This window comes from Mytilus californianus, unplaced genomic scaffold, assembly GCF_021869535.1.
Source record: "Mytilus californianus isolate M0D057914Y unplaced genomic scaffold, xbMytCali1.0.p SCAF_5, whole genome shotgun sequence".
Taxonomy (NCBI): Eukaryota; Metazoa; Mollusca; class Bivalvia; order Mytilida; family Mytilidae; genus Mytilus; species Mytilus californianus.
Genome location: NW_026262701.1, coordinates 3,151,670 through 3,223,758, shown reverse-complemented (window position 1 = coordinate 3,223,758; position 72,089 = coordinate 3,151,670). Strand labels below are relative to the sequence as shown.

Below are 72,089 nucleotides of genomic sequence, written 5' to 3'. Positions count from 1 at the left end.
AATAATAGAGGTACACAGAGAGGTAGATATAATAATAATTATAGAGGTAATGGAAGGGGCCGTAATAATTATAGAGGAGGTAACAGAGGACAGTCAGGAACAGATAACAAATTTCAGAATCAAAATCAGAATTTAAACTTCGGCTAGTCTCTGTCGCAGGGCAGACTAGAGACTTAGAAAGTAAGTATTGCCCTATTTTTAAATCAGACTTAAGTAAGACTAAATCTTTGTTGGATAGAATGGTAGGTATTGAGAATCATTCAATTATACAGGTTTATTCGATGAAATGTAAAGCTTTGATAGATAGTGGTTCGATGATTTCAACAGTTTCTGATCATGTTTTGAAGTTGATGAAACCTGTCCCCGTAGTTAAAGATTTGGATGAATTTGAGTTATCAGTCAGTGTTGCTGGTGGTTCGAAACTGCCGTATATTGGTTATGTTGAGGTCGAGGTCCAGATACCTTTTCTTCAAGGCGAGTCTTTCTATGTTCCTATGTTGGTTGTACCTAGGTCTGATTATACAGATAAAGTACCGGTTATAGTTGGTACAAACATTTTACGGTTAGGTATGGAGTTAGTACACTGTCTTGATGATGATAGAATCATGTGCAAAACAGTGTAGCCGAGACCATTGATTGGCGCGCTAAAATATCCCATTGACTGGGTCAGATTAGGTGAACGTTCGTCTGTAACGCCCACAACTCACGACGTATTTATTATAGACATTTAAACTGTGGGGTCACCAAAGGGTTTCAACGCCTAAATAAAATAATTCGAAAAACTAATCAGGAATAACCTTTGTGTTTTGATTTATATTGAATACTTAAACGTTCTTTACTTGTGTTTTTGTTATGTTTTGATAATGAATTTTTATGATATCGGACGTTCTTACAAAAAGGATTTAACTGGCTTTAAAAGTTACAATGGATGTGTTGATTATTATCTTTTTTTCGGACGTCAAAGCGATTTAATAATTGCGGTTGTCCAATTATGTCATCTTTTAACTTTTATCTGGTCAAAATTTTATTATAGAACGAATGCATGATCAACTTTAAAAAGTGTGCAAACACAAAACATATAGACAAAATATACTTCTTTCCTGTCTTTTTCGTACTTGCAAGTTATTAGACAGTAAAAAGGCTATTTGGATCAAGCCTTGTGAAATTTGCATTTACGTTTTTGAATAGGTACACTGAAATGCAGTCAAGTTTAGCGATTGATAATTCATTGATAACATTCTGGCGTATCACAAACAAACAACTTGTAACGTCTCATTTCATTGGCCGAAAGATTTAAATACAACAACAATTGTAGTGTGCACGTGAATTGACACAGGTGACCGACAATGGAATGTACTACGTTACTACGAACGTAAAAAACAATGATTTTTGGTCGAAATAATTAAATAAGTATTTTGTGAATTTCAAATAGTGGGGTCGAAATATTATACTAATAATTTGTGTTAAGTAATATTCTTTATGCATGCAGCACTTGTACCGCACTATGAAAAATATAAGGATAAAATAAAATACATGTGCCGCTTTTATACGGATGAATGTATGAACCACTTTAATTTCTTTCATATTGACGCTAGGTTATTATCCTGACAATGTCGTAGTTACTTATAATAAGGATCTCATAATACTGATCCATTTCAAATTTATGATGGGTTGCACATTCCTCTTTTATTGTTTTCATTCTATAAAACGAAAATAAAGTAGCTAAGCGTTTGGTCATTCAGAAATGACGTGTCATAAACGAGCAAATTGTCCCCGAAAGATCGTATCATGTGTGCACGTGAATATAGATGTACTATGCAATGTACTATCATGGTCACCACGAAATTCAAATGAATTCAGTGAAGGCATGTTGGTGTAAAAAGGTTTGAAATGTTTCATCGGCGAAGATTTTATTTTTGCATGTGTGGAACTAAAAAATAAATAAATACTTGTGAGAAATGTCGTAGTTTATAAGGAACTATATAAATGTACTGTTTTCGATTTTAATTGGTTGAAAATTTATCCTTTAATTTCATACCGTAAGAATAGAGCTTTGCATAACATTGTTTAACTATCCGCCAAAGTAACGTGTGGCATGCGTGCGTATTAAAATGAAATACATGTATGATAAGCTTATAAACGAAATATTAAGAAATTAAGGATGACTACCGTAAAAGTATGTACAAAAATGGAGTCACCTTTTATCAATACATTAAGTGAATAACCACACTGTTTAAAACTGATTGTTTTCTATGCAACTATTTAAATATTTACAATATATAATTTTCAACCGAGGATAGCAAAACAGTTAATTATAAATTAAGAAAGTATATCGCTGGAGTTTATAAAGTACATTTCCTTCCACTGTGCCATGGTTTGCCATCTCCATTTTTTCTCTAAACAAAGCATGGCTGGTTACATGTTCTGAATTTACTTAGAATTTCGGGATTTTTTTTTCAAAATCAAGTAAACTAAATCAGAAAAAAAATAACACTATCCTAAAACTTATGAAAGAATATGAATAATGAACATGACAGTTTATAACACCGAAACCCATTTACTATAAATATCGAGCAATATCTTTAGTATATAAGTTGGTTATTTTTGTAGTTAAGTACGGTTTCATTTCAAGTACAACTTTAATTCATCAAGTCCATTGAATAAAAGATAAGACAGGGTGAGCAACTAGACAAAAAAAAGGCAGGACGACGATTTATGTAAAAAAAATCAGGATAAACTAATAAATATAGTCAGGACCTAACAGACTGAAAAATAGAAAGACAGGACAGAGATAACAACTAAAAAAAATGCCGGACAAAATGTTTCATCCAAGTCCCCCACCCCAAATCAAAATAAAATGGTAGCTCCCTTAATCCAGAACCAATTGAGAGGAGACAGTTGAATTAAATATTTCGACGTGACTGTAATTTAGATTAAAGTTTAAAATTTTACATGCACATGTATAAAAGCTAGAATTGCCATGGGATAATCAAGAACACAGTCATGTACGTGAATATGACGATGGAAGTTTTTAACGACCTTGACCGGCTACGTGAATACTGATCAGTCCATTCAGCTTTATAGTACGCGTGTTCTATTTTCGCAGGTGTGAGGTCGAAGGTTTGAATTGACCAATGAAAACGATCGTTCCTTAACGAGTTAATCTAATAAAGTTTGTTTGACTGATTATGTTGCACGACCTTTCGCTAAGCTTGGCCGCAGTTCAGTATAAAATGTATAGTTTGATGATCTGCTAACTACTATAATTGTGAAAAACCCTTGGCAACAGAAACATATTCAGCTTTTTTTTTAATCGACCCAATTAACATAGTAATGGACGACTTCGTACATTTTATGATCGCAAATAAAATATGTATATAATATACTGTGCACTTTAGTTCGTATATATACTGAGACCCTTTGGCAACCCCCCAGTTTAAATGTTTATAATAAATACGTCGATAGTTGTGGGCGTTACAGACGAATAATCACCTAATCTGACCCAGTCAATGGGATATTTCAGCGCGCCAATCAATGGTGTCGGCTACACTGTTTTGCACATGATTCTATTTCGATACCAAAACAGTGGGATGTTGCCTTTTCGTCTATACAGGATAACAGTTCAGGAGTGGTGCGTTCTTCCAATAAACGCCCGTTTAAACTGTTTCCTTCATCAGTAATGACCATATCTGGAATAGTGAAGCTAAAAAGTGACGCAAATACTGAGACTTTAGTAACCGAGAACCGCTCTTTTTTGAGTGAGTTGTCAGATCAGGTGGTTGTCTGTCCCAGAGTAGTATCAGTCAAAGGTAGCGGTAAACAGAGGGTACCTGTTAGGATTTGTAATATAACAGCAAAGCCTGTTGTTATCAAACCTAAAACAGTCCTTTGTGAGTTAAGTGGAGTTACTGTTGTACGTGATGGTTTTGATGAACATACATTGTCAGATAGTGAGACAATTAATGGAGGTAAGGAGAGTCTTGAAGAACTTGGTATTAATGTCAGAGAGGACTTGCCTGACAGTACAAAAGTATAATTAAAAGGTTTGTTAACTAAGTGGAAGTCGATCTTTTCTACAGGACCAACGGATCTAGGGTTCACTACATTAGTGAAACATGAGATTAAATTAACAGACAACATTCCTTTTAAGGAACCATATCGACGCATACCTACGTCATTGTACGAAGAGGTCCGTGAACATTTGAAGGAAATGTTGGAAGCAGGGGCCATAAGATAATCTTCTAGTCCCTACTCTTCCAAAGTTGTACTTGTGAGGAAACCAGATGGAAGTCTTCGATTCTGTCTTGATTTAAGGAAATTGAACAAGAAGACTATTCGTGATGCCCAAAGTCTTCCACGCATAGATGAGACACTAGATTGTCTGACCGGAAGTAAGTATTTTAGTAAAATTGACCTTAGGTCGGCCTATTGGCAGTGTAACCTTAAAGAGTCTGATCGTTATAAGACTGCATTTAGTCTCGGTCCTCTAGGTTTTTATGAGTGTAACAGGCTAGCTTTTGGGTTAACCAATGCTTGTGCGACATTTCAGCGTCTCGTGGAGAGATGCATGGGTGAGTTACACCTGAGAGAATGCCTAATATATCTGGATGATATAGTGATTTTTTCTAAGACAGCTGAAGAGCATATGAAAAGACTAGAGTCTGTATTCAGTAGATTAAAGAAGCATGGCCTAAGACTAAAAGGAAGTAAGTGCGAGTTCTTTAGGAGAGAAATTAAATACCTGGGATTTATTGTCTCTGAAGAGGGAATTAAAACAGACCAAGAAAAGGTAAAAGCGGTACGAAACTGGCCAGAAATAAAGAATGTCAGAGGTCTCAGACGATTTTTAGGATTCACATCCTATTACAGGAAGTTCGTACGAGATTATGCTAAAATAGTAAGACCACTTAATGATCTTCTGGTAGGACACCAAACAAACAAGAAACAGAAATATAAGAAGAAGAATAAACCCAAGCCAACGAAGTGGAAATGGGGCGATGAACAGCAAGCTGCCAGAGAAAAGCTGATAGAGGTATTGACTAGTCCACCTATTCTGGCTTTTGCCGATTATAGTCTACCATTCATTTTGAATATAGACGATAGTGGTGATGGATTAGGCGCCATACTCTATCAACGCCAGAATGGTATCGAAAGGGTAATAGCATATGCTAGTAGAGCGCTACGTGCTGCGGAGAAGTTGTATCCGGCCCATAAACGAGAGTTTCTCACTTTGAAATGGGCGGTTACTGATAAATTTCGAGACTATCTTTATGGAAATAAGTTTGAAGTCCGCACGGATAATAATCCTCCATTTACTTATGTCTTGGGTAAAGCAAAATTAGACGCATCATCACAGAGATGGATAGCAGAGTTAGCAGATTATGATTTTAGTTTGGTATATAGGAGTGGTAAGTCGAACGTTGACGCCCACAGTTTGTCAAGGATTGATTATGACCATCAGGAATTATTTAGCGATGCTGTTAAAACTATATGCGAGGCTATTTTAGTTTCGTCCAGCTGTCCACCCGCTGAGAGCATTTGTATGTCTCAAACTCTAGAAGGTATAGTCGATAAGGATGACCCCGAGCTAGATACCTTTTCAGACATTTCTTGCATTGTAGAGCAGAAGAAAGACGAAGATATAGCGAGGGCACTTGAATTAAAAAGAACAGGACATAAACCTACGAAGAGAGAAATTGGTAAGCAACCTTTAGGTACACGTAAGTTACTTTACGACTGGGATAAATTAGTAATTAAGAAAGAAGTCCTCTATAGGGTAAGTAAAATTAACAATGAGACTATATATCAGCTTATTTTACCAGCTGCTTACAGGGATATTGCTTTGAGAGGTTAACATGACGATGCTGGTCACCAAGGCAGAGATCGTACTCTATATCTTGTCAATTCCAGATTTTATTGGCCTGGAATAAATAAGGACGTAGAAGGTAAGGTGGCGACTTGTCCCAACTGCATACTAAGGAAAACTAAGAGTAGTAGATTTGCTGAACTAGTAAGTATAGAGACAAGTCAACCATTGGAGATAATTTGTATAGATTTTCTCTGTTTAGAACAATCAAAGGGAGGTTATGAAAATATACTCGTGATAACTGATCATTTTACAAGGTATGCCCAGGCAATTCCTACACGGAATCAGACAGCCCAGACTACGGCTAGATGCCTTTGGGAGTTCTTCATTCAACATTATTCCTTTCCCGCACGTATACATAGCGACCAAGGCAGAAACTTTGAGTCTAGAGTCATTAGTGAGCTATGTAAAATTGCCGGTATAAAGAAATCAAGGACAACCCCAGCTCACCCAAGTGGAAACGGTCAGTGCGAAAGGTTTAACTCCACACTTTTAAGCATGCTTGGAACCTTGAACGACGAACAAAAGTCAGATTGGAAGAGTTACGTCCCACCTTTAGTACATGCCTATAATGCTACAAAGCACGAGAGTACGGGATACAGCCCTCATTTTTTAATGTTTGGGTGGCATCCTCGTCTCCCGATCGACGCTTTCCTAGGCGTTGATAGAGACGTATCTCAAGGTAAGAGTCATGAATCGTATGCTAGTCAGTTAGAAAAGAGATTTCAGTATGCTTACAAGACAGCGGCAAAAGTTGCAGAGAAAGCTAGCAGGAGACATAAAACCAGGTATGATTTAAAGGTGAGAAATTCAGTTTTGAAGAAGGGAGATAGAGTTCTTCTCAAGAACATACATATAAAAGGTAGACAAAAGCTAGCAAACCGTTGGAATAGAGAGCCTTTCATTGTAGTATCTCAACCTGATACAAATATCCCCGTTTATGTGATAAAACCTGAGTATGGAAAAAGTAAGTCGAAGACTAAGACAGTGCATAGGAATCTACTGTTACCCATTTATTCTTTGCCAACCGAAGAGTTGGTATATCATAGTAAGAAAGAAAGAAATAGTATGGCACAAGTGAATCCAATAGAGTCGACGATGAGTCACAGATTGTAGAATCTGTAAAAGATACGGAATGTACAGGAAGTATTCATGAGTATTCAGATGAGCCCGATTCTGATTATGCTTCATTGCCTTTTGTACAACCGGGTCAGTACAAGGCCATACCAAGTAGTTCTCTAAATCCCTCGGCTGAAGAGTTTAGTCCATTGAGTCCAATAGCTTCGGGATCCCAATGGAATCAAACTCATGACTCAGATATTCAAAATTTGAGTAATGGAACAGGTAATGCAAGTTCTACATATGGAACACATACGGGTCTCTCGAGTCGACATATTGATGAGACACTTAATACTAGTAGTAGATTAACGCATGAGCAATCCTCATTAATTACTCCGAATTCAGATATTTCCAACGAGGTAAGTAGCGTTCTAGAAAGTACACATGTACCTGTGGAACAGTTCAATGAACCGGTTTTACGTCGCACATCTAGACAGTCTAGGAAGCCAGATCGCTATGGTGATTATTTGTATTTTTAGGGAAATTCAAAGTACTTATTTTTGTTTATTTTTGTTTTTACATTTCCTTGTATATTGCTGTTTTCTTTGAAATTTTTTGCTCGATAATCTTGGTTTGCACAGAGAGGCGGTGGCCATCTGAGCATATTGAGAGGTCGATCGGAAAGTTTGATATTTTAACAGTGTTAGTACATAGTATTGTTTTACATTCCAGGTATGTATAGTAGTTCTTATATTTTTGCGTCAAGTCGTGGTAGTAGCATGAGTCAGGTAGATTGTAAGCAGGTTAACATTATTCCTGGTGGTACTTATGATAGGTTGTGTAGTCTGGCTGAAAAGCGACTTCATAATATCGTTCATCCTAAGATAGTATATTTTGTTGCCGGGATTCCAGATATATGTTCTTTGGTGCGTATCAAGAACGAAAAATATGAAGAATCATATCTTTATTTAGAGAATGATCATGTTGCACTTATACAAGAAGCTATGTCAGATGTTGAGAAACGTATGAAAAATATAGGATGTAAAGTTGTTTTCGCAACTATAACAACAATGAGTTTCCAGAAATGGAACACTAACAGGAAATTCATTGGTAAAACTGTCCGCCTGAAATATGAGTCTGATTACGAGAGAATGCAGGAACAATTAAATATAATTTACACTCAGTGAATACATATATTGTACAGAAGAACTTAGAAAATGGTGTTGTAACCCCTTTCTTACACGCTTTTGTTCATAAGAGGTGTAAAAGTAAAATTCGTTATATTTATTCAATGTTAGTTGATGGAGTACATCCTACTCAGGCATTGAGTGCCTCATGGGCACGTCATATGGAAGTTGTCACAGTGAACCGGACATACACCAAATTATCGTGATGGCTAATATCAGACAGTGACTTTGATTCCACGTTTATTAACTGCAAATATTGCTTTAGCATTTAAGCATCCACACAGAAAGGCAGTTATTCAGTTAATGAAATACTAAATATCTATATATATAAGGCGTACATTTATTTTCCCGCGTGCGTGCAACTATATTTTATTCTATTTAAATCGTTCAGGTGTGTAGTGACGTGTATATGAAATTGTGCAGTGACGTGTATTAGAAATGTCGTCAGTCTCAGTCAAACGTCATAATGAGTATGATGAAACAGAAAATGGAATGAATGAAATAAATGAACTGATGAATGACAAATCAACATTTAATTATACACATAAATACGACGGCGGTGACACATATATAAAAATTCTTACCTTTTATGTATTTGTTTGTGCAAAATATTTCCAATTAATCCCTACAGTAATAATAAATCAAGTAACAATTCCATCCGAGGCGGGAACTTGTCGACTGCTTTTTTTAAAACGTTTATCTGATTTCTTTTTAGGAGATTATAAAATAATTTTTGCACCAAACTCGGTAAAATTTGACAGACCCGAATTTCCGGATCCTTTGTTTTATATTATCCGGAAATTTAGACCCGTCAAATTTTACCGAGTTTGGTTCAAAAATATATGTTATACTCCCAAAATGAAGCATCTTTAGGATAAATCAGCTAAACGTTTTTATAAAGCTGTAAATTCCTTCTCAAAGTCCAACTGAAAATATGAGTTCGGCGTTATGACGTCGATGTAAGGCGTCAAAGAAAAAAATATAATAGCCTTTCAAGATGTCGTAATTATTTGGACTATCAAATTCCATGAAAATCATGGCCATGAATGACGCATTTTTATTGAGGACCGAAGACAATCACTGACATTGTTTCCGAGTTAGAACAGTCGACATGCTGCATGATAAAACTATTTCATCAATGATTGAAACATTTTTTTCGACCAACTGCATGACCAGATACCAAGATTTATGAACAAACAAATGACAAACTCTAGCCCTAGTCATAATTTAAAGTGAAATGCAAATGTTGATTATTACAAAATATACCCTAAACTATTTTCATGATAAACAAATGGTCCTTTCTGCATTCACTGAAATTATTTTTCCATTCAAGCACATTTCATTTTGAACTGGAAATCTAAAATATGAATATGTTTCCATAAAAAGTATGAACATGTTATAAGATATTTATTCAATAATTATTGGCACCCAAAAACTGGTTAAAAGAAGAATGTTATAACTTTAAGCAGAAAGGGAAGTTATATAGGCCCTGATTTACAATGCATTGTGGGAAACACTTGCTAACTACCCAAACTTAATCATATGATTAAAAATTAATACAGTGATTAGTAAATACAATGATTAAAATAAGTTGAACAACGCAATTTAATCATTGTATTTACTAATCATGCGATTAACTTTAAACGACTCGTTAAAATTAATCATATGGTTAGTTTAATCACAAGTTGAACAACAGACCCCTGATTGCATGACATACAACAGATTATACTTGTTTAGAAAATTCATCAAATGAGTTTTTACGTGTCACTCTAGGATTTTATGTGATGACATTTTTAAAACTTTGCACTGATATTATCAAGACCTGTTGCTTTTGACTCATCAAGTGTGATTAACTGATGGAGTACAAATTCATTGGTTATTTGTGGTATGGTAAAAAAAGACATTTTCTGGTATACGACATGACATATAATTATCAAAAAAAAGTAGTTGACTGCATGTATATCTTAAAATGTGAATACAACATATTACAATAACTTATAATCTTTTTAATTTACATGTACAATAATAATTGAAATTTGCTAAATATTTTACGAGCTATCTTCTTTGACATTGACATCTTCATATGCTATTTTCTGCTATTTGATGTATTACAATTGATTTCACGTGGAATGATACTTCTTTCATCTCAGTTGATATTTTCTGCCGAAGTTTTGGTGTTTAAATGATTACTTTCAGATTCAAAATGTGATTACCATTTTTTTTTATATCGAAAATTTATAAAAAATGAAAGCAAGTTACTATCCAATTTTTAGCAAGAAGCGCTTGCGCGTTATGCTAAATGTGAGTGTCACTTGCTTTCATTTCATATAAGCTCGTATTATAAGTAAAATATGTTAAATATATCCATGAGCTCAGGTTTTGGTGATAGTTTGTTATGCTATGTTTTTAAATATTTTCACTATTGGCTTAAAATGTTAACGTTTTTCGTAGCTGTCGTGTAACTTTTGATTTTTTCGTTAACGTATTTTCTCTATCAGGACTCAAAACGATGATTTTTTGTTCCTGTGTTCCTTCATGATTCTAAGTGATGATGTATTTTTGTCAATTTTGTATTCCCCGAGGATTATGCATGATGATTTTCTTCGTTCATACCTTCACTTTTCTCATAAAGATGTATTTCCTTTTCGAAAAGCACTTAACCCAAAGTCTTAGGTATAAGTGACATGAAAGACAATGAAAGATTATAAAATTCAAAATAAATAAACATAGTACCAGTAAGTTCAATACAGCTCTGATGTCTGACAGCCTTTTTAGAACTTGCTTTGGTTGTGGGATGTCAGAGTGCAGCCCATATAGAAAACATGGAAATTTGCCAACCCAGACTTGGGGCGCTAAATTTCTTCTCAAAATCGTATTAGATCAGTTTTTAAGAAGGTTTTTTCTCAATCTATAACATGAACCTTGTGCTTACGTAATACCACCTGTAGCAATGCATGTATGTTGTACACATTATGTTATGGTTGACCTATATTTGATCTAATTATTGGACTTGGAAAAAATGATAACATTGAAATCTGAACCGTGTTATTATGCACTTTTCCCTTTTATGATACAAGTTGGCAAAGATATATATCACATGCATTGGAAGAGGAGTGAAAATGACATTGAAACAGACTGAGGAAAACAGTGATTAAAAGCATCAAATTGAAAGAGATAGAAAAAACATTTTGTAATTCTTTCATGCTGTTCATTCTTGAGAATTTTTTTTTATTGTACTTGCAATGGAAGTTATTGCAGTAGAAAAAAGAAAGAAAATTAAACATTTGAGATCCTCATCTTATTTTATTCAGTACGAAAAAAATCAATTTCGATGAGCAGACCATGTATTTAAATTGTCAACAAATATAGTCACCATACTACAATTGTCAGGAATAATGTAAAATTGAGAATGGAAATGGGGAATGTGTCAAAGAGACAACAACCCGAACATAGAGCAGACAACAGCCGAAGGCCACCAATGGGTCTTCAATGCAGCGAGAAACTCCCGCACCCGGAGGCGTCCTTCAGCTGGCCCCTAAACAAATATGTATACTAGTTCAGTGATAATGGACGTCATACTAAACTCCAAATTATACACAAGAAACTAAAATTAAAAAAGATACAAGACTAACAAAGGCCAGAGGCTCCTGACTTGGGACAGGCGCAAAAATGCGGCGGGGTTAAACATGTTTTTTTGAAATCTCAACCCTCCCCCTATACCTCTAGCCAATGTAGAAAAAACAAACGTACAACAGTAAGAATTCACTATGGTGACGTGTTACAATATGTGTTTTTTAGTACTAGTATTGAAATATTTTCAAAAAGTAACTCAAATTCATGTAACTTGTAATGTGAAGTATAATTGATTAAGTCATTTTTCATGAAAGGAGAAGGTATGACAAGGTCTTTTTTGTGGCATTTATGTTCAAAAATCGAAAAGGTTCATAGACGTACCAAATAACATCCTTCAGACATTCATCAGTCTGTTGGACATCAGTATTTAGATTTTTGTCGAGCCTGCGACTTTTGTCGCAAAAGCGAGACATAGCGATCCTACATTCCGTCGTCGGTGTCGTCGTCGACGGCGTCGTCGACGGCGTCCACAAATATTCACTCTGTGGTTAAAGTTTTTCAAATTCTAATAACTTTCTTAAACTATCCTGGATTTCTACCAAACTTAGACAGACGCTTGTTAATGGTCATAAGATAGTAACCAGAAGTAAATTTTGTAAAAAAAAAATCCTGTTTTCTGTATTTTACTTATAAATGGACTTAGTTTTTCTGCCAGTTAACATTACATTCACTTTGTGGTTAAAGTTTTAAAAATTTTAATTACTTTCTTAAACTATACTGGATTTGCACCAAACTTGGACAGAAGCTTGTTTATGATCAAAAGCTAGTATGTAGAAGGAAATATTGTAAAAACTTATTTCCTGTTTTTCCGTATATTACTTATAAATGGACTTAGTTTTTCTTCCAGTTAACATTGCATACAGTCTGCATTTAAAATTTTATTAGATTCATAAACCATCCCGGATTTTTGCCAAACTTGGACAGAAGCATTTTACAATCAAAAGATAGTTTCTAGAGGAAAATTTTTAATAATTTTTTTCCCATATTGTTGAGCCTGCGATTTTGCGACCGACTTTTGTCGCAAAATCGAGACATAGCGATCCTACATTCCGTCGTCGTTTTAATTAAGGGTTAATCATCAAACAATGTAAAAATTATTTTCTTAATCATTTGTTCATTCAATAAATATATATTTCAACTCTTTTTTATAAATCTATAGATTTTATTGCATACTTTATTCATTTTTTACAAGCATAAATTTTTTCATACATTTCAAACGTTTTATTTCATAAACTGTAAATCTATTATGTGCATTCCCTATCACACTGAAAACATAGACAACAGCAAAAGTAGGCGAGACACTGGGTTCCGCGGAACCCTTACGAATTTTTATACTGTTTTACCATCTGTATGTCCGTCTGTAATATGCAAATTCATTACAATTTTCTGAGGAACTACAAATGAAGAGTTTCCTGAAACTTAGTCTTCAGGTGAACATGCTATACTGAGTAATGCAGTTTAAAATTCACCCACCTTTAAGTTCATTTTAATAGGATACTTATACATTCTAACAAAATTGCATGTATGTTTTAGTTAAATATGCTCTGCAGTTAAGGTAAATAGAAAAGATTGCAGATATAAAGAAGATTTCTTCACATCTAATTAACTTTCAATGCAGATACTATTCACTATACACAAATGAATATTATGAACAGATAACTCAAGTTTGAGTTATCTGAAATAACAAAGATTTGATATAGTGTATTACTTCATGACATAAATAAATCCCTATGTACACAAAAATGACAAAACAAAGCAAAGGAAATGGTTGTTATTGCTGCTCTTAGTAATAAACACAAAACCACAGTGAGGCATTTAACACAGAGAAAAAGCTCACACCAGGATCACTTCAAGTTCTAGACTCTAAGCAAAGGTTTGAGAGGAATTTGTTGCTAAATATCAACAACGCTATAGCTGTGCATTGAAAACTGGTACAAAATATCAAACTTGTTTTGCAGGAGATGGGAATTGAGTATTGTATTGCATATGAACTGACAGACATGTATACAGAACAGAACCACTTCTGGGTTTCATATTGACGAATTTCTGATTTTTGTATAACTGCATATGCTGTTATATTCAGTTTTGGTTAAGATAAAGTGTTGCTGCATGAATAAGGGTATTTTTGGGGAATAATATTGATTCACTCATAAGGTCTTTGCATCATAAGTAATCACATTTATTCTGAAACCAGTTTTTGTCATGATACTTGTTATGCTCTTCTTGTATGATTTATGATGACTTGATACTAAACCCCTAACGGTAGGGATTGTGGTTGATTTTCACATGATGAAGAAATAACTTTCAATCAGTTTAATTGCAGTCTGGAGCTTGCATGTCAGTAACTGCTTGTAACCCTCTGTTAATATTTGTTTATCATTGTCATTTTGCTTAGTTTTCTTCTGTTAGCTATTATAACATCTGACTCTTACTTTTAAACTGAGTTTTACTATGCAATTTGCTGTGTGTTTGTTTATTCACCATTGGCTAGAGAAAAAGGGGAAGGGTTCAGATCTCACAAAACATGCTTAACTCTGCAGCATTTTGCACCTGTCCTAAGTCATGAACCTCTAGTCTTTGCAAGTCTTGGGGTTTTTTTTTTTTTAACATTTTGGTTTATTTGTATGTTTTGGGGTTTAGTTTGACGTCCTTTTCGCTGAATTAGTATACATTTTTGTTTAGGGGCCGGACGAAGCCCGCCTCTGAGTGTAGGATTTTATCAGTGCGTTAACCCCTCGGTTGCATTGGGCTATTTTTATTTATCTTTGATCAGGTTGTTGTCTCTTTGGCACATTCCCCGTTTCCATTTTCTATTCTATTATCCATCCTAGACAAACCTAATTCAGACAATTATTAAAAAAGATTGACATTGGTCGTAACTTAGTCTCGCTGGAACTATAATGCGATGTGTAATTTTAAAAATCCTACAGATGCTATTTTATTTTGCAACATCAAGCAGTATTTACTCAAATTCTTTAAACCACACTCAATTTATAAACATGGGTATATAACAGGCATGGGGTAATGCAAATTTGTAATTGTAATGCATGGTAATGCATTGAATTTTTCCAAGTAATTGCATGTAATGTGTAATGCAGCAATTTTTGCATTACATGTAATTGTAATTTAATGCATTACTTTAGCAAAAAGTTGTGTAATTTCATGCATTACATTGCATTACATGGCATTACTTTTTTCACATACTATATATCTTTAACAGATTGTAGGAGATTAAACTAAAGCAGAATTTAAGATTTTTTTATTAACTAAGAACAAAATCATTTGAATATTGATTTTCTATTCTATTTATTTTTCACACTTTACATAAATCACTAGAGGGAATTCGGAGATTAAGCCTTGCCCCAGGTACATGAAGAACTTGAAAAGAAAAAAAATAAAGTGGTATAAATACTAGAATGACCAAATTACAATTCTAAATGAATAACACAACATTGTGTATCAGATAGAGTTTTTTTTTAATTATTACATTTTATTTTATACATTTTCCTGCATAAAAAGATTGATATTTGAAAAGCATTACTGTAAAAGTGTTCCATTGTTGTCAAAAGATCACATGATTAAATAACAGATAATTGAACATTGTCATAAAACACTAATTTGTTTGTTTTACAATCAATCTTTTCACCATTTTGACACTTGGTCATAAATTAAGCTCTATGTTTATTATATAATCAGGAAAGAAATTCTCAGTAAATATTTTGATTGAAATTAAAAAAAAAATGCATATTTATAAAAGTAAAGTTAACATTAAGTTAAAATAAGTATTAAATTTCATCTCTGTAATTTCTTTTTTGAGAAAACACAGAGATGTATACCTTTAAACATTAAAACCAATGATAGAAGAGCAATCTACTTTGATAGTTTTTGTGAAACAGTTGGGTAGTCAGAAATATTATTCATCATGAAACCTTCGAAACCCTTATGATGTTAAAATGTAATAGTTGTATTGAATAGACTTTATACATGTATACTTAAATTCAATACATGGAACAGTTACTGCATATGCTAGAATCTTTTGTGACTTCATGTTGTTTTTCAAAATGTTTGATTTTTCTTTTCACTTGATAATAAAATTTACAAATGTAATGTGTAATTCAATGCATTACTTTGCAAAAGTAATTGTAATATAATGCATTACTTTGATAAATGCATGTAATTGTAATTGTAATTTAATGCATGGTTTTGTCAAAGTAATTGTAATATAATGCATTACATTGCAATGTAATTCGCCCCATGCCTGGTATATAAGAAACTGAATTATCAAAAGGGTACTTAATATCCACATGTTAATGGTCTATCTAATGGATAGTTGTCTCATTGACAATCATATAACATCTCCTTAATTTTATTTATCATTATGGAATATTTAACTAACAAAAAAAGACTTCACAGAAAAAGTTACTTCAACAAGATGAAATATCAATAAGGAAGAGAAATCAAAAGTAAGTGTTGAATTACTACTGAAATAAATCAGTCTAGAAACAGTACTGAAATAATACTGAAAAATCAGTACTGAAAAATCAGTACTGAAACATTACTGAAAAAAACTACTGTAATAGAACTGAAAAACTCAGTACCGTTACAGTACTGTAGAAATCAGTACTGTTACAATACAGCAAAAATTAGTACTGTTACAGTACTGAAAAAATCAGTACTGTTACAGTACTGAAAAAAAACAGTACTTAATTTACCAAAAGTAGAACATTACAATTTTATCATGTTGCCGTTCAGTACTGATTTACAAGAGGGTAGAAATGTACAATGAACATTTGATATAATTCTTGGTATGTTAAGGTTCACACAGAAGGACCCCCTACCGTAATCACTGGCTTCAGAAGATTGTTTAACGGTTTATGACGGAGGACGGCGATTCTGGTCCATGTTTGATTTATTTACCTCTTAGATCTTACATTTATATATAATTAGGTGTTTCTGAAAAAAAGATATTACTTTACAAACTTCACAATACACTAAAAATGTATATAGATACAAATGCAAATATTTCATTGGCACAAACTCATTAACAATAATTGGTTAAGACCTACTGCTTATATAATTATATTAATTGACATGATAGAATGAAAAGTTACATATTACTAGAAATATTTCATATTATTAGACTATTCCTTAAATTTAGACACTCTGATATGAAAGAGGAAGCCAGTCTAAGTAATAATGCTAAGCTATTGTTTACCAATAGAGATACTTTTTAATAAGGTTAATGTTACGCTGTATTGTAAATTTAACTTTCGTTTTATTTTCTAATATTTCTCGTTTTGGGGTAAATTTATTCCATTGTAATAAGAAATGTTGTTCATCTCCAATTTATCCATTATTACAGACACCTTTCCTCTTTTGGAATATTAAGATGTCTTTCCCTTTCAATTATAAAAGAATGTGCACTTATGCGTATTTTGCATATTACTGTTCTATCATTTAAATTGTTTAATAAATCAACATTTGATATTCTTTGACCCATTGTGTAGACTTTACGAAAGAAACTAAGTTTAGAAGATTCCTGTATGTTTGCAATTTGATTTTGCAAGCACTGATCATAAATTCTTTTACTTAAGTGCTGTTTTGTTAAAGAACTATTATCCACAAGATATGAATAACCTATTTTTTTTTAAATATTTTTAGTTTTGTTAATCCAGGGGTTTGAAAACCTTGTAGCACATAAAATTTTATTTTCAAGTGTATTTTCTAATGAAAGTATCAAGGATACACAAAATAAAGCCTACTTGAAAACACAATTACTGATTTACATACCAATATCTTATTTTTAATGTAGACAGAAAAGCTGATGGTTGAAAATAATAAAAAAATTAAGATTTCACCTACCTGTTAATTTACGAGGGTATGGATGTGGTTAACAGAATAGAAAATAATGCGCCAAAAAATAATTATGTGAATAATGGGGTGCTCATATCATAGACCAGAGAATAATGAACAGATATATCATGTTAAGGAGGGGTATTTGCGAAAAATACCAGTCGAGAGAATGTTAAATTTCGCGAGCCGTAAGGCGAGGGAAATTCATTCTCAAGACAGGTATTTTTCGCTAATACCCCTCAAGAACATGCTATATCTGTTTAATTACACCGAATGTTAACGTACAAAACGCATTGATGATCGTGACATAAAACGCATTGATGATCGTGACATTATAAGCGTCCAGTCGGATAGAGTATTTTTTGGCAAATACCACGGCAGAGAGGGTAAAAAAGGCATATCCTTTTTGCATATACCCCGGCGCTGTTTAAAAATGAACGATATTCATTTGATAAAAGTAAATTGGTGAAAAATACACTGGCTATCAACTTGACCAATCAAAACCCAGGATTCTTACATAAGGTGTAATTATGGACAAAATATAAAAGAAGAATTACAGAAATGAATACCCTCCCCTCGCCCCTCCAGACCATCAACTATACTAATAGCTTGACATATGGTATTTTTAGGTGTATAAGTATATCCTATATATCATTGAATTCCTTTATAAGTTACAATATATATATTATCACAGTGGTAATACTTCATTGCATTTTAGTATTGATTGATGATATTGGAAATAAATATCTCTTTAATGAAACATTGCACATACTGTTGAAGTTGTACATCTGCTAATATGGAAGTGTTCAGGGTTTTTGTTTTTCATTTTTCAGACTTTGGAATTAAGTCATTTTTCAGGCAAATTTATGAAAGAGGGTACACGTTTTGTGTAATCAACTCCTCCAACAGTTTTCTACCCATATCCCTGAAACTTCACAGGACGATTGCACATACGTTGTAGTTGTGCACCTGCTATCATGAAAGTGTATGGGGAATTTTTGCTCATTTTCCAGACTTGGGAACTTAGTTATTTTTCAGCAAAATTTATGAAAGCGGGTACAAGTTTTGTGTAACCAATTCCCTGTATACAATTTTCTACAAAGATCCCTGAATCTTTTATGAAGATTGCACATATGTTGAAGTTGTGCACCTATAGGCTATATTTCAAATATTTAATGTTCGGTATAGCGCATTCTCCATTGTTTAGGAAACATTCTGCGCAACACGGCCTTTGGGTGCTTATCTTGATCTATTGTTTTTAAATATTTTATAAATGTTGCGTATCCTTCAATTTTTGAAATATTGCCTTGCAGTTGCCAAAACCACATGTACATCGATTTCGAAACAACGTTTTAAACTTGAATTTGTTTTTATTATCATTGTTTTCTAATCAAAAGGTTGACTCATTTAAGTCAATAAAATGTTTAAGATAGGTTTAAATATATTCATAAAAAAGAATACTATAGGCTTTAGTGAGAGTTTGTTTTGTTATAATTATAAGTATTTTTACTATTGATTCACTTTAACCTTCGGTATAGCTGTCTTATGACTTTTTATTTGTTCTGTTGATGCATTTCTCTCAGAATTCTGAGAAATAATTTTTTTTTTCTTCACTCAGGATTCCGAATTGTGATATATTTAAGTACAGGAATTATGATTTTTTTATGTATTTTCTCTCAGGATTGTGATAACATTAACGGTACATTTTTTTACTGCACCATTTGCGCATTTAGCAATAAATGACTCTTCAATGATGCTCTAGGCCAACATATTTGAAATACCAAAACTTATTCAAACGTTGAAGAACTGACCAAACCAAAAAGGACATAAAGTGTAGTCAAAACTGGACAAGGAATCAGAGCTTTGCATGAGGGGATATATTCCTTATGTTTAAGAAGTTTCCAAAATTTCATACCAGCAAATCTTGCTAAAACAATATCCGTATTCTCATGTCAGTGTCAAAGGACTGGCTGATGGGTTAATAAAACCCTTTGGGGACTCACAGTGCATTAGCAGAGGTATCGATCCAGAGGTAGAACTAACATAACCGGTACCAATTTTACTATGTAAACTAAGATTTGTTTCGTTCTTGTATTAATTCAGGATTGCGAATTATGACTTGTTTCTTATGTGTTTTCCCTCAGGATTGTGAAGTATGATTTGCTTAATTTTTGTGTTCCCTAAGGATCCTGAACTATGATATGTTTCTTTCGTGTGTTTCCCTACGGATTGTATAATATGATTTGTATTGTTCGTGTGATTTCCTGCTCATGATTCTGAACTACGATTTCGTTTGTTCGTGTGTACCCTATCTCAAATGCTGAACTTTTATTTCGTTCGTTCTTGTGCTTCCTCAGCATTGTAATCTTTGATTTATTTCGTTCGTGTTTTCCTTCAGAATTCTTAGTTATGATTTATTTCTATTGTGTGTTTCCTCAGGATTCTGAAAAATCATTTGTTTCGTTCTTGCATTCAGTAAAGATTCCATAAATTATTTGTTTCGTTCTCATTCTTGTATTCCCTATTGGATATTAATTATGATTCGTTTCGTACTGTATCTTTGCAGGATTCTGAGAAAAAGAAATTGTTTCAATTATGTGTTCATTTAGGATACTGGAAAATGATTTTGTGTCGTTCTTGTACTCCCTATTGGATAGTAATTATAATTTGTTTCGTTCCTGTTTTTTTGCAGGATTCTAAAAAAAATGTAATAATCAAGTGTTCAATTAAGATTCTGAAAAATGATTTATTTCGTTATTGTAAACTCCATTGGATAGTAATTATGATTTGTTTCGTTCCTATATTTTCACAGGATTCTAAAAAAAAATGATTGTTTAAATCATGTGTTTGTTTAGGATTCTGAAAAATCATTTGTTTCGTTCTTGTGTTCCCTATTTGATAGAAATTATGATTTGTTTCGTTTCTGTATTTCCGCAAAATTCTATAAAAAAAAAATTCAATCATGTGTTCATTTAGGATTCTGAAAAAAAATATTTATTTCGTTCTTGTATTTCCTATTGGATAGTAATTATGCTTTGTTTTGTTCTTGCATTTTTCCAGGATTCTGAAAAAAAGGAATTGTTTCTATCAAGTGTTTATTTATGATTCTAAAAAAGTGATTTGTTTTGTTCCTGAATTTTCGCAGGATTCTGAAAAAAAGAATTGTTTCAACTATGTGTTCATTTAGATTTCTGAAAAAAAATATTTATTTCGTTCTTGTATATCCTATTGGATAGTAATCATGATTTTTTTATCCTGGATTTTTGCAGGATTTTGAAAAAAAGAATTGTTTCAATCATGTAATCATTTAGGATTCTGAAAAATGAGTTGTTTAGTTTTTCAATTCTTTATTCCCTATTGGATAGTAACTATGGTTTGTTCCGTTCTTGTATTTTTGCAGGATTCTGAAAAATGATTGTATCGTTATTGTATTCTCTTAGGATTGTTAGTTAAGGCGACAGTAGTTTACCGAGGTTTAAATCTCGTAAATCGATTGAAAAGAGATCAATCAAGGCAACCCACAAAAAAAATGAGGGTATCACATGAACTGCAGACGGTGCGATACCCGGTGCATCGACAGGGTAATCGTCTGTTGCTATGCGTGCATCACCCGCCATGCAAATTCAAACTCACATTCGGGAATAGGACACAATCGGCTCAATTACATATTAGACGACGATTCTGGTATTTAAATATCAAAGTCTGCGATAACATGTCGCTATTATGTTAAAACGCCAACACATCATGCCGGTCAGCCGGTCCTCATATATAAAGATAAGAAGATGTGGTATGATTGCCGATGAGACAACTCTCCACAAGAGACCAAATGACATAGAAATTAATAACTATAGGTCATCGTACGGCCTTCAACAATGAGCAAAACCAATACTGCATAGTCTCATATCTCTGTTTTTATTATGTGTTCTCTCGGGATTTTGTACAATGATTTGTTTTTATCATGTGTTCCCTCGGGATTCTGAACAATGTTTGTTTTTATCATGTGTTCCCTCGGGATTCTGAACAATGATTTGTTTTTTTCAAGTGTTTCCTTTGGATTCTGAATTATGATTTGTTCTGTAAGTGTATTCTATCAGGAGTCTGAACCATCATTATTTATTTTGTTCGTGATTTCACTCAGGACTGAAAACTATAATTTGTTTCGTTTTTGTATTTCTCAAAGGTTTGTGAACTATAATTTGTTTCGTTTTTGTATTTCTCAAAGGTTTGTGAACTATAATTTACTTCGTTCTTGTTTTTCCTTAAGATTTTGTTTCTGTCGGGATTCTGAATTAAGATTTGCCTCCTTCGTGTATTTCCTCTGGATTCTGATTAAAGGTTTGTTCTGTTCTTGTATTTCTCTTAGGATTGTGTAGAGTTATATGTTTCGTTCTTTTATTAATTTGAGATTGTGAACTAGACTTGTTTCCCTCAGGACTTGTTTTCATTCCAGTGTTCACTCAGGATTCTGTACTTTGATAGCTGTGTTCTTTCAATATAATGTAATAAGATACGTTTCGTTCGTGTGTTCCCTCCGGATTATGACCTATGATGTGCTTTAATTATGTGTTTCCTCATGATTATGTACTATGACATATTTCGTTCGTGTGTTCCTTCTGGATTGTGTACTATGATATGTTTCTTTTGTGTGTTACCTTATGAATCTGAATTATTTACACAATGTTGCTTACATAGTAGAAAAATAATCATTAGAGCTATATAATGTTTTAATGGATTTTTTTAGCTTTTTTATATGTTGTTTTGTATAAACTTTAGAAAATAACTGCTTAAATCTTCTTGCAATCATGACCTTCTCCCAACACGGAATATTGGATTTAATTGTCCCAATTATGATTGTAATCTTTAAACCGGATTATTTCCGATGGTACCGAAAATCAATTATCATAGTATACATAATTTGATATGAAACTACAAGTTAAAAAACAAATCTGATACAAATAATTTAATAACTCAAGAAAATAAGTATGAAAACTACCTTCGCCCTGTTTGGTGTTAAAGGCTTCATGGTGACTTGAAAAAGAAAAAACAGCAATAAAAATAAAAGCGTTGTTCCTTGCTTTTTTTCTTCAACTGACAGTCGGAAATATTGTGATAATGGGTTGTTAGTTTTAACTGAGTAGCTGAGTAGGTTTTCAGTCAACATATTCATAGAAGGGAATGTGGACTGATTTCTGGGACTACAGTGAAACAATGTCGTTTAAATTTGAACGCCTCTCATCAAACCTTTCAATCTTAAGCTACGAAAAATCCAAGAATGAAATAAATAATCAAACAGTGTTTAGTCTTAAGAATAAAATATCCGTTTCCATTTTCAGATATGGATAGTTACTTATGTTACTTACTTTTAATTGAGGAAACTTTTATAGGATACAAAGGCAGATATCGACTAAGAGATACACATATTTATATACGAACAGTAACAATTGTCCTTTCCTTGATTCTGATATTTCACACGGGGAACTCCATACTAAAACTTACGACAAAAGAGACGGTTGCTTAAAAACTTTGTTTTATTATGATTTACTAATATTCCATTTATTAAGACACATCTAAAACATATTTCCATCCAGATATCAACACTTGTGGTCATTTATCCTGTCGATACTTTTATCTTGACATTGCACAAGGTCATACTTTTTTCAGACTGATGGAATCGATAAGTGTTGCTGTTTATAAATAAATCATTTGGAGGTGTACTGGTTTATATTGTTGACAGGCAATAACATGGTGTATGTGATAGTTGAAATTTGGCTTTGAAGTGACCTTCAGTAACTGCAAGTACTCTAAGATCGAAAATCTGTACCGTTCATCTTTTTGTTAGTTTGTCTTTGTGCATTGTACAGATCCGACGAATCAAGCTCTTAACAACTAATTTGTACAGTTTGTTCTTATGTTGTGCTGCTTTACCAGTGTCCCATGTGAATGGCGGATTGAGCGCTCGCAAACATGTTTATCCTGGCCACGTATTTCATGTGCCTGTCTAAAGCCAGGAAAATTGTTTTTTTTTTGTAAGAATCTAGCCATTAGTTTCCATGTTTTGTCATTTGCTGATTGTCGAATGCCGTACGGTGTAAGACTTTTAGTTGTTCAAATCCTTAGCCTTTGGTTTCTGATCGATTGTTGTCTAATTGTCAATGTTTTCATTCAAAATGCATTGCTGTTGCGATAATATTATTTTAAACAGAAATTTTAGATCGTAAAAATTAGAATTCTATATTTTACAGTAAAGTCGTCATCTAAGAGTTAAAGAAAACAAATACTTTTTCAAGCAAATAATACATAGGTATGCTAATTTATTGAAACAGGAAGAAAAAGTAGTCTACCAATGTTTAAATATCGTAAATACATTTTGAATATACACGTGAAGTGAAAATACCTGAGGATATCTAATGACTTCCAAAGGGAGCGGGACCGGGTGTGTTGATAGGGTATGTGTCTCCTGCTACGCATGCATCACCTGTTATGCAGATCCAGACTCGTTTAAATGGGACGATAAGGAATAGGACACTACTAATAAATTTACAGAACAGACGACTTTCCTGTTATCTTTAATATACAATTCCGCGAAATCATGCTCCCGTAAGTAGAGACAAAGACATATAGTATCGGTCAACAAATTGTTAATAGTGACCGCGAAACTTGTGTAGTGTTGATTTCAGTAGTTCTACCTCATATCCAATGATGTAGCAAGCGATATGATCACACTCAGATTAATGAATTCCTTATAATGTGAACATGCACTCACGTAACGTATACATTGACATATGTTAATAGTGAGAATAGTGTTCTATTATATTACACCCCATTTCTATTGTTATACTTCATAGTTTCTATTTCTGAAACAAGTGTAAATTGAATAGATCTATTGTTACGAATAACAATGGATTTTGACGACAGGGTGTGACGAGCGGAGTTTCTGGAAACCCCTGCTTCTTCATCCTGAAAACACAGTCCATTGTTATTCATTACAATAGAAATTGATTTTTTTTTAAATAGCATGAACATAAGAAATTACTAATACTAGTAGTGTTCACTACAAGTTGTTTCAAGATATTAAAAAACACATTGTGCGAACAAAATATTAAGCAACTATTTTGAATAAAAAAAATCCTTTAAGGGAAAAATAATTTGATTGAAAGCGTTGAAAAACTAAATAAAATTGTTCGCAATTTGCGAGAGTATTTTTTTCAAAAAACCATAACCCCCCATTGAAGTTAAAATGGTTGCTCCCTAAATACTCTTTTGCTTGAAGGTAAAATTTTTGATTCCAATCATATGTCTCTATTCTAAAGCATTGATCTTTTGAAAAAATCGGTGGTTCTAACTCCCGGACCCCCCTCCCTGGATTGCCCCAAAAAAGGGAGTTCCTAAATATTCAATCTGTATTTTTGTATGTTGAGCGTGTCCGGTCGTCGGGTTTCTAATCCAGACACACCCATCCCTCATGAATGTCTGTTTATTTTCGAGAAGAAAGGAGGGGGGCTGCTTTTTTTTTTTATAAAGCCGTAACATAAAAAATACAGTTATGTATTAAGTTTGATATTAAAAAGAGATCTTCAGTTGTATCATGTTGTAATTCTCCTTTATATGAATACAAAATTATATCGGCAAGTGGCAAATATTTGATGTTATGAGTTAAAAACATACACATACATGCACACAACAATTTACAAATACTATAAGGTCGGCCTAAGTAGCTTAAGTGTTTCATTGTTTCACAAAGAAATACAGAAATAACAGATAAACCTTTTTGTTTACACCACTTTACTTCTCACAAATTGCATTTTTGGTCGATATGATAAAGGCCAAAATGAAAAAGGTTCTGTTTATGTTGGAGGATTGGGAGGTGGAGGTGGTGGTGGTGGTGGAGTAGGTCCTACGGGTACAGCTGAAGTATTACTGGAAGCCTCTTTCGCAAAATTCATTTGAGGTGGAATAAAACCTCCAAGAGTTTGATTACCATATGGATCTCGGTAGTTGTCTGCAATGGAAAAGTATTGTATCTGTATTTGGTTAGACAATCATTATTGTACAGAATATATGTGTATCCAGTCAACACAACTGAGCTCAATCTGCATGAAATTAATTGGTTTCCTTATATTTTTACCACATAAATTGTTTCTTTATAAGTTGGACTCGTTAGAGAAGATGTCACTTCGTTTATCCAATAGATATAAGAAAATGTGGTATGAGTGCCAATGAGACAACTCTCCATCCAAGTCACAATTTGTAAAAGTAAATCATTACAGGTCAAAGGTACGGCCTTCAACACGGAGCCTTGGCTCACATCGAACAGCAAGCTATAAAGGGCCCTTAAATGACTAGTGTAAAACCATTCAAATAGGAAAACCAACAGTGTAATCTATATAAAAAAACGAGAAACGAGAAACACTTATGAACCACATCTACAAACGACAACCACTGAACATCAGGTTCCTGACTTAATACAGGTGCAAACAAATGCAGCGGGTTTAAACGTTTAAATAAGAGCCAACCCTCACCTTACCTGAAACAATAGTGTAAAATCACAACATAGAAAGACACACTATAAAATATCAATTTAAATGGCTTAACTCAATCAAAAGACATATTAACAAAAACAAGTGAACATACACTAAACGAATACATTTGATCTATGACACAATGTAAATACAAAATTAATAAAACAAGGGGTTTGATGTTTAATAATATCAGAAAGACAACCATAACCTTGGACAAAATGCCGCCATATAAAATAACGTACACAGGTAATAAAAATAATTTTGTAGTAAGGTATACATGGAGTACGGAAATAGTTTACAAAATGAATAATTTTGTTGTTCCTTGTACGAGAACAAAAGTGAAAATTTATCGTCATACTAAACATCAAAGGTGGTATATATGAAAATTAGTGAAACTAGATATAAAACTGAATAAGTAAACATTAAATAACAAAAACACATTACAAATTGTATCAACAGGTCAAATTAACACGAAAGTACGATTTGAGAGTACTCGCAGTTACTGAAAGCTAGTTAAAAGTCAAAAACAATTAATCATAAAAAATCATGCATCAGAGACTAAAATCAACTAAAACACATCCAAGGTATTTAGTGTTTCAATGTCATGGACAGTCAAAGAAGACATGACTTGTGCAATGCCAAAATAAAAGTATCGACAGGCAGTAGGATAGTTCGGAGTTAACCTGTTAATAAACATGTATCATGTATCTCTCTATATAGAAAACGAACGTGGATGTGAATTTATCAAAAAAACCCGTTTGAAAAGAATACAAATTTAGTTATGTTTTTATCTGCTGATGACAAAATGTTCATTTAGAACTTAATGGATAATTATTTATTTTTTACATAAGTTCCCTTTATTATTCATCCACTCAATTTGCTTTCACCTAAATTCTTCCCTCTGCATGACAATACAAATAAAATGAAATGCGAAGTAAACGTCAATGTGGGACTTAGAAGAACACGTGTAAAAAAAGAAATAGATCGTGTTTTCCTGCACTGTTGCACTATACATCCTTGACTTTCAAATGATTGGATCTGAGCGTTCTTGGTGATGATAAATTCAGAAATCATCTCTTACGTACAGCCACGGAGTGTAGGCCGGACTGAGTTCATATCAGCAGGTTGAATACTTTGAGCAAGCTCCTCACGTATTTGGGTATGTATACACCCTTGGCTTCCAATTTTGGTTTGAGCGTTCTTGGTGATGGTAAATCCAGAAAGGAAATTTGGTGTTTTCTTGGTAATTTGGGTTTTATTTATTCTCACCTTTTTATACTCCAACAATTCTAGAGCTTGATATGTTGCATTAACACATTTCTACAGCATAAGACTGTATGTTGCCATGCATATTTCTTTCGGTTTTGTGTAGTTGGATTGCTGTCTCATTGACTTGCACCAAATTTTCTATGTATTTTTCTCCGTATCAATGATAACCACTAAAAATTTAATAATGTTTAACAGTTCCAGTTGTTGTTAATGTGAAACATATGTTTGAATGTTTATTGAATAAATAACAAACTAAACAAAGATATCAGGCTTATAATTTTGTACGCCAAACGCGCATTTCGTCTGCAGCAGACTCATAAGTGACATTCGAATAAAAAAAAATAAAAGGCAAAACAAAATTGAAATTAAAGAGCACTGAGTGTCAAAAACTTCGAAAGGTTTTGCCAAATACATCTAATAGGTAATCTATTTCTTGGGTGGAAAATTCTTAGTACTTGTGATTTTGCGATGAAGAACAGCAATAACTGCGCTGTTCCTTTGCTTTCGATTTATCCATTTTTGTCTAGAGTTTTTTGTTTCATGAAGTGATACACAATAACATTTGTTTTGATTATACATCAATGATACAGCAACCCAACAGCGAAAATAACCGAAAAATATCTACAGGTCAAAATGCAGTGCCAAAAAATAGACATATACCTATTTAATATACAAAGCTCCAAATCAGCCAATTTATCACTTCCGTTTGAATGTTTATACATCTATAATACGTGCGTTGTACTTACTGATACGCCAATTTCCAAAGTCGTAGTCATTGTAATCAATTTCGTAGTCAATAGAACTATCTGAAATATAACCAAGATACATGTAAATTGTCTTTGTTCGCGTGTTACGTCATCAGTAATGATGAAATCAATTAAAAACTGAAGAACATTGACAATTATAAACATTCCAACATATGTGAAAAATTTTAAAATAAAAACATGAAGTATCAATTTGACCCATAAACTGTTTGCTTTAATAATCTGTGTAACGTTAATTGAAGGTTAAATTTCCAATGACTTTTTTTTAACTCGCACCATCCGCGTTACTAAAAGTTATACAGAATAATAAAAAAAAGAAAAAGGAGCTGTAAATAAGCATTATATGATTACAAATCTGAGAAAGTTTCAATGAATTATACTAATTAAGAAAAAGGGTGAACTACAGATAAAATATATGGACAATATCAATGATTTGACGAAGAAACCCCAAAAATTATGCCGGATCAAAATAAAAAAATAGTTTCATTAATTTGGATTAGAAATAATATAGGTAAAAAGTGGATACAAATGTGTAATGCAGTGTGCGGATATGAAAAGTTTATGTAATGCCAAAGTAAACCCCTAAAATACAAACGTGGGACGGAAGGACAAATGCATAAACGATAGAAACAAACAAAAGAACGAAAGGACAAGCGGAAGGGCGGCAGGATTTTCCGATCACTATCTACTGCTTGCCATAATAAGACTTAAAGAAAGGTAAAACAACGATAGTTGAAATTGAGACTTCCTTTTGGTCTTTTAGATTGCACATTAGAGGAAAAAACCAAACCACAATTACAATAATGGTGCAACTAGTGGGTACTGCGATCACCTCCAGTTTTGATTAGGTTCGTGTTGCTCAGTCTTTAGTTTTGTATGTAGTGTTATGTGAACTGTGAACGCTATCTCCTTTTCGTCGTTTTTTATTTTTTGCCATGGCGTTGTCAGTTCTCTTGACTTGCGAGTTTTGAAAAAAGTGAAATAACAAAAATACCGAACTCCAAGGAAAATTCAAAACGGAAAGTCCCTTATCAAATGGCAAAATTAAAAGCTCAAACACATCAAACGAACGGAAAACAACTGTCATATTCCTGACTTGGTACAGGCATTTCCTTATGTAGAAAATGGTGGAATTAACCTGGTTTTATAGCTAGATAAACCTCTCACTTGTATGACAGTCGCATAGAATTCCATTATATTGACAACTATGAGTGAGCAAAATGTCTCCTCGGTGTCTCCCCCTTCTTTTTTACAATAAACATTTTCAGTGAACATCGACATAAGACTATGAGTTATATAAACGACGTAACGTATGGATATATCTTTGACGCAGAAAAATACACAGGTGCCAATGAGTCAATTAACCACCAGAGACAAAATGACATCGTTGTAAGCGACTATTGGTCATCGTTCGGTCTTCAGAATGAACAAAATCTTTACCGTTTAGTAAGCTACAAAACGGCATTTGTCTTTTATTAGTCTTTTTTCTTTAGAAATATCGGGCTGTTAAATTAAGGAATATATATTCCCTCATGCAATGCTATGTTTTTTTGACAATGAAGAGCTAATGGAAAGAGCAAATTTATCTGACACAAGTGTGCCGAATCTTATCTGACATAAGTGTGCATAATATTTAAGTTTTGTTAACCTTTTAATTACATTGAATCTTTTGCTAAGCTAAAACCTTTTGATATAAATTGTTATTTTTAAAAATTGGAAAAACGCCTATATATCGCATTCAACTTATCATGCTTTGCATGGGCAGCAGGCCATTTTGTACGGTATGGAACCAGTATACATTTAGCAAAGAGACACAACTTGTTACCAATAACTCCGACTGTCAAACGTGGAAATGACGGCAGATTCAATCCAATCAAAAATGGCGTTACATATTATATTGCCTTCCAACTAAGCTCACCTTTTAAACTGAATCGGGAGAAGAAAAAATATAAAATTACTTTAAATAAAAATTAACTGAATTTTGGAGAAAACAAATGTGAATTCATTGATGGAAAAGAGTCGCCAATGTCTAAAAACTAGCAGGGTATGATTAAGGTCAGCATGCATATTTGTATATCTTTCTGATTATCAAAATAAAAGAACTCCAGTAAACTGTTTATGTTGGTTTTTGGCTTGGTTTAAAAGTTGTAAAGTATATCTCAAACTGGTATTCTTTTGTGTTCCATTTGGTCATATAGCTCTTCATGTATTTAAGTACTTATACATCCGGGGCTTTCAAAGTTTGGGTTCTGAGCGTTCCTGATGACGGTACATCCAAATAAGTGCTTTGGGTGCATCCATTCATGAAGTGTTACTTCCATTTTATAATTACAGGTTCAAGACATTATTATTTCTAAAATTGACTTAGTACATTGCTAACTTGAGAATTTTTGTTACTTGACGTCCGATTTTCTGTACGAAAAAAAAAGAAAAGAAGACCTTATATATCAATTAAATCTTAACATGCTTAATTCATAACGAATATTTGTGACCGTATTTTTAAATTCACGATTGCATCTCAATTTTCTATTCGAATACAATGCTAACTATAACGTGTGCAAACTTAACATTTGAAATATCTCTGGAGATGTCGACTTCGGTTGCAAAACATTGCTCCGAATAATCCGACTGTCAACCGTAGAATTGACGACAGACGTCATCCAATCAAAAATGGCGTTACATATGCATGTTACATAAGAAAAATAGTAGCTACTAAGCACATCCTTCTAAGTTGAAGGATGAATCGGGTATAGACAAATATGGGGAAAAGAGGGACTTTTGATTTAAGTGAACATGAACTTTAGAGAACGATTTAAAATTGGTGTATCTTTCTAGGTCTGTATAGCAAAAAAATTACCAAATGGGTTTTCGTCTTTTTTTTTCGTGAAAGGTCCCCGCTTCCCAATGGTACACAACGTCTTTTGGGGCGTCATTTATTTGACGTTCTGATCTTGTTTTTTTTTGTTTTTTTTTTTTTGCTGTGTTCTGTATGAAAGAATAATATATGATATGATCGCTTATGAGTCTACTATTCACTCACAACCAAATGAGATGAACGTGAAAAAAATGTTCACATTACAGACTTTAACATTGAGAAAAAGCTCTACCTTAAAGAAAGATTTAAAGAGTCCCGATTGCTTAATTTTCGAACTATAATGATGGAATACATATATGCTTTGATTCATGTTAAGTTATCATAGTTCAGTATCAACCTATACTAAAATCTAGATTTTTTTTTATTTTTAGCGATCCGATTGTCAATACTATGTACTTGGTTTTTTTTTTTTTTTTTTTTTTTTCGATTTGTTTCCCCTTACACTGGATGGAACTTGTACGCCCAAAGAGCTGTTCCTATGTCTGTATAGCAGGAATATTACCTGGTGGGTTTTCGTCATCTCTTTCGTGAAATGTCTCAGCTTCCCATTGGCAGACAACGTCTTCTTGGGCGTCATGATTTTGTAATTTGGATCTTGTTTCCTTTTTACTGAGTTCTGTAGAATAAAAATAGGTATGTTATAATTCCTAATGAGTCCACCAAACACCAATATACATGGATGTAAACAAATATACACCAGGTAGCCTTTAACTATTAGAAAAAAATAGCAATACCTTAAAGAAGGCTTAAAATTATTTGTTAATTTTGATTGTAATTGAATTAGCTTTCAGTTACTACGCGTAATCTTAAATTGATATTTTTTGTCTTTTGCCTTTATACTAGTTATTGTTTTCTTCGTTTCAATCTGATGAGTCAATCTATTTTCAAATGGTATTAAGTTTGTTTAAAAATTGTTTTAAACCTGTGCTTTTTACCATGCCACTATCCCAAGGTTATTGTTTGTAATAAATTAGGCCGTTTGTTTATTCGTTTGAATTGCGTCCCATTTGTTATGTCTGTGTCTTTTATAGCGAACCATACGGTATGGGATTTGTTTATTTTTGAAGGCCGTACGGTAATCTACAGCTGCTGAAATCCCGGTATTTGGACTCTTTGGATAGTTGTCTCGTTGTTCATCATACCACATCTCCTAATTTCATATTATAAGGTCCCGATTGACACAATGTCAAGCAAATCAGAGAGAAAAGCAACGGTCTTTTAATGTTTTACTTAATTTAACCATATCCTAACATAACATGTGTAAAACATGCATTAAATGATTTTTAATGAAGTTGGGACGTAAAAATATGTCGAGAATGAGGCTGGTCAGGCATTTTAATGAAAATAAAAGATGTGGGATATACGTAAGTGAGGCATACGCCAAAGACACTTCAATCAAATAACAATTGAGCACAGGCCGTCCGTTGTGTGTGTGTGTGTGTCGTTTTGTGTGTTACTTAATTAATTTCGTAAAACAAAACATTTCAAAAAAGTTTCATTCAGTCCTGTAATGACAAAACTCACGTTCAGGTTTTTGTGTTTCATTTAAGATTACATCCTTCTGCTCTTTTTCGTCCATTGCAGTTTTTGGGTTATACACTATAAAGAGAACTGACGTTGGTAACAATTCTAAAAAGTGTTTTATTTCTTTTACGAATTAATCTACTATCCAACTCTAATTTTTATTTTGTCGAATCATGTGCTCTCTGTTTCTTGAGTCTAAACATATTGAAAAGATATCAAAGTGGAAATAAATAAAAAAATCAAGTGAAATTAAAATAACAACACCATTTACAAAAGGAAAATCGACAAACAGACCAACAACAACCCACAAAACAAAAGGAAAATCGACTAACAGACCAACAGCAGTCCACAAAACAAAAGGAAAAACGACTAACAGACCAACAGCAGTCCACAAAACAAAAGGAAAATAGACGAACAGACCAACAACAGTCCACAAAACGAAAGGAAAATCGACTAACAGACCAACAGCAGTCCACAAAACGAAAGGAAAATCGACGAACAGACCAACAACAGTCCACAAAACGAAAGGAAAATCGACTAACAGACCAACAGCAGTCCACAAAACAAAAGAAAAATCGACTAACAGACCAACAGCAGTCCACAAAACAAAAGGAAAATCGACGAACAGACCAACAGCAGTCCACAAAACGAAAGGAAAATCGACGAACAGACCAACAACAGCCCACAAAACAAAAGGAAAATCGACGAACAGACCAACAGCAGTCCACAAAACAAAAGGAAAATCGACGAACAGATCAACAGCAGTCCACAAAACAAAAGGAAAATCGACTAACAGACCAACAGCAGTCCACAAAACAAAAGGAAAATCGACGAACAGACCAACAGCAGTCCACAAACACTACTCAGAAAACTAGAGATTTTGTTTTATACATAATCCAAGAGTGAAGAACTATCCTGATATCATATGTAGTCTATAAACATTTATTATTATTAATATTCAACATTTCCCATATTTCTGTCATACATTTGATATGTTTTTCTTTGTTAATATTTTCTTTGTTTACCAATGCATCCTTTAAATACTGACAAATAATCGGAAGGTCAACACTATCCAGTATAAGTAAATAAAAATAAAAATTTATAAATTTTATTAAACGTTTTTTTTATTATGTTCAAAATGTGTGTGGACTTGTTCTGTCAGCCGAGAAGCGGACTTAACGATATATCTGCTTAGAGGATTGGATGGTATGCCGTTGCATAAAACTGAATTATTTTTGTCTTCGATCGAACGAAAAAAATTAGTATGAAGACGACATCGAAAAAAATCTCCGAAGTAAACAAACTGCTGCCATTTAGGAAAAGTAATCTGTCGTAACCTTCACTATTCATGATAGAAATATCGAATGGACAATTGAAATGTTGTAATTTCGTATAACATTGCAAGGCCAGCCAATAAAAAAACGCATAGGTTGTGTCACTTATCAATGCGTGATAGAAGAAATATTATTCATGCAGCAGGTTATTGATAAAGGCCACAACCATTAGAGAATTAGTCTTTTTATCGACAGCATGTCTATATGATAGGTTATATTGACTGTAATTTCTGAAAACATGTCGCTAATGCGGTGAAACACAATCACATCGTAAAGGTCAACCAATATACTATTTTCATATTACCGACTTTTGACTCCGAAGGAAATAATTTTTCAACAGATTACCTGCTTTATGGTAGGACATTCTGGTAATCAGTCAAGTAAGAGTAATAAATTGCTTGATTTGGGGAAACCCAAAATACCAATTTGGATCAGTACACAAAGCAGATGCAAAATTGCATTGTATGTTGAAGAGTTTGAAAAATATCATTTTAGTTTAATAAGAAGATTTATAGGAGATTCGAATATAAAAGTATGCTTAAGTTTACGACAAGATTAAGTGCCGGCCATGCCAACGTAAAACCAAACTTTTACACTGATGAACAATGCAAATAAGGTGAAAAAGAACAGTAGCTGTTTTAGGATCTGCTCAAGTTTCACAATATACTGTCAAAAGGTTCAGGGCCAGTCGGACTGAAAATCCAATCACTATTACCGCCTGCTCCAAAAGGCGGGGCGTATAATGATCTACGAAAATCGTTGTCTGTTGGTGTTGGTATTGATAATATATAACTTATAGATAATATCAATAAATATTTCGGATAAGAAATATCCTTCATCAGTATGAACAGCCTGGCGTAGAATGGCGTTTTAAGCTATGCGGATTTTCAGAAATCTTGAACGTAATACAAACTAAAAACCGCAACGCTTGTTTAATTCTAAAATCTCAAAGTTCACTCAAATTCAGTATTAACAATAGACAAGGCTGCGTTTGTATACATCCCAAATGAAACAGTTACTGATCCAAATATATTATCATTGCATTAGAGTTTTTGAGGATATTTTGTAAACAAATTCAAATGCAATGCTTCATATGAAGGGACGTTTTGTGCTTTAATGGTGTCATATTATTACCCTTGGCTGGTGTTTATTGCAAAATGAATATGTTTATGCTAATTTTGTGTTACCATATATGTTACATCTAAACTGAAAATCGTGAAAAATTAAGTTCACTTCCTTGTCAAATTAACAAGAAAACAACCATTTCCACGTGTAATGTTTCCGTGAATATGCGACAATGATACGTCCTTATAAGAGAGAAACACACTCGAGAAAATAAAATTTAAATCATACTTTAAAAAATATATTACATGTATGTAGACCAAAGGGGTAAAGCACATTTTCCATTTTTTCTCAATTTTCTAGGGATATTTTCTATAATCATAACTATTTATTTTTCTTTGTTTCTAGTTGCTTTGCTTATTTTAAAATAATTCTACAGTATTGGCCATTTTATAAGTTCCATCCATCTACTTTTCCCCTTTTGTTAAATGGCTGGCACAGAACAGCCGCTGCTAGTGTAAAATGTTGGGGTTTTTTTCTGAACAAGAACCCGTTTAATAAAACAATTCTGTTAGGTAATCTTTATCATTTACTCAAAAATTTAACACAGGGTCCTTGTCTATGTTAAAATATATATTATACTACAGAAGGACATCACGACATAACTTATGATTCAAATAAATTATAGTCTACAAAAAATAAGGCAATGCCTCTCAAATCAAAGTTCTGAACCCTTTATAAAGGTTAAGTAAAACGTACGAAGGTGAGAAATCAGTAATTTTCCTTATATGACAAATTTTTATGTTTAAGGTTTCAATATTTTAAAAGATGATGATGAAGACATGATTGTAACATAGCCACTTAAAATTTAAATCGACTGTAGCCTTACTAAGATTATGATAGTACATCAAAATTCATCTTTTTAAAATGTTATCGTGATTTAATTGAATAACAAAGATATTAATACTGAACATGAAATACTTTTACTTCTTTCCTTACCTGTGCATGCTGTGTACACATGTAAAACATAGTAGCAAACCAACTGTGAAATGTCCTCATGAAAGTGAAACCTTCTAGGAAAAATGGTCACACATTTTTCCTGTGTAGATGACAATACTAACTTTTTCTAAATGTGATACTTGTTATAAAAAAAAACTAAGACAAGACAGTCATATGGTATGGGTTTTTCTCATTGTTGAAGGTCGTACGGTTGTCTATATCTGCTAACATCCACTTCATTTGAACTCTGGTGGGTAGTTAGTTGTCTCATTTGCAATCATACCACATCTCCTTAATTTTATATATTTGTGACGTAATACTTTATTATTCTAATTAAGAACTTTAAATCAAATGGTGGAATGATCATCTGCCTTGTGAGCTTGTTTATAGTATCCATAGCAACCGTAATTTTACATCAAATTTAGGTCCCGACATACACCACCCTTTGGTGCTGGCATGATTTTAATTATGGTATTACACTTAATTTGTTAATTCAAATTTCATATATTATCTGTACTGTGACCTATAATGGTTTACTTTTATAAATTTTGACTTGGATGGAGAGTTGTCTCATTGGCACTCATACCACATCTTCTTATATCTATATCAAAGCTTTTGGTCTCTATCGTACCGGAATACAGGAGTAATGAATAATTTAAAAGAGCGGGTCCATTCATTATAGACCTGATGAGTTTAATACATACCAATATTTTATCTAAATTATTTTGCTCTCTCTCTCTCTTTTTGTTCGTTTTATTTGTTTTATTTTCTTTGTACTTGTTTTTGCTATAATAGCTAGCTTATTTATATAAATGGTAAACGTCAAAGATTCATCAGCTAAAATTAAATAACAACTAGAGGTCAACATAGTATTAATCATTAAAACATGAATATGAAACCGAAAAAGTCTTTCAACAAGCCGTATTGGAATGAAACCTTAAGCCGACAATGTGATCAAGCATGTATAGCTGAGAAAAAGTGGCTAAAGAGTAAAGGATCGAATTCATTGAAGCGTTCTTAAAAAGAGGCATTTTGCGCAGAAAGGAAAGCGTTCGACCGTCTTAAGGTAGATAGGGTGTCTTCCTCCATCTTGGATTTTGAAATACCAGAAAATAATCAGTCTAGATCTTTAATAAAATGTGCAAATTTTGAGAGTAGTGGATAATTCATATGTAAAAATTTTCATTTTAATATAGAAAATGACATGTTTTATTATATTTATGGTTGTATTTTACAAAAAACAGAATACTTTTGTTTGAATCAATTTTTTCCAACTTTGCCAAATAAGGGGAGGCAACTCAAATGTAAGGGCAGATAATTTAGATAAAGTTATTTTTACAATAGAATGTGTTAGGAATTTACCTATTTTATTATGTAGCAAGAAAACGGGTCCCGTGACCCCATTTTTTCTTTTTCTTATCTGAAAGTATAATATTAGAGCTATCTTCTCATATTTTATCTCGAAATTCTATGGTGTAGTTTTCGTTTAATGGCAGAAAATTGCGTTTTCCATGCATAATCTATACAAAATCTGTCAATTTTGCACAACCTGTAGCGTAAAAATAAGCCCCGTGACCCATTCTTTTTATTATTTTTTCAAAAAAGCATGATATAAACTACATTTTGATAAATTATTATAAAATTCTATGGATTATAATTTAGACACCCCATCTACCTTAATCGTAAATTCAAACGTCGATACCAGCAAGAAGAACGTCAGAAATTGGAAAATAAACTATACTCATCGAATCAACGTGGCTTTTGGCGATCAATAGGTAAAGTGGGAATACATAACGAACGCACAAAATGCATCCCGTGTGCAATTGTTAATGATAACGGCATTGTTCAGACAGATAAAGCAGCTGTTCTTAAATAATGACTTTCAAACTCTGTTTTCATCTGACAATACAGCTCACCTACCTACAAATATTGATAACGTTAAAAGAAAGAGACGTATCTGAATTAAACGCGCCAATTACAAGAGATGAAGTTTTACAGGCCGTGATCAGTGCGAAAAACAGAAAAGCGACAGGGATCGATGACATTCCGGCCGAGGTATTGAAGAAAGAAGTATCTGTAGACTTACTATACGAAATATAAGTGGATGCTTTCACATGGGAAAAGTGCCATCCCAATGGACAATGGGTGTTATAAATTCGATATTGAAGCCGAACGGCGATTATAATCGGAAACCGTTAAATTATCGCGGAATAACATTAATTTCAGTACCATGCAAGATTTATTGCATTATATCAAATCTAAGACTCAGTCAATGGTTAGAAAATAATGACTGTTTATGTGATAAACAGAACGGGTTCCGGAAAGGAAGAAGCTGGGTCCAATGGTATTTTGAAAACGTATCTTTTTGTCAATCTGTATATAAGTACAGTTAAAGGTGGAAATAATGACAATTAAAACTTATTGAATTGAAGACATAAAATATTTGCCAACAAAACTTTCAAAAGTTCACAGATTCATCGATATCTATACTAAGATTATACATTCCAAATTTAAAGTATATCATAAAATTCACATCGCAGATTAGCTTGATAAACAAAGTCTCTATGTTTTAAATGAACGATTTTTAAATAATAATTTTGGCACAAAAACAGCTTTTTAACGAGTGCTTTTGTTTTTATAATCCTAACATAATCATAGAGGTTCACCATGTTATGAGGAAAGGGTTGTTAATATTTGCAGCATAAATTTTAACATGTAATGTTCGTGCAAGTATTCATAATATTCACATTGTTATATATAAGTTTCAAGATTAAACCCTTTGATAAATTTTACCCTGGTATGGGTGGAGATCGTTGATCGTTGTCGCACTATGACATTTAATGAATTCACATTTTCACAATGAACGTATTATTTTTCTGTAAAATAGCAAAATAAATATTTTTTCTTTATAGTTTAAAAAAATATTGGATAGGCTGAGAGAAAATGCGTCATACTTTGTGAAAATCTAAAAGTGTTGTTGAATTTTCGATGCAAAGTTAAATGAAAAATGTCAGAACCATTGTGAATGATATTTATAGGTATGTAAATCGTTTTATTTTTTTATACATTTCTTTAGCTTGTGTACATTCTTCTTTGAACATTAATGCAACATAATCGGAATAGAAAAATGTATAATGCTTGTTTTATAACTTGCCAGTTCGGAGATAATTTTACAGATTATTTCATTTTCGGAATGCAGAACTTTATATGCTTATGCCAGAGACATATAATACAAGTTGCAAATTATTAGCATTGGTTTTGTGTATCTTTTGAATATACTTACATGCTTCAGCTGTGGAAATTATGGGCATAAACAATACATAAAATCGTTAGGCGGAGCGTCTTCTTCACCACAATGGCAGATTTCTTGTCACAATCTCATCATCAACCCATCACCCCAATCGGTTTTCGGTTGCCGAGACATTTAATTGGCATTAACTTAGATTCTACTAGAGTTAAGAATCTCTTGTATCATATGTCTCTGCTTATGCACAGCATTAGATATTAATCTTCAGATATTTGTTACAATTTTATTTGAAAAAATCAGGTTATTTTTCTTCAAATGATCAGCCGACTTTTGTACTTGTTTTGTTTTATTAAGACATTTATATTAAAAAGTATATAAATAAGTAATAAATACCCTATACATCAAATAGATACATAGTCGTGAATTAATTTGGTGCTTTGCTCTGAAGAACTTGCACAAGTTCAATTAAAGAAAAGAACATATTTAAACTTTAAGGCAATGAATTAAGTCGTTTGTTGCTGTTTATCATATTTGCTTTTTGTATAGTGTTTTGAACATAAGTCAGACCGTAATTTTTCTTCTTTGAATTGTTTCACATTTGTCATTTCGGGACCTTTTATAGCTTGCTATGCGGTATGTGTTTTGCTCATTGTTGAAGGCCTACGATAACATATAGTTGCTAACTTGGTCTCTGGTGGGGAGTTGTCTCATTGGCAGTTATACCACATCTTCTTATTTTTGTATATAAAATATAAACCCCTCATCATGAAGGTTAACAGTTTAAAGTTAACAAAAACAAAAACGAAGAAACAAAAACGAAAACAAATCTTGAAACAAATAACCTTCCAAGACCTCGAAGTTTATTCATCTGACTGATGGTTTGTTTGTGCTTTACGTCATTTCGTCGGGATATATTATTATTATTCTGCCTACCATTCCGGAGCACCTGAGATCAACCCCTGGGGGATTCGTGTTGCTCAGTCTATAGTTTTCTATGTTATGTTTGTAGACTGCTGTTTGCATTTTGTCGTTTTTCTTTTTTTTTTCAATGGCGTTGTCAGTTTGTCTTCGACTTATGACTTTGAATATCCCTTTGGTATCTTCCGTCTCTCTTTTATCTGAATAGTTTAATGAAACTAAATAAATCGAAGCATGATACAAGTGACGTAAACTATCATGTATCACTGGATCTTATTATTAACAAACGATCAGTGATTTATAAACTTCATTATAGTCCAGAAACAGTCACAATCTACGACGAGGCTATCGACTTTTACCTGGCACATTATCATATGACAGGTTTTATTAGGGTTTTTTTTTCAGTCATGGCTAAAAGGGGGATGAACTCGGGTTGTTCCTTTTATAAACAAAACAAATCTACGATTAAACAATACCAGACAATTGATACCTAAAAAAGTACAAACTTTGTTGGTTACTTGTGAAGCTGGGACTGCCGATTCTTCTAACAGATTTGAGGTCCCTCCCAGTATTTTGAGAGTTTCGTTTCGATCTTTGGTTGTCTGTGAATTATTTGTGGGCTATCGTTTGTCTTTTTTGTAAACCAATGGATTACCATATCGTTGATATCTTCCCATTATTATTTATTTTATTTAATTTTTTTTTATTTTTTGCATTCATTTAACAACTTTTCTTTTTAACATGTTTAAGATCAAAATGGATCAGATTAAGAATGTGTTCAATCCAACTAATCAAACACATCCCAGAACCAAAGTGACAGAGGAATTTCTACTGAAAGCAGAAAAGTGTTTGCAGAAGACGATGGGATGCGGAGAACGTTTTCAAAATGGACTGGTGTCAATAAATCAACTGTTACTTGACATGAAGGAAGAACCGGATATGGACAGAACTAATAACAATAATGGTAAATCTCAACGTTTGAATTATATAATTATATAATGAGGTGAAGTAGCTTACATGCCATACGTTATTAGTTTCCCTTGACTTATGAGTTTTGAATGTCCCCTTGGTATCTTCCGCCTCTTCTTCACATGTACGCCTATATTAAACATACCAGGCGTGTAATTATATAGGCGGGCGTTTCATATACAAAAGACTCATCCGTGACGCTCGAAAAAATAGTTAAAAGGCTTAATTAAGTACGAATTGGGAGATCATGAGGATCCAGGATCACTAAGTTATTACTGGTCTAGTTTACAGGCTTTAAAAGAATATTTGTTCATTAAATAATTACTGATCATATCTGGTTTTTCATTGTTTCATATTCTTTTATATATGTAGCAAAACAGTGGGAAAAGGAGGGTATTACCAAAAGTTATTTGATTTATTTTGACATTTTGTATTAGTTATTTATCTTAATCGTAGGCTCGACAATTTTAAAAATAAACCTTTAAAAACATTTGAACGGTTTTATCTTTCATGAGTTTTACATCAGTATCTGCGACCTATTGTTCTCTGTTATCAAAAATTGTTCACCAAATTTCCATCCAAGCATAAAATAGAGAATGGAAATGGGGAACGTGTCAAAGAGACAACAACCCGACCAAAGAGGCCGAGGCCACCAATGAGTCTTCAACACAGCGAGAAAATCCCGCACCCGAAGGCGGGCTTCAGCTGGCCCTTAAACAATTCAGTGAAAATGGACGTCACACTAAATGTTTGGTTTTGTTTGCCGATTCTGATCATACGTTAAAAAACTACGAACTTTTGCAACAATAATTAAGCCTTTCGTTTTATCAATTGTATCGTGACCTTTTCTTATTAGTGTATAATTTTATGTCTTTTTTTGTGATTGCTTTAGAAAATGTTCAATAGTTCATTTCACAGTAGTCTCACATTACCTTACAGATATCCAAACAAATGATGCAATAGATATCAACCATCTGATAAATAAAACAGAAAATTTACTTTTACGAATTAGAGAGCAAATTGATTGCACTTGTACAAACATGAACCAGTTGAAAAACGAATTGATCATGGACCAAGTCTCTACAGTAAACAACACTGCTGATGAACATTTACCAAAGAAAAAAGACAAGGTGGAAGATAAATGGAAGGATTCTCCTTTAGTGTACATACTTTCTTTTATATTTTTTATATTTGAATATTGATCGCGGGACTAGATTATAGGTAGTTGGGGACAGGAAATTTTCAACCCTTCCCTTTTCCTTGAATATTTAAGAGTTCCCTGTCTTCGGTTCTTTAGACTGTTTTTTAACTGAATGTGTGATCTTGGTTTTAGGATATATGTAATTTTATCTATATCGAAAAATCAAAATAAACTTTTCTAATATTACTGTTAATATCACAAAATAAAACGAAATGAAGTTCATCTTCAATTTTTTTAGCAGTTTTTCTTCTCTTGGTATTTTCAGATATCTCCCCTTTTTCTATTAATAAATTGTGGTCACTTATTCTAAATTTTGTATTATCTATTTAATCAGAAGAAAACCGGTGTTCATGTGACCAGATGTAATCAAAAATATAAGTTATAGATAAAGACATACATACTCGTACAATAGTGTCGAAGCGTAGGTCTGTTGGATTTCATGACACAGATTAAAGATATGTTGATCATCGTTATACCGGTACATGATAATGTTTTCGTTTTACCGATACATGATAATGTTTTCGTTATACCGGTACATGATAATGTTTTCGTTTTACCGATACATGATAATGTTTTCGTTATACCGGTACATGATAATGTTTTCGTTTTACCGGTACATGATAATGTTTTCGCTATACCGGTACTTGATAATGTTTTCGTTATACCGGTACATGATAATGTTTTCATTTTACCGGTACATGATAATGTTTTCGTTTTACCGGTACATGATAATGTTTTCGTTAAACCGGTACATGATAATGTTTTCGTTTTACCGGTACATGATAATGTTTTCGTTATACCGGTACATGATAATGTTTTCGTTTTACCGGTTCATAAGAACGTTTTTTGTGGACATAATTAGTCAAGAAAATGGTTATTTCTGTTGGCTCACTTGTTCCTCTTTTACTTTTGATGACAGAACATGCTGAATACATGGCAACCCACATTCCGACTACGGATAAATTTAAAGGTTGTATGCAAACGGACCCAAAATCATGTCGATTTTTTTTCTGACAAGACAATAATATATCAGCGATGTTTAAATTTATTTTTACAAAATTGAAACAAACTTTTAATCGTTGCTAATGCCCCTTTTATAAAGATTTGTGGTTTTTTAATGTAATAAGTATATGTACGTATGATTTTATAATGTATATTGATGAAAATATTTGACAGCTTTATGAATCCTAGAAAAAATCGGTTTCACCACAAAGTATGCTGTGTTTTACTGACAAAACCAAATAGAGTTAACAAAGATGAACTAAGCGCACACGCATCAGATGCAGACGAGGACCTTGCTAAATGCTTGGAGTCCAATGATGAACAGATAATTTCCTCTCTCGTTACACTGGAATCAAAAGATGACTTCATAATCCACACCCAGGTATTTTAGGATTTTAATGTTGTTTATGTCGAAACGTAGTATATAGTTTTAGTTCAATTTGAGGTCTTAAATAGAACGTTGTTACCTCCAAAAAGTAAAATCACAAAATTACTGAACTCCGAGGAAAATTCAAAAAGGAAAGTCCCTTTTCAAAACAAACATTGAATATCAACAAATACATTACAACCGATTTGGGGGCGGATCATGGCACAATTCAAGAAAACGGAATATATACCATAAACGTTTTTGAACGATTTATGCTAAAATAATATATTTTCCAATCGGAAGGAGGCGTACGCCCTCTACGCCCCGCCCCTGAATCCACAACTTTCGATTCAACATCACACAAATATCAGCTGTTTTAGAAAATTGAAGGATCATCAGAAGACCAATAAATATTGACGATGTAAACCATTATTGAGACATTTCATTACAATGTGGCATACACTGTACTTTCTATCAATTATCACTGGAAACCTTACTGCTACTGTTATCCTGTTAAGTCACGAATATAATTAATCTTGTTTCAAATAATTAAGGCCTCCTTTTAGAAAGACAAAGTAGGGATAAGTGCAAATTGAGAGAAATTACTTTGTATTAACTTGTAAAAATATGTATTTCTCGAACTTATTTGAATTTCAGTTTCCAATTCATCTATATTTACCAGTTGTGAATCATAAACCAGAACTGATTCCTCAGTTGAAATATCTGACAAACGGAAACATTTGGCGTCGTGAAGATGTTGTACAGAATATAAACATTCCAATAGAGCGGGTAAATATCTTTTTTCTGACAGTTTTCATTTTGATTTAAAACAGAAAGTAAAATAACAAAAATACCGAAATTCAATGAAAAATTCAAAACGGAAAGTCCCTTAATAAATAGCAAAATATAAAGCTCAAACACATCAAGCACATCAAACACATCAAACCAATGGAAAACAATTGTCATATAAAACATTGCAATGAAACTAAATTTTCTAGAATGTGTTTGTTGTTTGTTTATGTTGACCACTAGATATATTTTGGGGTTTTTGTGTGTTCTTTGGATTTCTATGTTATTGTCCCATATTTCAACATATTCATGTCTTAGTTGTTATGGTATTAGTGATCTCAGATACTCTCCGTGCCTATAAATATATCAATATTCTAAAATCATCAATAAAGGTAGTCTCTTGAATAACTATTTGGCAGGAAATTTCATTTCTCGGCGCGGAAATACAAATTCAACAATTACAAACCCTCCAGTGTGTAGCAGTAGCAGTCCCGCCATTTGAAGAGTTCAACATTGGCAAACATGGATCGTCAGTTACACTCCATAATGACAGGAACATAAAGCTTAACTTTCCAGCTGGTGCTTTTACTAATGAAGCTCACATTTCTACAAAGGTAAACAATAAAGTGAAAAGTCTTGACAGAAATAAATTTGTAAGCCGTAATGCTAGATTGTTTATATGATACAAAAAAAGGAGTTGAGATAAAGAAAACATGAAACTACTGTAAATCATTTATTTTCAGCTTGTAGATTTTGTGTTGTTTTATTAACAACCAGGAAATCTCAGACACGATTACTCATCTATAATATTTATAACCATGTTTAACGCAGTCTTTTTGTTCAAAAATATATATCAAATAGCGTCTAGATAAGATACGTTGAAGAATTATTCTTTTTCAGCTAAGAAATATTTGTTTTCAAGAAGTTTTTATGAAATCGTGATATTATCATGATGCTATAACTGTAAGTAAAATGAAAAGAGTAACATTTTTCCATTTATGCGTATTTTAAAGGGTTACTCATTAGCAAACAAACAATGACAGGTAGTTCACAATCCAAGACGTCAAAGCTGTTACGCCAATAAAAGGACCCTCTTATGCGTTTTTGTGGAGAAAAAAAACGTAATGTTTGGTAAATTTTGAACTAGTTTTTGACCCAAAAATATAGAGGACATGCAAAGTACCAAGTAAATTATTTTAAAAAAAGTAAGTTATTTACCATGATGTTTGTCTATATGAACATCTCTCATGTAAAATGTTATAGGTACTTGTATGTACTCAATGCTTTCAGCTCATCAACAAATGTGAAAATACTAATCATTGAAATTTCTTGGAACAATTTAAATTTAAAACTTATATTTTATTTCATTTTCATATTCAGTTCATGTAAATTTTGTATGAATATAAACCTTTCTCTCCATCGTACTGGATTCTAAACATGTTCAAAATGTAATAGTTGGCATAAACACGTGTTGAACATTTGATGAGAAAATCGGTCTTGAAAGAAAATTCAATCGCCGTGTATTTTTTTAAAACTCATATTCAGAAACTTATGGTATGCACATCAGATTAGGTCATTTATGTATATTCTAACTTTTACATATGCTGCAGTTTAAATGATAAGTCGTTTTTATTATAGACCAGAGCCTTAACAAAGACGTGTTTAAGAGATGCATCAGAAAGGTATTTGGACCTAGAACATATCACACAAACAACTTCTATTATCAACATAACCTGTAGTCAGCCACCACAGTCAGCATTCGAAATAAACTTTTACGATTTTAAAATTGATGGTAGGTATATTTTCCATATGTAACAAATATATCGAAAACAATATTAGATGTCGATATCAGAGGTCAGAGACGGACATGCAATAGCTTGAACAAATTAAATTAGACGAAAAGACAAACTCAGTTTATAGCACACCTTTCAAAAACCAAAGAATAGGTAACACGAACGTCATCAAAAACGGGGCGAACTCAGGTGCTCTTGAAGAGTAAGCAGTTCCCAAAGACCAAGTTTGAAAATACCAGACATACAAAAATAAATTTGAACCAACATCGATAAGTTAAGCCTAACCGCGAAACAGAATTGTTTATGTAGGACCCGGAGGTGTGATGGGGACGCTGAAAGTGTGATGGTCACGCTTAAGTGCAATGGTCTACGCCGAAGTGCAATGGTCATTTCGCTGTGCATTGGTCTATATGACGCATGATAGCTAGTCAAAATCTGCAGATGTGCAATGATTATGAGAGAAGTAGATTTTTTTAATAGTTAGTGTATAAATTGCATTCGTTATTGTCTATATACATATATACATGATATATGTTTATGTAGACCATTGCACTTCACTGTTATCAACAACCCACTTCAGCGTAGCTATCAACATGATAGCGTCACAATGCCACAATCGCACTTCGGCGTGATCAAAAACGCACATCAGCGTCAAACCATCGCGGTTTGGTCCTACATATTTATAATTATATACAACCGAAAGATAATAAATTCAGTGATAATAGATTTATTAATATATAAATGTTATAAATTCAGCCTATATTTAATGAGGTTTGTCATTAGTAGAGATGGACTATATGTAATAAATCCGTCATATCTTTCAGATGAGAATATATCTGATAAACAAGAGGTCTTACAAAGATGTAAACGATGGTTAATAAACAACGTTAACATCCGTCTAATTGAATCACGGCTGACTGAAATCTTTCCAGCAACAATCACGGCGAGAATTCAGGTACGTCATAAACGTCATAAAAAATATCTTTGGTGAGTGCATTGCTGCTAAACACATTGTATCAAGCGGAAGTTGCCCGGTTTTATAAAATATTTCATCATAGGACATTTTTAACCAAGAATTTATTTCCATTAGAGGATAATCACTCAAACTTGTCGTTTTGATCCATCTCTAGGCATCTTTGATTCGGTAATTTCTTCAGAGATTCTTGTTAAATAAAACATTAAAAGCTCTTATCCTATAACAAATAAAGCTTCCCTGTTTATGAATCTTTGTCAAAAATTAATATACCATAGATTCATATTCTTATTCTTATTTCAGAAGAAATGTGTCCATGCAAGAATGAATGTTTATGGTCAAGTCCAGACAAAAGCCTACATTTCATTTCTATAATCTAGACTAAAATATGTACTAGTATTTTTTTTTTTAGAAAGAGATTCTCAGTGGCGAGAAAATCCAAATGCTAATTACAGAACTTCATTATTGTTCAGACAATAGCATGGATAAATTTATTAAGATACTCGACGAAACTGGTCAGCAAGAGGTAGTGGACAGACTAAGAAGTGTCCGAGAACAAGTTATTCTTACAAGAAACCAAGACGATATATCTTTAGCTGAGATGGAAATGAGCAGTGATTTTGATCCTGGTAAGAAAGGCGTGTGATTCTTTATGATGATAGGGGGGAACAAAATGATAAACAAAGGAATTGAACAAATTCAAAATATCACCAACAAAAAAAAGGCTATTATGGAAGTAAAAAGGGGTATTACCAAGAAAACAAGGTAATAGAAAACAATAGACACAAACGAATTAGAAAGAAAAACAAAACAAAAAAGACAAAAACATTGATCAAATTTCAATTATATTATTATTCATGGCATATTTCTTTGCTTTTAGATTTTGAGGTAGAAGTAAAGACCGTGCAAATTATGGCTAAATTAGGAGAACAACCATGGAAAGTGGCTCTGAGCAACTCTAGTAACATATACAATGTACATACTGTTAAACTAGAGGGTGCCAATTCATCATACAGGTATAACAAAGACGTCAATCTAGAGGGTGGCAATTCATCATACAGGTATAACAAAGACGTCAAACTAGAGGGTGGCAATTCATCATACAGGTATAACAAAGACGTCAAACTAGAGGGTGGCAATTCATCATACAGGTATAACAATGACATGTCAAACTAGATGGTGGTATTTCATCATACAGGTATAACAATGACATGTCAAACTAGAGGGTGGTAATTCAATATACAGGTATAACAATGACATGTCAAACTAGATGGTGGTATTTCATCATACAGGTATAACAATGACATGTCAAACTAGATGGTGGCAATTCATCATACAGGTATAACAATGACATGTCAAACTAGATGGTGGTATTTCATCATACAGGTATAACAATGACATGTCAAACTAGAGGGTGGTATTTCATCATACAGGTATAACAATGACATGTCAAACTAGAGGGTGGTAATTCAATATACAGGTATAACAATGACATGTCAAACTAGATGGTGGTATTTCATCATACAGGTATAACAATGACATGTCAAACTAGATGGTGGCAATTCATCATACAGGTATAACAATGACATGTCAAACTAGAGGGTGGCAATTCATCATACAGGTATAACAATGACATGTCAAACTAGAGGGTGGTAATTCATCATACAGGTATAACAATGACATGTCAAACTAGATGGTGGTAATTCAATATACAGGTATAACAATGACATGTCAAACTAGATGGTGGTATTTCATCATACAGGTATAACAATGACATGTCAAACTAGATGGTGGCAATTCATCATACAGGTATAACAATGACATGTCAAACTAGATGGTGGTAATTCATCATACAGGTATAACAATGACATGTCAAACTAGAGGGTGGCAATTCATCATACAGGTATAACAATGACATGTCAAACTAGAGGGTGGTAATTCATCATACAGGTATAACAATGACATGTCAAACTAGATGGTGGTAATTCAATATACAGGTATAACAATGACATGTCAAACTAGATGGTGGTATTTCATCATACAGGTATAACAATGACATGTCAAACTAGATGGTGGCAATTCATCATACAGGTATAACAATGACATGTCAAACTAGATGGTGGTAATTCATCATACAGGTATAACAATGACATGTCAAACTAGATGGTGGTAATTCAATATACAGGTATAACAATGACATGTCAAACTAGATGGTGGTATTTCATCATACAGGTATAACAATGACATGTCAAACTAGATGGTGGCAATTCATCATACAGGTATAACAATGACATGTCAAACTAGATGGTGGTATTTCATCATACAGGTATAACAATGACATGTCAAACTAGATGGTGGTAATTCATCATACAGGTATAACAATGACATGTCAAACTAGATGGTGGCAATTCATCATACAGGTATAACAATGACATGTCAAACTAGATGGTGGTAATTCATCATACAGGTATAACAAGACATTTTTCATAAAACCATAAGCAAGCAACACTCAATCAACCAACATATCATAATTATTATACTAGGTTTTGTCACAATAGTGTTATTTTGGTAAGATGGTCTATGGCTGTGAAAACCAAAGGTAGGATAAAACACAACTGCAACCTTTCAAACGCTACAACATAAAAAAAATAGGATGGGTTATTTTAATAAATATTGAGATTTGGTGAGTGGTGCATAGCTTGCTACAGTCGTTTTTCCCAATCGGATGGGAAGAAATGAGTTATATTTTGATGAAATAAGGCAGGATATATAGTAATTTTGCAACTCCCTCTTTTCAATTATTTTGCATTTATCCTAATTTAATCCGCTTTCCGTCACTGATAAATAAATGGGTCGACACAAATTCAAATCTGTAAATTCAGCTTCGTTTTACTGCATTGATTTAACAATGTATGCCTCTGATTTTAATTTGTGAACCATTCTTCATAAACCCTTCAATGTAAAAGCACATATTTCAAATATGACATGGTATTTTCTATTTTTATATATTTTTTTCGTTTCAATTTCCTTTTTTAGTAAATGGTTATTAGTCGAATAGATAGGTGGAACAAAAATGTCAGATTGTTATCATCTTTTTATCGTGTTTAAATAATTTTTGCTGAATTGGGAAGGTAATAAACAGCTATTAAACAGTCTGTAAATATACTAAACAGATCCTGATTGAACACAGTCGAAGTGTCATAACAGTACTGAATTTTCCAGTTAATATGTACATGATGTTTGAGACTGAACATAATATCCCATAAGTATTTTATTCTTCTAATTTTCAGATTTATAATATAAAACTGGCCGTTTAAGTTTAAAATGTATATACCATTGTTTTATTTAAGTGTTGTTGGAATTGTTGTACCAGCCAAAATGACTGAAAGCGATATGTGCAGAGCTGCAACAGTTTTGGAGGACGTTATCTGCTTAACAAATGTAAACCTTGTTGTGAGGCAACATAAAGATAATTCAGATGAAATCATCATTTACTGTACAAAGTCAGACAAATTGCAAGAAACGCTACAAGAACTAGCAAAAGATAGCTTTACTAATGGACCGACCAAAGTTCCAGAATTTGGATTGGCCGATAGTGAAAAAATCGAAATTACATTAGATAGTTTCGGCTTGGAAGGCTATGAAAACCGACCTTTAGTAATGCCATTCTACTCCGGCTTGGGTACAGTGAGATATCGTGGTCGTCTATGTGTCCTACATCCTGAACGACTATCAAGTGGTAGTCATTACAGTGGACAATTGAAATACAAAATCATTTCTGAGAAAATATCAATGAAGAGATCGGGAAAATTAGGAATTTATTTACCAAAGGTATGAATATGATTTTTGAAGAAAGAAATTTCTGTGGTTTTTTGTATTATGATTGTCAAGAACCTTAATACTATTCCTTTATCTACAATATCATAATCACAACATAATTTAGAAAGCGAGTACAGAGAAGAATCTATACCATATGGTAAGTAAGAATGATGATGACGATTGGTGCCTTGTAAACGTTCAGCATTAGTAGCAATTAATCTATATATGTATTTCAATTATTTTATCCTTCTAAAAAAGGGACGAAAGATACCAGAGGGACAGCCAAACTCACAGATCGAAAACAAACTGACAACTCCCTGGCCAAAAATAAAAAGACAAACAGACAAGTAATAGTACAGATGACACAACATAGAAAACTAAAGACTAAGCAACACGAACCCCACCAAAAACTGGGGGTGATCTCAGGTGCTTCGGAAGGGAAAACAGATCCTGCTCCACATGTTGCACCCGTCGTGTTGCTTATGTTATCAAAAATCCGGTAAATAGTCTAATTCGGTAGGTCACATTCGTGAAAAGGGAAGGGTATTGCAGTTACGACATAAGGAACATATCCGATATCATCTGTGAAACGGTTATTCCATAACGGTCAACCAACACCGTGATGGCGTCCGTAAAATTTACGAAGGGATGATTTCAACTTCACCATTTCGAACTCTTGGTTTAATAGCTTCCTTGTGAGCAGCAACCCTCTATCAAAATATCATGATTGGAAATACAAGCCCAGTAATATCGTATCAATTGGGAGATATATACTCCGTATGCAGGCGCTGCTGGAATGTTGCTACATAGAAATGGAAAGTTCACAATTAGGTAGCTGAAATCATCTCTTTTGTCGTAGAGTTTTGTTTTCAACCGACCCTGATTGTCAATTTCTAGATGTAAGTCAAGATATGAGGCAGACTTAACTGTAGTCTAAACGTCACGACTTATTGTAATGCATTAAAGCACTTCATCGTCTTTGTACGTTTTGTCATTGGAGATTATCTCTTTTTTAGCCAACAGATGAACAAATAGGATACTTTAGTTACACCTTTGACTTTGCAGGTAATTTTAACATAATCATCACTTATATTATAAGCTTGAACCATAGAATATTGTCAAAGATAATATCACACTATCATCTGACTGTCTTCTGGATAATAACAAAAAAAAAAGACTTTACCATGCAATCATTTTAACTTGATAAAACAAATTTCATCAAAAGAATAAGACATGCTATGTTCCAATAGAAGGTATCGAACCGAGAGTTCATTTCATGATTCTGTTATTTTTTAGAGAATGTAACACAGAATATTTCGGGTATATTCAATTCAACAATGTCATCCTTCTCTATTCTAATGCTATATAAGCAATAACTTGTGTCAAGAAAAAATCAATACACTAGAAAAGAACAAAGACCAGCATATTATCAAGAAGAAAAGAATGAATCAATACTAGACCAGAAGAAACGGAAAATTACAAGATATACCGCAATTAATTTCTGTGTCAAGTTGAGATCAAGAAAATTAAAAATAGACAAACCATAATACATGCTAAACAGCAAATAGCACTTCTCATTTGATAACTGGTATTAGGGAGAGTCAATAGCACTTCTTATTTGGTAACTGGTATTAGGGGGAGTCAAAATATATCATTATAACTTCTGGCGTATCGACTCAGTCATAAATGTTTTGAATTAATGTTTGTTTAGGTAAAGCGTTAGCGAAATATTTAGCCTGGCAGCTGACACCGGATAATGAAATTTCTACCCGTTGGATCAAATTTGCAAATATTTTGGTGGCAGACCCAAACATCTACAAACATATCATCAATAGCATAAGTAAAGATTTGTGTAAGGCAGGTCAACGGCAGACATGTGAGGCATTTCTCTTGTACTGGGCTGATCATTATGTTAAGCATGATGAAAACAAGGTTTGTTTGTTTGGTTTTTTGTTTTATCATTTCCGTATTAACATACAGTTTTTAATTTTGTTTTATCATTTTCATATTTGCATACTGTATTTCATTTGGTTTCAATTTTTTTTCTCCGTTCCTGATAGCTGAATTGTGCAGGGTCTTTATACGCCATGTGGTCTAGATAGGCAATAGTGGAAGGGTAAACTGATCATTCGTGTTATTGCTATTGCTTTGGTATGTTTTATTTTGTATGTATGTTTTTTTTGTTTTTTTTGTTTTTTGTTTTTAGCTTACCTGGCTTAAAGGGCCAAATAAACTCACCATAGATACCAGCATTAGTATTTTGTGCACCAGACGCACGTAACGTCTACAAAAGATTCATCAGTGATGCTCGAATCAAAAAGGTTAAAAAGTCGAAATAAAGTACAAAGTTGAAAAGCATTGAACATGAAGCTTTTCTCATCACTTGGCGTCTGTCGTCCGTCGTCAGTCGTTTTACAAAATTCTTTTTTGAAACTGCTGGACAATTAGAAACAATCATTCATGGGGTATTTAGTTTAAAATATGTCTTAACTAAAACATGGCCGCAAACGCTAGACATTTGATAAAGGAGCAAAAATGCAAGTAATGGCCAATATTTGGAAAATCGTTCTAGCCAGAGGAAAACTCACAGGCCAAAAATTCAAACATGTTCTACTGTCTATTTTTATCATAATTGTCAGACGAGTTATTAGATTTATATCATGGTGTTAGCTGAACATTTTATCGTGTAAAGTTGACATGTGTTACAGAGGAAATAATCATTTTTCCAAATAATACCATTTTATTGGTTTTTCGGAGCTTTTTGAAAAGCATATTGTAGATAGACAGAAACTTTAATTGGAAAAATTATCATCAAAACATGATCTATAAAATAAGTCAAACAGTCTAAATTTTCAGTCGACTCTCTGTAGGTTGCATTTCTGTAAATATAGACAATGCAATTTCCCATAGGAACTCCCTTTACGGCTAAAAATGTGCCACTTTTATTATGAAGTTTTGTGAAAAATTATATCCTAGAATGGAAAGTTGATATGCACTACTGTTTTATTCAAAGGTCAAAACAAAGGGCTGTGCGGCATATTTTCAACATTTATATGCCCCGAACTTCTAAGAGTTTAAACTTCTAATTAAGTTCTGTACTACCCCTATTTTCACTTTAGGTGACCCTCAAAATTCAAAATTCTCTGCAACCATGTGTAAATATACTGGTAACATTACCAAAGAGGGACGAAAGATACCAGAGGGACAGTCAAACTCACAGATCGAAAACAAACTGACAACGCCATGGCCAAAAATCAAAAGACAAACAGACAAATAATAGTACAGATGACACAACATAGAAAACTAAAGACTAAGCAACACGAACCCCACCAAAACAAGTTATGTCTCAATGAGATGAAACATAGAGATCATATCTGGGAACCAGTACGTAAACAAACAAAATATCTATGAATATTATATATCTCCCCATAAGAGGCGTGGTTTGTGAAACAGCTGTATTTACAAAGTGCAACCTGTAGAAGGTATCAAATGATCATGTTTACAATTGTATTTCCCTATTATCTTCAAAACTATAAAATAGAGAGGAACTTAGAATACCAAAAATGATCAGCAGTCGACTCTTATAGGAGTTATCGGCCTGAAAAGATTTTATAACTTTTTTAATCGGGCATAAAATATAAAAGATAGTAAGAAACTGTAAAAAGCAAATATTATCGAGGGCAATAATGCAGAAATTGTCGGTCCAAATCCTATAGTAGTCCTTTAATGACGATGTTTTACCCATTCTATGAGTTTTGAAGAAAAAACTATAGTAAATAAAGATAATATGGAAGGAGAAAGGGTTCTCAACAAAAAATCGATTTTAGTCATAAATTATATTTTAGACTATAATGTTGGATCCAGGTTAGCGACACAAGCTCTTTCTTCTTTTTACCTTTTTGTTTTGTTCTATGTTGTTCTCGATTATGGTTTTCTTCGCTGTTTTCAACATTAATACTTTTATTAAAAGTATTAAATATTACTAATTTTTTTTTCCATTTTGAATATAACTCTTTTTGTTTTTTGTCGATTTGCATTTTTTTGTCGTAGCTTCTATTGTGATATTCCCGACCTGTACTTACCATGAGCACATGTGGAGCAGGATCTGTTTATTGCTTTCAGTTGGTCTTACGACAAAATAATTGTCAAAGTTAAAATATGAAAAGATATACAACAGTTCTCTTAAGACTGCATATAAAATAAAAGATTTAATAATGTAAGCACACCAAAAATCGATAGTGAACGTATGTGCTTCAAAAAGTGTATTTATATAAACCAATGAGTGAATTATTGATATGATTTTATTTCAATGGTTTTTCCTATAGCTAGAGAGAATGATTGATATTTTTGGACATGAATCGCAAAGAAAATCAGACGCATTACAGTTCCTTAAGCCATTTTGTTTATCAGGTATATTAGATATCGTTTTACCAATAAAGTCATATTGTTTATAAGGTATATTAGATATTGTGTTATACTGAATACTTTCGAAGGACGAACAAAATCCTTTGTGTTTATACTGGATACCTAACCTTCACAAAATTCGATAAAAGATATATAGCCGGGTCGTCAAGATGTTCGACCAATTATTTTCTTTTCTTAAATTATTACCATTTATTCTATAGTAAAAGATGGTCTTTAGATATATTGTAAATAGATATATTAAACGTACGGTGTCAATCAGATGTGAATTCTAATATTTCTAAAAATCTTCTTCTTAATCCATTGTGCATGTTCACAGTATGACAACTTCATTAACAGGAGTGCTCCTTACACAAAACTACATGTATATAAGTATTACGGTCAGAATCACCAATTGCTCATGCGATGTCCTCAGTTTTACATGATTAACCTTTGTATATTCTAAATGGATTATTACATTAGAGTATCGTTTAGCTACCATTGCCTCTAGTATATAGAACAGCTGCATGCATCATACTATTCAAATTTCTTTTAACTCCTCCCACTATTATACAAATAACTGTCTTCGTGAGATATATTTCATGTAAATAATTTGAGCATCTTTCACTGTAGCATTTTAACTTTTTTGTTTAAGATGAAAAATTTACGAGATTCGGATTAAAACAAATTTATGTGGGTACAAAAAGTTTTGGCGGTGAACATAGTTGTGTGAGACATGACTAGTGCATTGACAGGATAAATTTCTTTGTTTAACGAGACCACAAAAACTCATAATGCCTAACGGTAATTAAATAAAAGATAAAAGTACTTTTTTAGAATATTCAACGAAGAGCCTATAAGGTTTATTTTATATGTGTATGCATATAACTCAGCAAGATAAATCTAGTATATTTACTTTGCAAAACCATATATTTCCATATTTATATTTTTTCTCTAACTTCTGTTAAATTACAAACATCTCTTTCCCATTCTGTTAAAAATACAATCGAAAAATTAACTTATTATAGAGATTAGATATGGTATGGATCTGTATTTTTATTTCTTTTATTGTAGGTACTTTATCCAATGACAATCTTAAGAAAATGGCCTATTGTTTAGCTGATGACTGGGAGGTCATGGCAGAGAAACTTAAGGTAGATAAATCCATAATTTGTGAAATAAAAGATACCCAGAAGAATCCAGTTAGACAGTGCTTGAAAATGTTGGATACTTGGAGATTGTCTGATGTTGCTATCATCAAAGGAACAGATGTGGTCAAACATCTATACAAATGTGCAACAGCTGCTGGATGTGGCTCCAAACTTCTCAACTTATCAGTTAAGCATTGAAAAAAGTGTCTGCAGAACCTACTGGATGTCGCTCAACAATTCTCAACTTGACTGTTTAACAATACGAATTGTCTCAGTATTGTTGAATTTTCACATTTTAATATTCTTTATGAGTTATATCTATTTACAACTTGTACTTGTGAATAGAATGGTGTCATGCCGGCTTAATTACATCTAGGCAACAGTAGTTATTTTTCTGAACAATGCATATTTAGTTACCATTTTCAATTCATAAACTGCAAGTGAAAACGGAAATAATTCTGCCAACAAAAGGTCTTTTGATCATTTTTCATTTTTGCCATGGCATTGTAAGTTTTTTTTTGTTTGAATATATCTGGTATCTTTCGCTTCTCTTTTACAAAAAAAAAATAAAACACATTTAGGCCAGACTTTTTTTTTTAATCTGTTTAACGAGAAATTTGTAAAAAATTAGGGTCGAGGGGACGAAATAAAAAAAAAAAAGTAAAAGTGCAAAGTTGGTCCAGTTGACACTAAAAATAAAAATAAAACCATTATAAGTGACCTTATTTTTTTTTTTTTTTTTTTTACATTTATCAAAATACAAGAACAATGAAATGAAAACAGACCAGTATATTAACCCTTCTATTAATATGAACATAACAAATATCTTTTGATTCTGTATGTCCTCTAATTTAGATCCATTAATATGCACCAGGCAAATATATCAACCTCCCTGCATATACACTATATATATATGTATATTACCAGTCATGAACCTCTTAGTGTATGTTACATGTTTATACTATATATACAATTCAAAATTCAATTAAAAAACTACTCTGTTATCATGTTCATGAAATTAATTATTTTTCATTAAAAAGATATATTCATTTAACTGTTAAGCTTGGAAATAATATAATTATTTTATATTAGTGTAATAGATATGGTTGAGCAACATTAACTTATAAATTGAAACAATGCATTAAAAAGGAAATATAAACATTAATCAAAAACATCTAACCAAAAGTACGTTAATGCGTGTGGAATGCGTAATTTTTCCTTTTGGGACCAAGTTTTGTCTGTCAGCAGTGCCATTCATGCGTCCGTAGTCATTATCGCAAGAATCCGGATTTCGGTCATAGCGGGTCCGCTTCCGATGAAATCCCGACTCCGATCCGTAGTTCTTCAAAAAAATACCCAATAATTTAAATGTCGGAGAAAACTTTACAAAAATAAACGATGTTTGATACGTTTTTAATGCAATACATGGATTACAAATTTACTTTAGGTTAATTTCATCATGTTCAAATGAAGTAATAACTTATTAAGCCGAAGGTTAGAATGATTTGATGTACTCTCTCGTATAACAAGTACCGGCGAAAGTGGTTTTAAACAAATTGTTTTTATGAAAAAACATGCCACCATCTTAAAAAATCAATGCTTTAACTTTTTAAGTCATAAATAGTTTATGCCTTTAATTTCTTTACTTTGGAATTGCTGTTTCATCGACTTGGTAAAAATTAAATATTACCGATGACGAAAGCGGGTGCCGTAAACCACAGATTTTATTTTTGTTCAGAGGATTTCGTAACAGTCGGTGGGAAAAATAAAAATAAAAGTAAAAAGCACTTCTTTTATCTTTATTCTGAAATCGGGAAATTGGAGTCGGCGGATCTCGTTAAACGGATAATAAAAAAAGTCTGGCCTTAACGTTTAAATAGTGGTGTGTTCGAATGCGTTGCTTTAAGATAATTTTCCATGTTAGGGTAGGTGTTAAGAGCTCACAAACATGTTGAACCGGGACACATTCTGCTTGTGCCTGTCGCCAACCAATAGTATACAATCCAGTTGATGTCTGGCAAAATTGTTGTGTGTAATATTATTAACAAACCGTTAAGTTTTCTCTTTGAAACACATGACCTTTAAGAGCTTGTTCTATAATTTGTGTTTAGGGAATTGGTGAAGCCCGCATGGTGGCTCTTAGTTTTGTTTATCCTTTGGATTATGCTGGATAGTTGTCTCAATGGCCATTGTACAACATTTGATCAACTCTTTGACGTTTGTATAAGATTTGGATTTTCAAATAATTTGGCACCGAGCTTCACTGAAGAGACATCTGGTGCAGTAAAATTGGTACCGTTATTCGTTATTCTTATAAAATGAAAAAGTACAATTTCTTCATATCTGTGTAACAAAACAGCCCAATTTATATATAATTGTCAATGCACAATTTTACACGGGGAGGAAGGGAACTGGTTCCTATCTTACCTCGGTTATAGTCATTTCGAAATATGACTTGTCTGACTCCGATCCAATTTATTTCAATTAATATGAATTTCAGATATGAGGTTTCTCAGGATATTTTGAAATTGAGATGCATAATATTCTCTTAAAAATGGTAAGCTATTTACTTTCCTTCTGGAGAACGAGGCGCGTATTTGATTTGCCCCATACAACGATAGGCAACTATTCCAGGAGTAAGAAATTGTACCCTGTTTAAAATACCAGTAAGTGACTGAAATAGAAGAGAGGTGAACGATACCAAAGCGACATTTAAGCTCATAAGTCAAAAATAGACTGACAACGCAATGGCTAAAAAAGAAAAAGACAAACAGACAAACAGACAAACAACAGTACACAAAACACAACATAGAAAACTAAAAACTTAGCAACACGAACCTCAACAAAAACTGGGGATGATCTCAGGTGCTCCGGAAGGGTAAGCAGATCCTGCACCACATGTGGCATCCGTCGTGTTGCTCATATTAGTACAAACCCGGTAATAAGCCTGAATCGATAGGTCACACTCGGGAGAAAGGGAGGCGGGTTTGTAGTTACTACAATTGGAACATATCCGCTATCATCTGTGAAAAGGATATTTCATAACGGTCAATCAGCTCATGACGGCGTCAGTAAAATCTAAGAAGGGATGACTTCATCTTCACCACTTGGAACTCTTGGTTAAATAGCTTCCTTGTGAGCAGTAACCCTCTATCAAGAAAATCACGATAGGAAATACAAGCCCTCGAATATCGTATCAACTGGGAGATATATACTATGTATGCAGGCGCTGCTGGAATGTTGTTAGAAAGTTCACAAAAGGGAAGCCGAAATCATCCCTTTTGTCGTAAAGTTTTGTTTTCAACCGACCCTCATTGTCAATTTCTAGATGTAAGTATTAACCTATGTTAAATTCATTGAAAATCGCTAGGCTTATTATCTAGAAGCTATGTTAATTTCATTGAAAACCGCTAGGTTAATTATTGGAGTCAAAATTGTATGCATGAAACCTAATTGCAAATTGCACTATCAAGTGTATCTATATTATATAGAAATAAACTCATTGTTATAAAAAAAAAAGTCAAAAGGGGATATGAATGACGGTGTTTTAGTTACTTGAAAGATACCTTTAAATCGTTCATTTTGAATTTGGATATAGTAACCCAGTATCATAAAGTATCTGTTTACAAACACTTTGTTCATACTGCATTCAAGATGTATAATTAAATATAAAATGACTCCTATTCCAAACCTATCAAGATTTAGATTTCATAATATTTTTATAAATATGCAGATTTATCAGGCCTTAAAATAAATTTAGACAAGACCAAGGTTGTTTGGATTGGGAAGAAAAATTTAGCCAAGAAACTATGTGTTTGAAATGTGGATTGGAGTTGGGTTCCAGCAGATTTACACTTCTTTGGATAAATTTCGCCGTGGATCTTAATGAAATTGAAAATTTAAGCTATGATCCTAAGATGAAAGAAATCGAAAAAACTATAAAAACTTGGACAAACCAAATACTCTCCCCAATTGGAAAAATAACAGTGATATAAGCGTTTTACTTATAATATCAAAATTAAACCATTTATTCCTATCCATACCTAGTCCAAATAATACAAAGCTTAAACATGTAACTGACAAAATATTTTCTTTTATCTGGGATGACAAAACTACATAAAAGGTTTTTAATTCAGCTGGATAAGAAGAATTAATATAAATAATTCAAAACTTGTAAAACTATTCCTCTTTACAGAAAATTTGAATTTTTTTTGGAAATGCAATTTCTTGGCTTTTATAAAAAGCTGAAAAATCCATTTTGGAAAGAAGTATTTGATGCTTGGAATGATATTCAAAATTTACAATATAAATCTCAAATTAGCACATGCAATATATGGAAGAATGATGAAATAAAGATTGGCAATCAATCAGTTTTATATAAAGATTGGACTAAAAAAATGGTTTGGCTGATTAATGACTTGTTAGATGAATGTGGAATTTTAATGACTTTAGATAACTTTAAAAATGTATACAATATCAAAACTAACTTCCTTACATATCAAGGCTTAAATTCTGCAATAAAAAGTATTTAAAAGAATATAATTTATGTCCCAATGATTTAGTGTGAGAAAACGGTCCAGTTTTGCCCTCAGTTATAAAAATATTTTTTAAATCCCCGAGAGGTTCAAAAGATATGTAAAATATTTTAAATAGTAAAAAATCAAAGCTTAAACAGGAATGTGAACAAAAATGGTCCTTAATTCTCAATACAATCTACAATTGGAAAAATATCCATATATTGCCCTTTAATATTACCAAGAATTCAAAACTGCAGTGGTTTCAATACAGAATAATACATGGAACTCTAGGCACGAATGAACTTCTATTCAAAACAAAAGTGAAAGATACAAATAAGTGTAGTTTTGGGTGTGGAGGGGTCGAAATAATAGAACATATATTCTGGACTTGTCCATATATATCGAAATTATGGGAAGACCTTAACACTGGATATTTGAGACGATAGAAATAGAAACAACTTTAATTATAGACTTGGTTATATATTAACGAAAACCAATAAAAATGACATAAGAAACTTAATAATTCTGTTAACAAAATTCTATATTTGTAGAAGCAAATTATCATTTGAACAAACCAATGTAATAGCGCTAAAAAATATTTAAAAGAAAACTTATTAATAGAAAAACATATATTTTATAAAAATAAACGACTCTAGGGCAGAGAACTGCTGGAACCCCTGGACTACTTTATTGTCATAACAACAAAGATAAACAACAGACACCATACAATCAAAAATATGTATTCTCTATCCAAACAGCCTTTGTCGTGCAATCATATTCTGCAATGTATCAAACTATTTTAGATGTGTCTAATCAATATGTTGTATATCTTCTGCCTATATATTATATTATGCATAAAATCTATATAAAAGACTATTATGTTCATGTGCAAATAAAAAGAAAATCATTATAAAAAAAAGATTAAGATTTCAATATCTTTTAACTACTGTAAACTTATATGTATCATATCTGTTTCAGTACAAAATCTAAACTTTCCAGGCTTTGGTCGGTGTTTTCATTGCTTTGCTTTAATTATCGATGTATTTCTTTTTAAATTCAAAATCACAAACTTTTGACAAAGAATTATATTTATCCAAATATAGAATTCTTCATTATAACAACTTATATGTATTATTACGATGATTAAGATGATATATTTGGTAAACGCCAAGCGTGTAAATATGATATGATTATGAATCGTGATCTCATGAAATTTATAACGTGTTGTTTTTCATTTTTTACGGACAAAAGAAAACTCATTAATTTTCTGAAACTACGCAAAGCACTCATTATCAGTTTTATAACATTGTCTGACCAGTTTCCCCTAACTGCTTTGCAATAAATAGGTTAATATATATACTAAAACAATTCAACTAGATCATCTAACTAATGTGGGAACGACTGTAAAATTTATGATACAGTGTTTGTTTGTAAAATGACTGGAAAATCAGCTAAAAAGGGTAAGACCCAAGTAATTGAAATGGCAGCAGTACTTCAAATTATCCAGAGAAATAAACACATCGGAAATAGAATTGAGAATGGAAATGGGGAATGTGTCATAGAGACAATAACCCGAACAAAGAGCAGAAAACAGTCGAAGGCCACCAGTGGGTCTTCAACACACCGGGAAAATCCCGCACCCAGAGTCGGGCTTCAGCTGGCCCCTAAACAAAAATGTGTACTAGTTCAATGCAAATGGACAACGCACTAAACTCCAAAAAATATAAATGAACTAAAATTAAAAAAAATCATACAAGACTAATAAAGGCCAAAGGCTCCTAACTTTGGAAAGGCGCAAAAATGCGGCGGGGGTTAAACATGTTTTGTGAGATCAACACTCCGATAAAGCAAAGTAAAATTCAATGTAAAGGTAATTACACGTGACATTACAAATGTAAATGTGATTACACACCCATGTGACATTACAAATGTAAAGGTGATTACACAGGTGACATTACAAATGTAAAGGTGATTACACAGGTGACATTACAAATGTAGCGGTGATTACACAGGTGAAATTGCAAATACAAACAAACCCATATACTCTTGATTAATGATAATGCAACACATTTCTTGACTCGTATAGCCCTTATTGCAAATTTAGAGACACACAACTCATCAATTAGAACTATACCTTCTTAAAATAATAATGGCGTTCGTTGAGGATTACGCCAGAGCATGGGCAAAACCAGAAAAGGTTAAACTGGACAGTCTGTCAGAGTGGGTGAAAGCAATTAGGTCGTTGATAAAAGATCCACAAGTTGAAAACTGTGTGAATGTCCGTATTCAGAGACAAATATGTTGTTGTTCATACGGACAGTGCTTTTAACAACATTGTTTTCGTCTGTAAAAACTATCACTACGAGAGTCTTCCCACGTAAAACACGTAACCTTTGATAGAGATGAGATCTTGGCAAACCACAAGTCCTCCATGGCTTCATTGAATATTTCAATAAGCAACAAATCTGAGGACTTACCTTGTTTGTATTGGATAATTAAACTTCATAAAGCTCCGTAAAAACAACAGTTCAATGCCGGTTCATCTGCATGTTCTACAAAGGAATTGTCCGTCAGATTAACCAATAGTTTGTCCGCAGTGACAGAGGGATTAAAGAAATACTTTGATACTGTTTACTCGCGTAGTGGCATACACCTTATGTTGATTCTTAAAATCGCAAAAGAACTTGTGGAAAATTTTATATCTCTGCCATTCTCTGAAATAAATTCTGTCAAGTCCTTCGATTTTTCCATCCTGTACACCACCATACCACATAAAATTTTAAAAAAAAAGTGTCTTTAAGAAATAATCCTCAATGTTTTCCTCCATAAAAATGATACCATACGCTACAAAATCAAAGTTTTGGGATATGATTGTACATATTTTTGTTGAAAATGAGCCCGAAAATAAACATGCTTCACCAAAGAACAAGCGATCAGTATGCTAGAGTTTCTCATTGACAACATATTTCTTGAATTGGAGGTAGAATTTTCCAGCAGGTTGTCGGCATTCCTATGGGAATCAATAGTTCGCCTCTCCACGCCGACCTTATCGTATTTAAATATTAGTCAGTGTTCCGTCAGACATTTGTAAAAAGCATGAAGATCAAAGAAGCTAAATATCATTTGATTTCACATACAGGTATATTGAATCAATATTAAAAATCCAAACGTTTCTGATTGAGTCCCATTTATATATCCTCCTGAACTAGGGATTAAAGAATCCATAGATACAGCTTCCTCTGCCTAATTTCTAGACATTTACCTCAAATTTTACATTTACGGTCATCTCAGTACCAGGATCTATGACAATCGAGAAGATTTCAATTTTAAAATTATAAATATTTCTCACCTTGTCAGCAATATACCAACCGCGTTTGGATCATACATGTCTCAACTCATACCATATTCAAGAGCTTGCAGCTGCTACTCAGACTTTGTAAAACGTCATTGGTGTCTGATCCAGAAATCAACGAGCCAGGGTTTTGTCAAAGAATGTCTCGTCCTATTGCTCAAAATGTTCATTGGAAAGTACCAAGACCTAATAGATTAATATTTAGTTTCCACAACACAAATAATACAAGATGGTCTTGAGTTTAGATTCCAGTGGCTGAAGTTGTGTATCTTTTATTTATTTTATAGTTTTCCTCTTATTTGTCTTCGTGTCATAATGTTTCTTTTGACGTGACTCGTTATTTATGTATCCCGCTATCGTTGTTATTACTTTGGGCGTCTCTGGTGCAGATGGGTTCTAAGAAGTGATTCGGACGCATAAGAGTGTTTTCAGTGTTATCTTCATTTTGTTTATCCTTGTATTTATATTTTAATTAATTTGTACTCTATCAAGAAAATGTATACTATATACGGTAAATAATATCAACTACAAAGTTTTTTTATCGGCGTCTTTGTCAATATACCGTCAACTACAACACCTGTTTTGCTGTTGTCATTGCTAGATTGATTTGTATGTTTTTAGTCAGTAATGTATATTTACACAATTTTGGCTGCTGTATCCCAATCATTGTCACATTACCATTTTCTTCGGTAAATGTCTGTTCTAAGTCAGGAATATGACAGTTGTTTTTCCGTTGATTAATAACGTTTGTTTTTGTCAGTTTTATGGACTTTTTTGATATGCCTCAGAGTTCGGTGTTTTTATAAAACGCGTGTCACAACATGGTTCACTAGCTCGAGCAATACAAACCAAGTGAAAATGGCTGCTTGTGAAAGAGGTTTTATCTGTTATATTTTCCTATAAATATCAAATCAAATATCCGGAAAATTGAAAAACAAATTTATAAAATACACGTAAACTTCGTAAAACCTTAGCAATTATGATTTTGAATTATTATTTCTCGAACTCGTGCCCTACGAAATGATATGTTATTTCTTCTTGAATTTCCGTTTCATTGATATAAAATGTATAGGCATCGAAACCGTCGAAATTGCCGAAAAGACATACCTAAGCTTGCCGTCGTTACTGCATTTTTTTCGAGGTTTTTACTTAAAACATATACATTTGAATTATACATATAGCAAAGAGCAATTCAGTGACCTCAACAAAATTTATATCAATAAAACAAAAATTGTAGTCGCAACAGAATATCTGGTTTAAAGAAATTTTGTAGAAAAAGTACTGGGTTTTAAGAAAAGGAAATTACCAATCAATTCTTTGATAATTTTTCTATATTTACGTGTAACTTATACATGTGTTCTTCTTTCTACACATCAAACAATTTCATTTGCAGTTCAGTATGCTCTTGTTGAATCCGAGTGACCGCTTATCAATTATCAAGTAATGTTTTAACTGCAATACTGAAACAGGAAGGTATGATGACTTGGGAAGTTCATGGCATTTTTACAAATTAAATGTATTAAGTTATACATTGTAAGTATATCGGTGTTCCTGACAACGTTTGACATTTTGTAATTTGTATTATATTCAGGAATGAATAAACAGAAAAAAAGATTATATAATTTAGATGTATGGCTTTAACAATACTTACAGACGTTCTCAATAATCATTATGGAAGTGTTGAAGAATTAAAGGGGGAGTGTTTCGAACGAATTTGAACTTAATGCTATCTAGACATGTTTAGATCTATAAAACGAATTCAGATATGTTGTATTTTGTTTAAGTCTAGAAAGGTTTTCGTGTATAGAATATCTGATATACTATTATGTTGCTTGTAAAATGTTAAGAAACCTAGGATCTCAATATAGTAAAATCAAATTGATTAGTCGGAAAATGATTTTGTATTATGAATCATTCTGTTTAAGTTAAACTTCGTTGATTATGTAGGATTAAATGAAGGTACAACACGAACTAACCTTTTGCAGGCAAAAATAAATTCTTGATCGCACTAAAAAAAATAACGAAAAATGTTTGGATTCATAAGAATGCTTACCTTTTTAATTAACTGAAGAAGTTGATTTCAAAAATGAGAGGCGAAAGATACCAAAGGGACATTCAAACTCATAAGTCGAAAATAAACTGACAACGCCATGGTTAAAAAAGAAAAAGACAAACAGACAAAGAATAGTACATAAAACACAACATAGAAAACAAAAGACTGAGCATCACGAACCTCGCCAAAAGCTAATATTATCTTTTAAAAGCTGAAATAGTGGGATTTTGACACGCCAACCTATGATATAATTCAATAAGTTTTGGTTTTCAATAGCTACATATGTATATACAAAGAGGCGGAACCAAGGTGACACATTAGTCAAGATAAAATGACAACGCCATATCCATGGTGACCGTGAGCCTAAGATCACATTTTTTTAGTTTTGATTGCTTCTATCAGCTTTAACTATGTAATTGCATTTTACACTAATTTACATAGCACACTAAAATATAGTCACGTACGCATGACGCTTCCGTCGAGATGACTTTTATTCCTTCGTTATGAAACCATTAAAGATTAACTTTTTGTTACTTTGTTGAATGTGTCTTTTCCATCGAACTTGAAACAAAAGATACACAGATTTACCTCTTACATTGGCTTAGAACTTAAATAAAGGCAACAGTAGTATACCGGTGTTCAAAACTCATAAATCAATTCAGAGAAAACAAATCCGGGTTACAAACCAAAACCGAGTGAAACACATCTAATATAAGAGGAAAACAAAGGAACAACAGGAACACCGAAGTGCAACAAAAACAAACGCCAACACACATTGACATTGACACTGAGGGTTGGTTAAAAACTATACGGCAAAAGCGAAGATATCAAATGTTCATTTGAAAACCTTTCATTTTTTATAGCAATGAATTGAACCTTGACGTCATCCCTTCGACAGATTTATTTTGTTTTTCTTTTTTGACATAGTTGTTTGATATTTAAAGTGATTAAGATAATAACACAATGTTGACTGCTGCACCCTAATTTTTGACATTTTTACCTATTATGTCTGGGTTGTTTTGCTCACATATTGTTATCAATATGATGGAATTCTAAGCGACTGTCATACAAGTGAGAGGTCTAGCTAGCTATATAACCAGGTTTAATCAACAATTTTCTACATACCATACAGGAAATACCTTTACCAAGTCAGGAATATGACAGTTGTTTTCCATTCGTTTGGTATGTTTGATCTTTTGATTTTGCCATTTGATAAGGGACTTTCCGTTTTGAATTTTCTTTGGAGTTTGGTATTTTTGTTACTTTACTTTTACCCACGATTTGGTTGTTGAATATCCATGTTACTGATTCCACGGATATTTTCCAATTGTCGAGTCACAATTACGTTCTCTTTCCTCGATTTTGACATCACTAAATAAAGCTTATCACTGAAATTGTTCTTATCATGAGCAATACGACGAGTGTCGAATGTGGAGAAGGTTGGCAACATTTCCTGAGCATCTGATATCACTCACGTGTGGTGTGGGTTGTGATGCTCCATAGTTAGTTTTCTATGTGTGTTTTGTGATGCTCCATAGTTAGTTTTCTATGTGTGGGTTGTGATGCTCCATAGTTAGTTTTCTATGTGTGGGTTGTGATGCTCCATAGTTAGTTTTCTAGGTGTGGGTTGTGATGCTCCATAGTTAGTTTTCTATGTATGGGTTGTGATGCTCCATAGTTAGTTTTCTATGTGTGGGTTGTGATGCTCCATAGTTAGTTTTCTATGTATGGGTTGTGATGCTCCATATTTAGTTTACTATGTGCGGGTTGTGATGCTCCATAGTTAGTTTTCTATGTGCGGGTTGTGATGCTCCATAGTTAGTTTTCTATGTGTGGGTTGTGATGCTCCATAGTTATTTTTCTATGTGTGGGTTGTGATGCTCCATAGTTAGTTTTCTATGTGTGTTTTGTGATGCTCCATAGTTAGTTTTCTATGTGTGTTTTGTGATGCTCCATAGTTAGTTTTCTATGTGTGGGTTGTGATGCTTCATAGTTAGTTTTCTATGTGTGGGTTGTGATGCTCCATAGTTAGTTTTCTATGTGTGGGTTGTGATGCTCCATAGTTAGTTTTCTATGTGTGGGTTGTGATGCTCCATAGTTAGTTTTCAATGTGTGTTTTGTGAACGGTTGATTGTCTTTTCTTCGTCATTCTTATTTTGCCATGGTGTTGTCAGTTTCTTTCGACTTTTGTCCACTTGGTAACTTCCGCCTCTTTTTTCTTCAAAATGCCCCTTCGAAAGAAAAAAGATTCGAGTGAGTTTTTTTAGTCAGTTGTTCAAAAGGGTAAGTCAGTAACTATAAAAAGAGTGAAAGTAACGGAAAAGACTCAATTGCTGTTTACACCAAAAGTGTATACAAAGAGTTATCTCTCTAAAGTTCTTTTGTGTGGAATATACAGTTGCTGTCTCATTCGTTCATATCCAACATCTATTTTAATTTACTCTAATTGAAAAATCCAGATTCAACTTGTATTTTTTTTTTTATATTAACGTTGGAAAAACAACACTTCCACGTTAAAAAAATAAAAGGAGTTTGATGAAACACTACTTGATTAAATGAAAATAGCTTTAAAATAGTTATATTGGAAATAAGAATAAACGACGTGGATTTTAAGGATGAAGCATCAAAAGTCATCTTATATTCTACTTCTATTTTAACGGAAATGGTATGTCTTAGAAACCTTTATAGCCATTATAATAGCAGTCCATCCGTTTTTCTTTAACTTACATTTCCTATTATTGGAGTTTATCTGAGGTGATATATGAGATCGAAATTGTATTTGTAAGTCTTCGTAAATTAATGTGCTTTTTTCTAATTAGTTACCATTGTGATAGAATAAATTGCGTCTTTTCGTTTCTTTGAACGTTTATATTTAGCTATTGGAATTATGTTCTGCACATAACAGCTAGTTAACATCTTATTTCAGACATTTTGATTCATGATATTAAAGAGCATTTTTTTGGATTTTTTAGACTGATAATTTTGTCCTTCGTCCATAGGAAAAGCTAATGTTTGGAACTCATTATTGCAAAATACTACTGAAGGTAAAATAAATTAGAAAAAATTAGTGAAGAGAATGTGCACTAATGACTTCAAAATATACATACCCGTGTTTTAAAATAGGAAGTAGTGGTCAGGTATACCACGAGCATTGTAAGAATACATTATGCCTTTAAACATTCATTTATCAAATTTTAGACTTTGTTGAAGCAGAGTTATAAATTCTGTACAGAAGAAAATTGGGGTTTTTTTTCGTGAATTTTCATATTTGTTGACCTTCTCACACTTATGTAGACGTCGGGTACTTTATATCAATTATCATAGAAAATATACCGTTTCAATTTTGAAATATCTTTTTAAATTAGTTTGTATTTAAAATGCCCATTGCAACGAACATATTTAGCTTTTCTTCAATACTATTTGTTTATTCCTATACAAAATTAAAGCGGCAGAAGTTTACTGATGTTCAAATCTCGTAAATCAATTAGGAAGAGACGAAAAATGAACGACATCGTCTTTTTCATACTTCAGGACCACGCTGTATGTAAGCAACAGCTGTTGTAAAAATATAAATATATATAGTTTACAATGCTATTCAAATAGTAGAGGATATAAATAAATGAATGTATGAACTCATAAGTCCAAAACGAACTGACAACTCGTTATTAATTCGAATTGTTTTGATTCAAGTATGACTGATGAGAATCTTGTAGACGAAAAGCACGTATGGCGTACTTAAGGCAATTGCGCAATGATATCGTAAGTCATGCTCATTGTCGTAATTAGCCATTTCAATTTAGATCTATTTGTAGTTAAAAATTATATGATAAGGTATGTATTTTTGAATGTACAAAAGTAAGTGCACTGGATGTCGCAGCTGCTTATCCCTACCGAAAAGGATTAAAGCCTCCCCCCCTCCCTTTTTCACCTTTGCACCCCCCCCCCCCCCTTTCCCCCATTTTTCACCTTTGCACACCTCCCCTATTGAGTTAGCAAGTACTTTTACTTGAGGTAGTAAGAACTAAAACAGTCCAACTGGGGAACTAGATAGGTAAATGCTCAGAATAATCTGTGCCTAGTCCGTGCGATAATTGTCTCCTTTACACCATATCTCATGGTGGAGACTTATATAGATCACTCAAAATAGCTAAATCTTGTTTTACCATTGAAAACCTCAAAGTATGTTTATTTAAACAAACGTAGGCTATTTGCACATCTACACATACTACTTAATAATCCTGCAGAGTTTCGATTAATTCTAAGGAGATGTGTTGATACTATTTAGAATTAAGACATGGATAAGTCCGTATTCTACGATGGAAAATCCCTATTATCAACTTTCTCATCTGTACACAGTACTAAATTACCCTTCCAAATTTATTAAATTCTCATGGAAACTCTTAAAGATTTGTTGATTTCAAACTTCATTAGTAGAAATATTTTTTCTGTATTCTAACATTTACAGTCCGTTTCCATGGTAAACTGATCATAAGAAGTAACATATTTCTTTAATGTTGCCATTAACCCCCACATTTTATTCCTTTTTTACAAAATACAGACATCTGGCTTTCTGGTCATGAAAAATGAGGAACGTCTGTCTTTTTTTGGGGGGGGGCCACCATTTAAGTCACTATCTATCTCTGAATTGAATATTTTTAAGAAATATTGCTAAAAGGTTTCCATGAAAAACCAAAACAAAATGAGGTTTTTCTTTCTTATATGCACAGGGACCTATATATTTTTTTCTGGTTTTTATAGCTTATAATATAAGAACTTCAAATATGAGCAATATGATTTTACAATTTCTGAATCGATACCACTGCTGGTGAACGTTTCTAAACATTGATATGAAAATTGCTTGTAAACTTATAGTTCATAAAATGCAAATTCTAATGCAATTATTTTGTATCAATGGTTCTGATTGGATGACATTAAGCGTAAAATTCTCTATTTCCTTGTCTGTAACTTAGGAAGCCGACATTTTGAACTGCGGAATGTATTGACTTGTAATTTTTACAATAATAAACAAAAAAAACTCACATGTTGCACCTAGAAATTTTCATTTTATCAAATTTTATTACATTCTGAAGTGACCAAGAAGCCAGATAACGCCCGGTGTTTACGTTTGACGCCGGACGCATACATATGACGTCACCTAGTTTAGGGACCAAAGGAGATAACATCTTTTCGCGGAATTTTCTTTAATGAGAATTTTACACTGAAATAATGATAGAAACTGAATTATAAACTTGTTTTGCATTAGAATAGAGATAACTGTATTGTATTTGAAGCTTTGCGGACGTCCATCGGTAGTTTTACTGTCGCAAATACCCGTTTACCTGTCTCCGCTTCGCGTCGCCAGGTAAACTAAATTTGCGACGGTAAAACTACCGATGGACGTCCGCAAAGCTTCAAGTACAATACAGTTATCTCTTAAATCTTCTGAAATGCTTCGATTGTTCTTCCCCCAGGTTTAGAAAAGTCCTATGTATATGAAACGGGCTGAGTTTATACTAAAGGCAGCAAAACACTCTTGATGTTCGAGCTTTTCTCACAAATATCAATGAAAATGGAAACGGGGAATGTGTCAAAG

General features: G+C 32.9%; 1 protein-coding gene and 1 non-coding gene across 52 annotated transcripts; one reads left to right on the top strand and one right to left on the bottom strand.

The window, feature by feature from the left end:
• Positions 1-24,760: 24,760 nt before the first annotated feature.
• On the bottom strand, positions 24,761-35,973 carry LOC127700270 (WASP homolog-associated protein with actin, membranes and microtubules-like). 2 transcript variants are annotated; one of them, XM_052203692.1, is made up of 5 exons: positions 35,945-35,973; positions 32,550-32,624; positions 31,528-31,641; positions 28,133-28,192; positions 24,761-25,597 (listed from the first exon to the last, which is right to left on the bottom strand). In XM_052203692.1, the coding sequence occupies exons 2-5, from the start codon at positions 32,602-32,604 to the stop codon at positions 25,443-25,445; spliced, it is 384 nt and encodes a 127-aa protein (XP_052059652.1). In that variant the 5' UTR covers positions 32,605-32,624; positions 35,945-35,973; the 3' UTR covers positions 24,761-25,442. The 2 variants fall into 2 exon arrangements, with proteins under 2 accessions (XP_052059652.1, XP_052059651.1); XM_052203691.1 differs by lacking the exon at positions 35,945-35,973 and having other exon boundaries at positions 32,550-32,689.
• A 2,872-nt stretch (positions 35,974-38,845) lies between these two features.
• Positions 38,846-57,578, top strand: LOC127703205 (uncharacterized). Of its 50 annotated transcripts, XR_007982766.1 has the most exons (22): positions 38,846-38,982; positions 40,860-41,073; positions 42,018-42,240; positions 43,456-43,663; positions 44,306-44,437; positions 44,857-45,051; positions 46,076-46,229; positions 47,055-47,185; positions 47,616-47,832; positions 48,084-48,219; positions 48,265-48,401; positions 48,449-48,542; positions 48,731-48,777; positions 48,966-49,059; positions 49,295-49,341; positions 49,436-49,482; positions 49,577-49,623; positions 50,554-51,034; positions 52,039-52,087; positions 52,734-52,954; positions 55,348-55,432; positions 56,498-57,578. It is a non-coding gene; the product is annotated as an uncharacterized LOC127703205 (transcript). The 50 variants fall into 50 exon arrangements; XR_007982785.1 differs by lacking the exon at positions 48,449-48,542 and having other exon boundaries at positions 48,265-48,354; XR_007982786.1 differs by lacking the exon at positions 48,731-48,777 and having other exon boundaries at positions 48,265-48,354; positions 48,496-48,542.
• The last annotated feature ends 14,511 nt before the right edge of the window (positions 57,579-72,089 follow it).

What these genes read in the sequence shown, in the direction of transcription:
- LOC127700270 (XM_052203692.1), bottom strand. Translation starts at nt 32,604, where the DNA reads ATGGACGAAAAAGAGCAGAAGGATGTAATCTTAAATGAAACACAAAAA. An exon ending in AGATGACGAAAACCCACCAG is followed by an intron (nt 28,193 to 31,527) that starts GTAATATTCCTG and finishes GTTATATTTCAG; the next exon opens with ATAGTTCTATTGACTACGAA. An exon ending in CTTTGGAAATTGGCGTATCA is followed by an intron (nt 25,598 to 28,132) that starts GTAAGTACAACG and finishes TTTCCATTGCAG; the next exon opens with ACAACTACCGAGATCCATAT.